The sequence below is a fragment of the Poecilia mexicana genome, unplaced genomic scaffold (genome assembly GCF_051168715.1).
Source record: "Poecilia mexicana isolate PSO_F unplaced genomic scaffold, ASM5116871v1 scaffold_13, whole genome shotgun sequence".
Lineage (NCBI taxonomy): Eukaryota > Metazoa > Chordata > Actinopteri > Cyprinodontiformes > Poeciliidae > Poecilia > Poecilia mexicana.
This window is the reverse complement of record NW_028263382.1, coordinates 30,941,096-31,012,320: the sequence shown is the minus strand read 5'-3', so window position 1 is coordinate 31,012,320 and position 71,225 is coordinate 30,941,096. Positions and strand designations below refer to the sequence as shown.

General features: G+C 39.7%; 3 protein-coding genes across 8 annotated transcripts; 1 reads left to right on the top strand and 2 right to left on the bottom strand.

Annotated features, from left to right (window-relative positions):
• Positions 1-2,694: 2,694 nt before the first annotated feature.
• Positions 2,695-19,573, bottom strand: hic1 (hypermethylated in cancer 1). 2 transcript variants are annotated; one of them, XM_015003296.2, is made up of 2 exons: positions 18,007-19,573; positions 2,695-13,013 (listed from the first exon to the last, which is right to left on the bottom strand). In XM_015003296.2, the coding sequence occupies exons 1-2, from the start codon at positions 18,056-18,058 to the stop codon at positions 10,807-10,809; spliced, it is 2,259 nt and encodes a 752-aa protein (XP_014858782.2). In that variant the 5' UTR covers positions 18,059-19,573; the 3' UTR covers positions 2,695-10,806. The 2 variants fall into 2 exon arrangements, with proteins under 2 accessions (XP_014858782.2, XP_014858783.2); XM_015003297.2 differs by having other exon boundaries at positions 19,373-19,573.
• Positions 19,574-38,046: 18,473 nt separating this feature from the next.
• tsr1 (TSR1 ribosome maturation factor) lies at positions 38,047-48,713 on the bottom strand. The gene is made up of 15 exons (XM_015003301.2): positions 48,399-48,713; positions 47,093-47,196; positions 46,780-47,008; positions 46,403-46,537; positions 45,828-46,285; positions 44,971-45,115; positions 44,549-44,736; positions 41,125-41,342; positions 40,876-41,035; positions 40,661-40,771; positions 40,448-40,580; positions 39,643-39,759; positions 39,379-39,519; positions 38,399-38,473; positions 38,047-38,314 (listed from the first exon to the last, which is right to left on the bottom strand). Exons 1-15 carry the CDS (start codon positions 48,523-48,525, stop codon positions 38,136-38,138), a joined length of 2,520 nt encoding a protein of 839 aa, XP_014858787.1. The 5' UTR covers positions 48,526-48,713; the 3' UTR covers positions 38,047-38,135.
• Positions 48,714-50,526: 1,813 nt separating this feature from the next.
• taok1a (TAO kinase 1a) lies at positions 50,527-69,610 on the top strand. 5 transcript variants are annotated; one of them, XM_088012059.1, is made up of 20 exons: positions 50,527-50,847; positions 53,939-54,156; positions 55,013-55,084; positions 57,396-57,497; positions 58,672-58,717; positions 58,810-58,906; positions 59,003-59,116; positions 59,359-59,450; positions 60,018-60,111; positions 60,191-60,272; positions 60,480-60,647; positions 60,741-60,941; positions 61,062-61,193; positions 61,849-62,085; positions 62,946-63,074; positions 63,189-63,392; positions 63,983-64,222; positions 64,365-64,577; positions 64,699-64,881; positions 65,418-69,610. In XM_088012059.1, the coding sequence occupies exons 2-20, from the start codon at positions 54,025-54,027 to the stop codon at positions 65,919-65,921; spliced, it is 3,042 nt and encodes a 1,013-aa protein (XP_087868185.1). In that variant the 5' UTR covers positions 50,527-50,847; positions 53,939-54,024; the 3' UTR covers positions 65,922-69,610. The 5 variants fall into 5 exon arrangements, with proteins under 5 accessions (XP_087868185.1, XP_014858785.2, XP_014858784.2 ...); XM_015003299.2 differs by having other exon boundaries at positions 53,909-54,156; XM_015003298.2 differs by having other exon boundaries at positions 50,527-51,039; positions 53,909-54,156.
• Positions 69,611-71,225: the final 1,615 nt, after the last annotated feature.

Below are 71,225 nucleotides of genomic sequence, written 5' to 3'. Positions count from 1 at the left end.
TTCTCTAAAGTTTCATCAGTTCCACTAAGGGTGACATCCTAAACGCTCCATGTGCAACCGTAAGCAAACACAAGACATTTTCAATCAAACCTGACAACAAATTACTGCATGTTTTTTTTAAACATATATATTCTTGATACCAGAGGATAGATACATCGTGTAGCAGAGGGCAGCAGAGGCTCAAGATGCTGGTGGAGATCACTAAAACCTGGCACCCATCCTTTGCAGCCCACTGTGGGAAACCCAACCCCTCAGACCTTTGACATTTAATACGGTGCCTCCGAGTGGTAGAGAGGCTTGGGAGCAGGGTGGTGGTAGGCCAGCTGCCAGAAGCCTCCTGCATTCTCAGTATGACCGGCGGGCACCGCGGTTTCTGGCAGGCTCTGAGCTTCGAAACACTGCACTTGCTTTTTGTTCTCAGCCAAACACATGGCTTTTCTCACTCAGAGAAAGGATCATCACCAACGTTTTAATGTCTTGGTATTGGATCACAGTCATGTGGACTCTATCCGGGAGTCAGACACAGACAGAATCGTGCAGGAAACATAAATTAGTGCCCTATTGCTTTAAGTAAACAGGCCCCACTTGAATGTTTTGCAAAAAAAAAAAAAAAAAAAACCCTTAGAACCTTCTTTCTTACCTTTAGTCTCATTACAAACACAAGCTTTTATAACTAGATTTTATGTGATTGAGCACAGTGTGAATGGAAAAAAAGGAGAAGAAGAAGATGGTTCCATGGTTTTCCATGTTTTTTTTTTGTTTTTTTTTTCACAAATACAAATCTGAAACGTCTGGTGTATGTTTGTGTTCGGCCTCCCGGGTCGAGGCTTTTCGGAAAATGTTTATTAATTACGTTTATTAGCTGAAAGAAATTCAGGCTGCCTCCCATCTGTGCGCTTTGAGAGACTAAAATGTCTGATCATTCTTACTTTCAAAATACTTTCAGTTCAGACCAATGGACTGCATCTGGAAACGTTAATTATTCAAGTTTACCCACGGTCTGGGGGGGCCCAATAAATTATTTTTTTATTTTTATTTTTATTTTTTTACCTATGCCCTGCTAAAAGTTTTACTGGCCTGGTCTGGCCACCCTTATGACATTTTTTTGGGAGTGCCACAGCCTAAAGGTCCCTGTGTTTAGCTCCATTCACATTACCATAATCTCTGTCAAGGAAAGCATTACCCCCCCCCCCCCCCCCCACAGAATGATGCTGTCACCCCCATGTTTCACCATGGCGATGATGTTTCCAGAGCGATGTGAATTCAGTGTTGATTTTCCTCCACATGTATAGCATTTTGAACATGAGCTCCTCTGACCAGAACAACTTCTTCCACATGTTTGCTGTTACCCAAGTGTTCAAAATTAAAGATAAATGTTTAACAGGACTCCTTATGAATCACTTTCAACAGTTCTAATTTTTGGGGGGATTTTGCCACTAGTCAATAGATTACAGAATTGCAAGTAGTACCCTGTCTTGTGTCGTATTAAAATTTCAACACATTGCATTGAAGAAACTATATGGTGCTAAACTCTCAAAAGTTTAGGAACTGAGAATACTTTTGTAAGTTCTGATTTAAAACAAACAAAAAAACTTAAACTCTCACTGTTTAACATTTTACAATCCAGGAGCAAAGCTAAAACTGCTCTCTGCCTGAGAACCCACTTGACCCCGCACATATACGTCGCTTTAAACACGTCTCATTCTGTGCATGTGCAAATTCTACCGTTAAAGTGATTTATTCGGACAGCCAAACAAAAAAAAAGAAAAAAGAAAACGAGAAACTTTGCAGCAACATTCCTACTGGCATTTGTAGTCAAATGGGGGGAGAGAGAGAAAAAAGCGTCTGCAATCCAAGTTAGGGAAACAGCATTAAGTGAGACATGTGATGGATGTCAAACGTTTCGCTGTGTTTTCACCCACCGGCAGAACAGCATACAGTTTGGGTCTGGGGAGGCTCGGGGGGGGGGAAGGGGGGGAGGGGGGTGTCTGTCATTACACCCAGCGAATATGATCTCTCAGGGAAGCACCTCCAGTTCATGAACGCCGATGATTTACAGCACCTGAGAGAAGAAATGCTAATTTGTTTAACGTCGAGACGTGATTTGTGGCTTGTTGCCTGATTCATATCAAACATCTGGAAGGCACCGTGATTTCTTATGTGCTGGTGATAATGGGGTGAATTTCTTTTTTTACACAGTGTGCATGCATGCGTATGTGTGCGTGTGTGTGTGTGTGTATGTGTGTGTGCTTGCCTGGCGGGTTTTTGTTCCTGCTGACAGAGTAATGGATCAGCTCATTGTTGCATGTGGACTTGGTGTGATGTATGAGATTCATTTGAAATTCTTTGTCCTAAATGAGGCACTCGCATGTCTCCATATGGGAGATTATGAACTGGAAGGGCAGCGCACTCCCGGAAAATGAACTGAAGTAGCTCATACTTGCGGTCATCATCGCACTCAAATGGGATTTATTGTGTTTTGGTTTTTTTTGCCTCATATTTTTCTATTAATGAAAAACTCATTTCATGGGCAATCAATGTGGCTTCGAATATAAATGTTTAGAATTACTATAAATCAAAGTAGCAAAAAGAAATGGGAGAAAAATATATTGAAATTATTCACACATTAGAAATGTACACAGGTTGTTTTTTTTTTATGTATATTCAAAACAAAAGCAGAAATCGACTCTAAAGTCCATTATGCAATTTGTTTTATTGCCAAGTTGATTTGGAGTATATCTGCAAAACAAACAGAAAAAAAAGACATTTTTCACATTGGCTTTTAAAAAAATAAAAGCCTTATCAACAACAACAACAACAAAAATCATCAATACATCATTATAAAATGAATTTCTTATAAAAACCCACAATTAAATTTACACAGAAAAAGAAAAAAATAGCTATAAAACATTTCGACATGCAATAAATACATTCATTTCATGAAAGCAAGATAAGATCAATATTGACACAAAAAAAGGCAGAATGTGTGTTTTTTTTTCTTTGAAATACTGTTTGGTTTAAAGTATTGCTTTGAATTGTAACCACCGCAAAAACAACAAAAAAAGAAAGAATAAAGGATTGGAGTCTGCTCATGTTTTATGAAGTTCTGCTGCAATCAGATCTGTTTTGAGGTCCTGAAAAATCCCATTTCCACTGTAAAGTTTTGACACGCGCTTCAAGTTCTGCACTTTTCCAACTGTTTCCAACAACTGCCGTCCGCAAGGCACTTTGTGCTGCTGCTGAACTTTTGCATCCTCCCTAAGACTCAACGTGAGCTTTATCAGATTGTAATAGACCATATGAACGCGTAAAATATGTTTTTATTCAGAACCAAAGTAGATGCCTTCTGCATGAGGACCATTGAGGCTTTTGTTGGAATGGAATCTGTCACTGGCGTGGGTTTTTCTTTAAAAATGACTTTCTCAACTAGGAGCGACACTCCAAACGGAGCAGGGCAACCTAATTAAATCTGACCTAATCTGGTGCAACCGTCTGCCAGCCAGCTGTGTGTGTGTGCGTGTGTGTGTTTGAGATTTAAAAATGCTCCAATTTCTGACTCTTTTTTTCATCTTTTCTCTTTGTCTTTGAGTTTTGAACTTATGCTGTAAATCAAACGAGTCAATCCATGTTTTTTTCTGCATTTAACACAGCTGAGCAGATGTAAAGTGACATCCGAACAGAAACCCTTGCAGTATCCGGGCTACAAAGGCACACACTGTGGGGTAATCATCTCGGAAGACACAACGACGTGAGCAATCATTTCAAAAACCTGACAAGCATTGCTGCAATCAGCGACGCAACGGCAAAAATCGTCAGCTCAAAAACAGCCACGACTATCGTGTGTGAGCTGTTTGGGTTTTTTTCCCCCTCCTCTGTTTCTGTTTCTTTTTTACTCTCAACTTTTCTCCTTTTACTTGTTCTCTCTCCATCTCCAGCGCATGACTTGGCTGGTGCAACCAAGGCGCGACTCAATTGTGCAATTTCAAACATGTTTACTTTACTGGCATCTTTCTGAGCATATTTTCCCCCTGAACATTTCCCCTCGCATTATTCTGCATTTCCTCTACAACAGCACACTGTCTTTAATCTTCCCTTTACCACACCGTCTCTTGGCTTAAAATCTGAATATAATAACAGTGTCGGATACTCTTTTGTTTTTTTTTTTTGGCCCATCGGTTTGCACTTTCTTCAAGTACGCATCAAAGCTCATTTTAGAAAGGGGGGGGGACCGAGAAGAAAAAGAAAGTAGCTCTTCACGTAAACATTTAGACAACAGTCATCTTCTGCATGAAAAACAGCTGGAAGTTAAGCAAGTTAACGGGAGAGGAGGAGCGCAGAGCGAGGTGAAGAGGGGAGCTGTGCTCCGTCAGGGTAAAAGGGCAGCACAGCTAAGCTGTGCACCGGTGGGAGAAAGGGGAGGGAGGAGAGCCAGAGGGAGGGTGGTCGTGGGACTTCTTGGGAAAGCTAAAGGCATAATAAAGTTTTTGAAAAATATCACAATGCGGCGATTGCTTGGTTTTTTTTTTTTTTTTTTTTTTCGCCCAAGAAAAGTGCAGTTTGGGGGGAAATAAATGGAAAGCAGCTGCTGCTTGTAATAAAAAAAAAGTCTTGTTCCTCGTGCTTCTGAGCAGCGGGACAGGTAAGACATGTAGGTGGACAGGTGCAACAAGTGAATACATCAGATAACTGAGATCATTTGCTAATTAAGGCAGAAGAATATCTGTTAAGACTATAAGACAGTAATATGAATACAGCAAGACTTCAGCATAAATAAAAAAAGGATTTTTTTAAAGGTTTTAAATATTAGCTAGAAAAATGCTGTTTTTGTTTGTGAATATAGTGTTCAATATAACAAGTTTACTTTGTTTTGATAAAGCCTAGATTTTTTTATGCAGCTAAACTTAAGATGTTGGTTCAGTCAACTATTGGCTGGGCTTTCCTGCAAAGGATATTAAGGCTGATAAATGAACTGTATTATTAATTAATATATTAAATTGAATATATTAAGTTAAAAAAAAGCTTAGTTCTGATATGAATTTCTGCATTGGAGCGAGAATGTAAGTTTGTTTTTGTCTGTAGTCTAGCCTAGCTAGTTATTGCAGTTAGGGCTACAGTAAAGCGTTCCAGCTAACTGAGCTTCTTATCCCTGATGCTAATCATGTCACCGCTAATGGACAGCACATTCTAGTCTAGCTTTATGCCACCTTGTTTGAGTGCATTTAAAAATGTTGTGTCAAGCTGTAGCTAGCTTAGTGACACCACTGATACTAAAGTCAGTTTGCTAACAGAGTTTCTGAACCCTGTAGCAGTTGATGAAGAGTTAAGGTTGTAGAGGAAATATTTACATGCTACATTGTTTAATAAATGCTAAAGCTAACAGCCAGTTTCAGGAGTGTGCATTTAGGCATAAATTAATTTAGAAACTAACAGAAGTGCCATGATATACCAGATAAAAGAAGACCTTTTCTATAATGCCAAATTAGTCAGAGGCCTAGCTTGGTTAGGTTTCACAGTTTGACGTGCAAAAGTCATGAAATTTGTACTTTAGTTTTGCTTTTACTTCTGTCATGTCTGCTAAGTGCTTTAGTCTTTTTGGCAAACGCTGTAAAATCTAATAAAAGTTAAACAGCGGTAGGAGAACGGGACAACTCTGCTTGTCAGAGTCACATAATCTTTTCCTGCTCTGCTGGTGGAGAAACACTTTCTTTTACAAAAACTGGCAAAGAGCCCTCTAATATGGCCTCTCCCTTTAATTTTTTATTTCATTTTATATGACTGCAAATCAGTTTTTAAGAACTTATTAAATAAATTTCAGAGTATCTTAATCTAAACTTTTATGGCGGCCCTGAGTGGCTTCTGTGTTGGTTTGTCATCTAAATAACATTAGCGAAGGCAAATGGCATAAAATCCCTTGGGGCTACACCAGTAAATTGAAACAAGGCTCCAATAATTTGACTGACTAAATTAGACAGCCACAGAGAAAAAGAAATACCCCGGCCTTTTTATTACTTATTTACATTTTACTTTCGGAGCCACATGAAATTATTTACAGTGCCATGCTGAAGCTATTTCACCCCACTTGAACTTTTTTTTTTTAACATTTTGTTAGGTTACAACCACAACATTGTATGTATTTAATTGAGATTTCATCCGACAGATTTACCCAAAGTAGTGAATAATTGCGAAGTAGAAGGGTAAAATGCACAAACTCTATAAACATCCAAAAATGAAAATCCAAAAAGTGTGGAGTGCATTTGTGTCTAGCTACTTAATTCTAAGTAGAATACATTTAAACTATGTTAGGGGGCTACTTTCATAATTTAAACTATTTTCTGATGAAAAACCAACAACTGGGCAAGTAAACAACCTTAAATATAAACCCTAAAATACAATGAAGCAGCTTAGACGAAAACATTCAAGTGTTAAACTGGCCCAGTCCATACAAAAACCCTTGTTGAGGATAACAATACAAGAAATCAGTTGTGCAAAGGCTTTGCAAACAAAGAATTAGCTAGTTTGCAAAAATTATATCAAAAATGAATAAAAATGCATGCCACACTTTTCAGATTATTTATAAATAAAAAATGGAAACCTATGACCTTCTTCACCCCACTTTATAGTTATGCACTTCTCAAACAAGATACACTCAGGTTTGCGGTTGTAGCGCAACAAAACATGACATTGTCTGTAAAGATTAGGAGGGTAACATCTCAGATACAAACAGTATCCCTAAATATATATTTATCACCCTCAAGTCACGGTCACTGTACAGCTCCTAAAGCACACACCCACAGTGACACTGAGCAGAAGTTTTATTCCCAAAGAGCAAATAAGAGGAAGGAACAGAGAAGATACAGTCCTCTGCTCTTCTGAATCCAGGGCTTCAGAAGTACGAACAGGCTTTTCATACTGAGACAATGGCTCACGTCCACCCCGCTGCGCTCTCCCCGCTTCTCTCCCTCCCCATATCTGCTTGTGAGCAGAAACACACGGCACATCCTGCTCAGCGCTGCTCACCAGCCAAAAGTTCACTTCCTGCTCCTCGGCTCTTCTCCTTCGCAGCAAAAAAAAGAAAAAAAATCTATTCCCAGGACACGCACTAACACAGCTCATCTTACGCCCAGATAGAGCGGTGACAGACAAACAGACAAGTAAATATTTGCCCTGCCCTATAGATGCTCTGCCAATGTACACTGCTGCACACGTTAAAGCAGATGAAGAAAATTTCAGAGTGCATACTGTAAAAAAAAAAAAAAAAAAAAAAAAATTCAAGCATTATCTTTCCATTTCCGCTCAGCGCAGATTTGAAGTGGAAACGTATCGTGTTATTTTGGTGGTGCTGGCAAGGAGTTGGATTTTCACTTGAGCCAGTGAATGAGAGAGAGCAAAGGAGCCTCGAATTCCCACGACTCACATCCGCTTGTTCCTACATTTTACGACACATGCACTTGTTTATGGAGCGTGTTTTTTTTCTACCACCGAGAGCCCTGTGAGCAGTCGTTTTAGGTTTTTTGGTCACAGAGCTCAGCTGAAGGCACCAGGCGACCGAGAACGAACAAGCCGGCTTCCTCTGCGCGAGCGCGACCTCTGTCTGGCCGGTGTCAAAAGTTCAACATCTTCAGGAGAAAAAGGGGGCAGAGCGACGTGAGGTTAGTTTCCGAGATACTGCCGGTTCTGTTTAAGGAAGTGCTGATGAGGCATCACATCACGTCTTTGTGGGTGGGGGAGATATTTCAAAACACAGCACTTGTCACCTAGATATTGCCGTATATGTGGCTAAAGACAATTTAGAAAAAAAAATAAAATAAAAACGCAAACCGTGTATACCCAGTTATTAAAAATCACAAACATTTACAGCCTCTAATGGTGTAGAAGTAAAACATGTCAAACGAAGCGCCTCTTTGAGGACGACAGTAACTATATATGAAAAAGCAAAACATAACATCACATGTAATCTCTTCACCCATAAAGCTATAATAGGAAAGGTAATGTTCAAACACACGAAGAAAAACCACAGGTTTAAAAACAGGGACTGCTTTCCCATTAGTAAAGAAAAAGGTGTATTTGTCATGGGGTTGAGGGGTGGTTGATATTTTTGGGCTAAGGTTTACAAAATCTTAGCTGGGTTCAGTCCTGAGGTAAGCACCAGTCTTTTTGTTTGTTTGTTTTTTTTTTCCTTTCTTATTTTAATGTGCGCCACAAATCAAAAAGAAGACAAGAACAGAAAGTCACAAGATAAAGCATGCTCGATATGATCATATGCTACTGGAAGAGACGCCCTTAAATTATTGTTACATTTGAAAAAAAAAACATATTCACAAAAGTGAGGCACCTTTTTTTTTCTTTTTTTTTTACTTTAAGGCTTTCAGAATAACTACTTCTGTCACAGTGTATTTATGGCTTTAGTCTTCACATTCACCTCCAGAGGTTGGCGTTGGCACTATAGTGGTCAATTTTTTTTTTCCTAATCTAAATCAAGGACTAGCTATAAAAAAAAAAAAAAGGCCAACATATTCTTTGGTAGAAAGAACTGCAGACAAAGAAAAAAAAAGTGCCTTCAAAACACAACTTTTTTTTTTTAAGTGCTGTTTGTGTTTTCAAGTTGGAAGAATTCCTCGGTCACAAAATAAGTTTTTATCTCAAAACTCTGGCTTGAGCGGGGCTGATGGGGGAGAGGCAGAGAGGCAAGAGGAGACAGTTGGGGCTCGGTTGTAACGTTTTACAGTGGATCAGAGGAGTGAGATGGCAGGCGTGAAATGGGACATCATGCCGGCGAGCAAGTGTGAATTGTCCAGGAGAAAGTGGGATTTCACAGGGATTTACTGGAGGACAGCAGCTGGGGGAGTGCTTGTTCACCCCACCGGCTTTTTCAGGGAAGAGTCACAACAGGCTGCTTTCTTCTGATCGTGTTGCTGACAGATTAGCAGCCTGCTGTGTGCGAAAGGGAACATCATCCCTCTAAGTTGGTAGAGTGCTTATAAGGCAAGGGGGCCACAACAACGCTGAAAAATGAGAGGGATGAGAAGCCATGAGCCAGTATGAAGTAGAGGTGCAGGAAAAAAAATTATTCTATAAAGAATCGCAATTCCTAGTCCTGGGAATAATGAATCAATTCAAAATGCTCAAAACTTGATTTTAAAATGCGTTTTAAATGCAGCTCGGAAGTATTTAGAATAATTCTTGGACCATTTTTTTTTATTTAAGAAAAAGCCAGGCAGCTAAGCTAACCTAATGTAAATGAATTTTATGCACACACCCTATTTTTGTGTGGATATAAACGGATTAGATTTGATGCGGTTTGGAATATTAAAGAAATGCTTTAAATAAATCTTTTTCTCTTATCAGGCAAATCATTTAAATACAATCTCCACACCGTGTGAGTGGAAAAATTGGTTCCCGTTTCAAAAAACTCTTCTGAATTGAATCGTGACCATGACAATTGGAATCAAATAGAATCGAAAGATTTCCATCGCTAATGAGAACACTCATGAAATCATTAGACTGAGTAAAAAATGTCACAGATTCACATTATTGAAACCAAATAGTCTTCCTTACAGAAGAAAAATTAAAATAGTTTTGCTCTAAGATTTGGAGTTTATACATAGACACCTGTTACATTACACTGACTGGAAGTAATGAGGTAACAGGTGGGGGAGGGGGGAGAGAGGTTCAGTGTTGCTCAGTGCTCCATCATGCAGCCCCTGGAATCTAAGGAAGCGTCCACAACGAGGCCTCTGACCACTGTTGATCATCACTCAATTATTAAAATAGAAACAATGTCTGTCAGTCAGTGACAGACTCCTTCGTCACTAATTCAGCCCCGGCGTATGCCTCTCTGCCTCTCCGTTTCTACAAAAGCACAAACCAACACAGGCGAGTCGTCATGAACAGGGATTAGTGTGTCATCAGCTGGGTATGTGCAATCATGTCCCACTCATGAGATCACAGGGCTCTGCTCAGTGCATCTCCAAAACAGCTGAAAGCAAAGGAACATTTGTCACACTGCAGAGGAAGCTTTAGCTCAAGAGTGGTTGAAAGCCGGGTGTAAAGCCGATTAAGCCACCGCTGCTGTCACATAAGGGATGAGCATTTATCCGCACAAAGCCCAGCCCCTCGCTTGGGAGTGGAGAAAAAAAAAAAGGCATAGAGAAATGCATTATGTTTCAGCTATTTCACATAAAAGGGGGAGACAAGCAAAGAAACAAGACACACAAAGTATCCCGTACCCCAAGATTGTACAAAAAAAATTATAATAATAATAAAAATCCAGGTGAGTTGCTTTTTTCTTAATGTTGTTTAGACCTGAAAAGTTCTGAATATTGAAAAGAAGTCCTGCATATTGTTCCTTTTGTGCTTTTTTCTTTTTCTTTTCATACATGAATAGTACACAGGTTTAGGGTCAGATTGCAAAGTATCTCTGCAACATGTTTTCTTTGGATTTCATCATATACAAAAATAAATAAACAAATTTCCTTTTGGTTTTGATTTAGTCACTATGGCTCAATGGTTGGAATTAAGAAAAAGAAACATGTTTCTTTGCATAGACTGTACATAAATACTGAAGTTCTTTCAACGAGTGTCCCTTGGTCACAGAAAGTAGAGCTCCTTTATGAAGGAGGATTTAAAAAGATACATTAGATGCATAGAAAGGCACTTACAGTCCAAACAGTTCGGTGTGCATGAGCAGGCCCAGTTCCACCCGGGCCTGAGTCTGAGGTGCAGAGGAAGATATGGAGTTGAGGTGAATGGCTTTCGAATACTGCAAACTGGGAGTGCGCGCAGACCTGTCTGTGATTGCCAAATGTCTTAGCTGGGCGAGTAGCGGTCAATGGTTCGGCTGTCAGAGATTGGTTGGGGAGGAGGGGGAAGTGGTTGGCCCAGGATGTCCATCTTTTCATGGGTGAGGCCCAGATGCTCCGACGCAAGCTTGGTGAGAGGGTAGAGGCTCTCGATGGCCTTTGCGTCTGCCACCAGTTGCTGCTGCGCTTGAATGAGAAGCTCGTTGGCCTTCTCCTGCTTCAGCCCCAGGTGCTCTGCTGCGTACTTGCTCAGGGGGTATATGCCCTCTGCAAAGTCCAGCTTCAGCTTCCCATCGGCCGTCAGGCCGCCTCCGGTCCCCCCACCACTGTGCATCTTCATGTGGCTGATGAGGTTGCGCTGCTGGGCAAACTTCCCACCACACACCTGACATTCATAGGGCTTTTCCCCGGAGTGGATGCGCATGTGCTCAGTGAGGCGGTACTGGCGAGTGAAGCGCATCCCACATGAATCGCAGGCGAAAGGCTTGAGGCCCAGGTGGCTGCGCATGTGGCGCGTCATGGTGCCACGCTGTGTGAACTTCTTGCCGCAGATGCTGCAGGGGTAAGGCCGCGTCAGCCAGTGAGTCTTCTCGTGTTGGCGCAACGTAGCCGGGTCTTTGTAAGATTTGTCACAGTTGGAACAGCGGTAAGGTCTGATCATCTCCCCGATGGTTCCCGAATTCAGGCCCTGGTCAGATTTGGTCTCCAGATGCGACATGCTGTTTGGAGTGTTGCCGCTGTTGAGGCTTCCGTAACCGTTCGTGTTGCCGCCAATGCCTTTGGTGCCGCTGTTGTTGTTGTTCCCCATCTCCCCAACAGAGCTGTACAGCTCCTCCTCTGTGTGCGTCTCCACATGTGCGTTGAGCTGCTCTGAGCTCGGGAAGCCTTTATCGCAGGGGATGCAGACGTACAAATTGTCCCCGAAGCTTTCGGGCTCGTACGGCATGTGGAATCTCCCGATGGGGCCAGTAGGGGATGGACGGCCCTCGCTGCTGCCCGTCTCCTCCGTGCCAGAGCCACTCTTGTCATCCACGCCTTCGCTCTCCTCCCCTGGCTTGTGATGATTGTGATGCTGGTCCCCGTTCTCAGCCCCTTCCTCTTCATCCTCATCCTCGTCTTCATCTTCCCCAGCATACGGCAGGGGCTCGTGTTTCACCCAGCGGTAGATGTTTCCCATTTCTCTTCCTGCCTCTCCACCTTCTGTCGGGGTGTCAGGGCTGGCGGGGCATGGGTAGCGGTCTGTCCCTTGGGAACCTGAGCGATGTAGATGAGGCAGGTGGGGGGCTAAGGGCTGATTTAGGTGGGGAAATGGTGGAGGGGTGAGGGAACCTGCCTGCTCGACAGACTCCATCTTTTCGGACATAAAAGCTCTCCCATTTGCCCCTTGAATGGGACTAGTGGCTCCACTTAGAGTTCCATCCCTCTCCTCATTGCTGTGACTGTTTGTCATATGGGTTTGAGAAGGTGTGTGTTGAGACTGGGAGGTGGGGCTTTTTTTGGAAAGATCGAGGCCGAAGCTGGGGGAGCAGTTCCTCTCGGCGTGGCCAGGGCGTCCCAGCTGAGCAGGCAGAGATGGGAACACCTGAGAGGTCTGGTTGGAAGTGGGGGCGTACAGCTCACCGCTATGGATGGTTATTCGATGGGGGACCAGCTCATCCAGCGACGGCGCCCTGGGTGTGTTAAGAATCCCCCCCGGAGGACAGGACTGAATCACAGGAGTAGAAACCCTAAACCTGCCTCCACTTCCTAAGCCCATGCTGTTGGGCACCATTTTTGGATAAGGTAAAAATGCGGGACCGGGACGGGGAGGGTACTTCGCAGTTCTCCGCAGCTTCTTTTTGCACAGGGCCACCAAGTCAAGCAGCTGCAGATAGCTGGCCGCTGCCAAGATGGCACCTAGATTGGGTTCAGTGGGAGACGTGGGGTCTCCCTCACTTAGGCGCCCGGTGTAGATGTAGTCCAGGATGACCCTGAAGACGGCTGGACTCACCATCTCATGGTCGAGGTTGATGAGATTGTCGTGGACCACCAGGGACTTCAAGTAGTGGCTGCTGGCGGCCAGAATGTTCTTGTGAGCTCTGAAGAGCGCGTTCTGCACCACAATGATGACATCACACAGAAAGCCTTTGGTGCGCTGGCTGTTGAGCTGCAGGAGGAGATCCCTAGCATGACTTGGAACTTCCATGGCATCCAGCATAGTCTTCAGTCCACCACCTGCAAGAGCAAAAATCTGTAAAATTTCATGCAGAAGTTGTTGTTCTGAAGTCAGCAAAAAAAGGGCATACACAACAACATGAATGAATCGGAAAAAAATGTTTAAAAAAATAAATTATTTTGCATATTGGATTAATGAGAGTTTGATTTCTAGCATATGAATGCGTTTTAAGTTAAAGTTATCGTTACAATTACAGAAATGGGTGCACAGAGCATGCTGCTTTTCAGCTTGACAGGTTGGAAGGTAAAAAATTCTGATGTTTTTTCCGATCAGTGAACACACCATGCATAAACACTTGCAGATTGTTGTATCAACAACACTTTGAAGTGAAAGCTACTACTGTTAGCCTTCTCCAGTATCAGTGAGGTGCACACACAGATGTATGAAGGTAAATGGGTCAGTGGATGCTTTTTTTCTGATAACTGCACACTATTTGGTCTTAGAATCTCATCCTTGCCCTGCAGTATTATCACTCTTCATTTATTTTCTATGTTTTTAATACTTTGCATGAATCTACGTGCCTCGATATCCTGTCACTTTGCGGCTGCTACACCTGAATTTTCCCACCGTGGAACAATAAAGGATATTTCTATTTTAAGCTATTCTATTTTATTCTTTGGAGTTCATTCAGGTCTCGAAAGAGCAAGGTTAATAGCAGTTTACAGTAAGGCTGTAAAAAATAGAACAAAGTTGTTATTTTTATCTTTTTGGGTTTTCAAAATCTATCTTTTGGGAAACATGTTGAACTTGAACATACAGGCAGCTCTTTTCAAAATCTCAGAGTTAAGTTTAGTGACGCTAACCCTGCTAATGGGTAACATAAAATGCTAAAGAAAGCTTTGAATGTACACTCTACAGTTTATCTTTATCTTTTCACAGACTGCTGTCCCGTGGTCTCTTCTAATTTAAATAATGACTTTTTATAACTTAAAACACATACAGCTCTGGGACAAATGAAGAGACCACTTCTCTGAACCCCATTGAAAAGCCTCCTGGTTGTTCACCAAATATTGATTTCTGAACTCTTCAAATGTTAGTATTGTTGTTTTTAAATGAATATGAACTTGTTTTCTTTGCATTATTTGAGGTCTGAAAGCACTGCATCTTGTTTGTTTCTCAATTTCTACAAATAAATACAAAATTAATTTTTGCTTGGCATTTCGGAGACATGTTGTCAGTAGTTTATAGGATAAAAGCAATGTTCATTTTACTCGAACATATCAATATAAAAAGTAAAAATCGGAGAAACTCATCATCATTTTAAGTGGTCTCTTAATTTTTTTCCAGAGCGGCATATATTTTTAACTCTATTTTTATATGTATATATATGTGTGTGTATATATATATATATATATATATATATATATATATATATATATATATATATATATATATATATATATATATTTTTTTTTTTTTTTTTTTTTTTTTTCTCTTATTACATTTCTTGAAGAGAAATCTAAATTGGCCAAAACAGCTTTGCAACAGTTGAGAAGTAGGCCACAAAATTCAGATTTTTAATAACAGCCACTTTTTAATTTTGCGTTTTATGATTTAGGTTGAAACTTCATCTGACTCCACCTGACGGGAATGAAAGGAAAGTGTGTGGGACGCGTCCACGAGGGCCAGTCAGCAACAGTGAACTTTTTGCCGAAGGTGAGCACCAGGAATGGTTTTCTCATTAGCAGAAATTCAAGTCTGTGCGTTGACCTCCTACTCGGCGAGCAAAGTGGAGAGAAAGAGCTTGAGTTACCCAAACCTCAGATATACATCTATTCTGTAAATTGCCAGCTTCCTGCTAAAGGTATTCCAGAGGAGCAAGCGCAGAGCTTTACACAAAGCGAGAGACGAATGTTTCACAAGTGTGATGAACAGCAGGTATAAACCGGCGGGGAGGAAGGACGCGTCCAAAAAAAGAGAGAGCTCCAGCTCGCTCTTTCTCCTCAGTCATATAAGGACCACAGAGCACATGAGGTGTAAATCAGTGTTAGACGGTTCGATACTTTGCACTGAGACGGACTCCAGGAATCACACACACACACACACACACACACGCACGCACGCACGCACGCACGCACGCACACACACACACACACACACACGCACACAAACGCACGCACTTAAACATCAACACTGATTGTTCCATCGGGCCTAAAATAAACGATGCAGTCCAAATGCATGAAAAGAGCCGTATTGTTCAAGCGGTGGCATCCGAGGACAGTTTACTTCTGAGATTAAACGTCTCCAGTCGTCCCCCAGGGGCCTTGGTGTCACTGATGGGGAAACAAGCAACTAAATAAATATCATGTCATCCGTCTGATCGCAGTCTTCCTGACACCAGCTCATTCACTTCTTGTTTATTTCACCCGCAGCGCGAGCTCTCAGAATAAGAACGAGGAAGTATGAACTTTTAGAAAACCTTGACGAGTGAACTCATAAGAGGAGGAACTCGTGAAGACGAAGAAGAAAAAAAAAATCTCATGTTGATTTTTATCCTTAAAAAAAAAAGTGCAGATTAGATTCTTGAAACTCGTGGGGAATTCTTAGCACTGTTTCTGATGATCTTCTTAATTTTTTTTTTTTTTTTGCAAGTGCACCTTCAGCATGACAAATGACAAAATGGAAAGTCAGTCACAGTGAGGAGTGGCAGTTGTAGCGAGAATTTCAAAATGCATCTTTATCTTACAAAAACTCCAGCATGTTTTTTTTTTTTTTTTGTCTATAAACAGCCTGATTATGACAATAAATACCAATAGATGACAAAGAAAGAACGCCCAGGTTGGATCAGACTCTGTGAGGTCACTGTCATTGCATATGTTCACACCTCTGATTACTTCTTTCTCTGTCTTGCTTCTGTTGCCTCTCTACTTCACAGCGTCCGTCGGACGCGCTGGGTGTAGAAGTGAACCAGATAAAAGCGTGGCTCAACTTTTCAGACTTGCTGAAATTTTCTCTCTCCACTCCATTCAGCCCATTATCGCTTGGTGTCAAACTCTGATACCATCAGTGTGCATTCTCAAGCAGCAGGCCGGCGCATCAAGCAACGGCTGCATCGGAAGCAAACAAAAAAGAAAAAAAAAAGAAAAACAGTCTCTCTTTTTGCACTGACTTTTATTTATGAGGATGGATATTAAAGAAAGCTCAACCTCAACAGCACTGTGTGTGCACCTAAATGATGTTGTGCGTACAGCACATTATTCTGGGCTATGTGTTGTGGTGACAACAAGCATGATAACTGTGGTCTAACCATGGAGATACCAAGTTTTGCTTTGTTTTGTTTTTTTAATCTTTAGCTGCTTAAAAAGCCCACATCTTTAAAAAATATATATATATCTCAATGTGACCTTCATGCAAAAAATAAAAATGAAAAAAGGCATAGTCACAGTTTTAATCACGGTATGCAAAAAGAAATTTATAGAACTGTGAAGTGGTGTATGAAGATGATATTCTGCTATTTGCATTGCATTAACGTTCCGCTTTTGTAATTTTGTGGGTATGGAGAGAAGCAAAAAAGAAAAAAAAAAGAAGACTCCTAGCCCTGACATCTGTTCGAAACATTGACATTTCGTTTGAATTTAGCCACGCTCATTTAACTCTGCTCATTTAGTACTTGTTTTATTTTTATTTTCTGCAGCACACAAGCAAATGTTCTAAGATTTAACATCAGCTGCAGCCATCTGAGTGTACGTATAAGCACTAAAAAGAAAGTTCTTGTGAAGAGTTTAAGTCCGGTCAGCAGAGATCAGAATCAGTTTCCTGCTTTTAATGTCAACGCATCTAAAAAACTCCTCACAGATGTCTGAGATGCCGTGTAAAAGGGACATGTTAATTTCACCAGGAATAAACGCAGTGACAGACGAGAATGCTAAAACCATCACGTTAATTTATAACCTGAGATTTCCGTCCAGGCAAACCCAGAGCAGAGCCAATTTCTGAATAACTGTCGATTTGTTCCATTTACTCGTTCAATCTCCCATTTCGAGTGCGATTTCCAATTCATTAAAATCCAATTTTGGTGTGTTTGTCTTTGTGAATTCGTTGAGAAAGGGAATGACCCCCGTCTGAGAGCCGGGGAAGGCGCACTCAGCACAGACAGAGAGAGGGCTCCAGGCTCCGGGGGTCGCAGGGAGGCAGCGCTCCTCTCAGCCTCCGTCCCTAATCTGTTTTACTCCGCTTCGTTTATTGTGCAGTAAACCGAATCACGAGTGAACCCAGCTTTCTGATCTGAACCCATCCCCAACCTCTTCCCATCCAAGCTCACAAATGAAATGTCAGAAAGTGTAGAATCGCTAGCAAAAAAAGAAAGAAAGAGAAAAAAACGTGTCAACTTATTATGCACTGAGAATGTTGCTGAAAGCAGCTTCAGACGTGTCATCAACACCTAAGAAGTTCCTTCAAATCTCGCTTTAGCCAAAGGAAACCCAATTATTGTTTTCTCTAAGAGTGCGCTACGCTGCGCGTGAACGTCGTTCTCGCTATATTAAATCAACAACATGACTAATGTTACGTTAAATAATAATAATAATAATAATAATAATAATAATAATAATAATTTTTAAAAAAGCGATGGAGGGGAAGAAATTGTTTGAAAACAATACACGATGGGATGTTAAAAATGCAGAATTAAACATGTTACTCGTCTTTACGTCATTTTCGATGACAGCATTCATTCTTACGCACGTAAAAAAAAATCCGCATTATCTTACGAATGCAATATTCTCCGTTAATAATAAAAAAATAAAAAATCCGACTATCTTTAGGTCGTCTAATGTGTGATAAAGAGGACAACCTCTGTATTGTTGATCAACTTCGACTTTGAACAAAAACGCAGCAGAATGTACACTGACTTTAACAAGTAACAATAATAATAATAAAGAAAAGAAAAATCAAATAAAGAAAATAAGATAAAGCTGCTGCCGGTTCTGAACCGGACCGCATAAATGTCATCCTTCCTCCCCCCGCGTGTCGCTGCCTGAGCGGTTCGGCTCTTACCTGCATGCCCGATGTCTTCTGCCATCCGATCTAAGTCTCCCTTAATGATCATCTCAGCAGTATCTGGGAGTCATATCTGACGTTTCAGTGTTCAACTGCCAGCCTCCAAAAACCCATGCCAGTTTTCCGAGCGCGTCTGCCAGCTCTCTTTCTCTCTCTCTCTCTATCTCTCTCTGTGTCTTGCTCTCTCTCTCTCTCTCTCTTCTTTTTTTATGATTATTAATTGATATGAATTTCTTCTCGTTCCTTGGGTCCGTCCTCCCTCCCACCTACGTTTTTTTCTTCCTCCCACTGTCTCTCACTGCCCCTCCTCTCTTTCTTATTCTTTAAGAGAAAAAAACATATATATTCCTATATGCTCGCACCAGCATCATCTCCCCTCCTCTTTTCTTTCTCTCTTTTCTTTCTTTATTTTTTCTCTCTCTCTCTTAATTTCCTTAGCTATTTTTGAGTTTGCCCAATAACGCGGACCGAGATGATAATGGAGCCTCTGTGCGCCTTAAGTGTTTTAGCGCCCCGTGTGATGTCAGTCTATAATAAAACTAAAAGGTAAAATCGAGGGCAGGAACTTCAAGTGACCCCGACGTGAACTCCTCAACACATCGTCTTAAAGGGACAGGCAGCCGTCGTGTAGATCCGACGGTAAACTTTGGAGATGTTGGGGAAATAATTTGCGGGGGGGAAAATAAAGATAAAAAAAATACTATCAAGGAATACGTCGTATTTATTTATTTCAATTTAATCCTGAGATGCAATTTCAACTAATTAATTTGACTTTAATTTTATCCTGAGAAATTGATTCATTTGTATTCTGATTTAGTCTAATTGCTAAAAGGAGAAGGAAAAGGTCGTCCACTTTTTCACAAATATGTAAGCAAATCCCCTCAAATTAAGCTACAAATGTTCAATTTCTAGACAATAGAGCCAGTAGGAGGTTTGACTGGACACCTGCTGTGCAGCATTAAGTCCTCTAATCGTCAGCTGAGACGGATCCAGCCGATGGGTTGTTTACGCAAAGGGCCTTCGGGGCGAATAACTGTAAATATGATAAATATACTAAATTAAATGTTTGTATCCCCTTTTCATTTAGGACGTGTTAATACAATGTTTGAACTTTGTTTACCTTAATTATTCTCGAGTTTCTTTTTAATTGCTAAATGTTCTCGACCACTTTTCAGCAAATATTACAGCTTCATTTTTTTAAATTTAAAAAATATCATTTTTTTTAGATAGACGGATGAGTCAAATCCACATGGTTGGTCCGCGTCCGCTTCATTCAAAAAGATTTAAAAGGAAGCCATATAAGAAACCCTTGGATGAACTCATCCCTGCGGTCTGGATGCCATCCCTGCCCCCTCTCTCTTACCTCGGACTCATGTCTGGTGCTCCCGCCGCGCGCCTTCGCTCCTTTTCGGCATCCGCGCCCCCCCTCCAGCCGCCGCCGCTGTATTCTCCGCTGTTCCCCACCGGAGTCCTGCGAAAAGCCCAGAGAGAGAAAGGAAGAGATGTCTCTCCAGGACTCTCCCCGTCTTTGCGTCTCCCAGTCTCAGTTCCCCTCTCTCCGCAAGTCAAGATTTTCTCACGTGTTAACAGGACTATCTGACACTTTGGGGCTGTATTTTTTGGGGTCCGATCGGACCAAACACGCGGCCCCGGCCGAGAGTGTACGCACACAGCGACACCTAACGGCAGAGCGCCGTATAGAGCCGGTTATCCGGGGCCAGTTCAGCACGGGGAGGTTCTGAGTTTTGTTTTCCCGGAAGACAACAGGAAATGCACAATCGGTTAAGTGACATTTTACTAACCGTGGATAAAAGTTTAAGTTTACTTTTTCAGATTCACAATGAGATATAAAGTGATGGATTTCAGATACCTGTACTTGTGACATGGCACACTTATTGTTATTATTTAAATTTATGATGTATTTTCTCTGTTTCCCACATGGCTGACCTTACAAATACTGGCTTTAGTGATGAAAGCTCCAACAGGACGATGATGTTAGTTCATCCAAATCGGCTTTAGTTAAAATTAGTTTTCTGTAAGGACCCCGGCCTCCACCCTATTAAACATGTACAGAATATGCTGAAAAGTTGAGTCAAAAATCCAGAAACTTGTCAACGGCTGCAAAAAGTGCGTAGTGGAGCTAAGACTTGCTATGGGCCAATTTATCTGAGCCTCTATGTACAAAATGAACTTTAAATTTAAATGTTTGGATCCAGGTCTGTTAAAGGTGGTGTATTGTGTATTTACACATATAGTGCCATTTTATAGCACAGTCAAGCAGCTATGTTACCTATAGTTATAAAAGTGCTGTATGAATCAAACATAACAGAGAAGGAATCTGAGTTCGCAATTTGACGCTTTGAAATTGGGCCTCTGTCTCTTTAAGAAGCTCCTGCTCTCTCCGACTCTCCGCCTTGAGCGTCACAGTTTTGCTTTTCATTATGCCGTTCACAACCATTCATGCAGTGTTGGAGTCAGAAGTAGTTCATATGATGAGCTCTAGTGCGTTTCTACCAGGTGTTTGTTAATTGCTGCTACCGCTAGTCTGGAGGAGCAGAGAGGAGAGGAGGCAGCTTGGAAATAGGCTTCATGAGAGCAAGTGTTCAAGTTCCCCCAAATGGCTGCTGAGGGGAGATTCAAGGATTCATCAAGCATGTTTGAAAGAGTCGAAGCGATGCTCCAGGTAAGGTTTTGATGAGAGAATAACATTACAACATGATGAAAAGCTCAAAAACATAAATTTTACACAATACCCCCAAATATGGAACGGTCATATTTGCTGTATGATCCACATTTAAAAAAAAAAGTACAGTTCAAAGACTAGCATGAAAAACTCAATTTAATATTATATCTACATACGCATGTAAATCGGCGGGAATGTGTAAAATACCTGTTAATAGACAAGTAATAGAAGTTAATCACAGAAGGGGCAAGTTTATCAACTTGGCTACCGTGTTGCAGCCGTGTCCTGATATGTGAAGATCAAAACATCCTCTGTAAAAAGGTGCCGCTTGACAGTCAGTCCTACCGTGTCCTGTGGGAGTCATTCTTCAATCATTCGTTCCTTTTTCACCCTGTGCTCAAGCCAATCAGCAGTGACAGTATCACTTTATATGTTTTGCTCCTCTCTCCCTGAGGTTAAACATCTTTGTGCTTCAAAAGAAATGGTAGAAAATAAATATCTGACATCTCAATATTTCTCCTCTTTCACAGTCTTCACTCATTTTGATCCTCTTTCCATCCACAGACCAACCAAAACGATGCAACACTCTCGTCTTTCCCATCTTGAATAGTGGCTCTGAGAATCGGGCCATTGTGTCACATTATACCTAGGAAAGAAAGGAAAGAAAGTCATACGACTGGCTTCAAAAAATGACTAATATGTACATTTATTTTAGTTATTTGTTGTACATTTTATTGCTAGTGAACTAACAACTTATTTCTAGATTGTAATTGGCCATTGATTGTTGTGCATGTCATTATTTCTTAGCCGGGTTTTATATACTCAGTAATATACTCCAATAAACAGATTGGAATTTCAATTTTTTTTAACATTTTTAAATGCTGCTACAGACAAATGTGAATCAAATTTAAAACTTTTTAAATACATCTTTATCAGGGGTTTGAAATGAATGTACAATGTCCAAAAAAAACAAACAAATCCTACAGTTTAAAGGATAGAATGAGATGCACATGTAACTCTAAACCTGAGTAACGTAAGGTAGTTTATGTCTGCCATTCTTAACAAATGTTCTTTGGCTCAATTATTTCTTTACTTTGGTATGAAATAAGATTTCAAGCTGTTAATATCAAATTAAACAACATTAAACATTATTTTTATATAAAAGTAGTTAATAAAACATGCAAAATATGTCGCATTTTTATTCTGCCTGTAAGCTAGCACAGGCCATATGCTTTTTTGTAAACATAAACTCATATGATTGTTGCATTGGTATGAATTAGGGCTCTAATTAACGATTATTTTAGTACTCGACTAATCTATCGATGATTCTGACAATTAATCGCAGAAAAAATGGTACATTGTACAGATTTTCCATTTAACCAGTTCAGCCTTTTTTTTTATCCATATTAGAAATACATCAAAACATGCAAATGTAATCATGTAATTCTATTCCTTTTTGTAAATAAGACAATAAACATTTTGTTGCTTAAAATGCTACAGCATAGCATCGCTTTAATAAATCTGAGTGGTTTTACAGACAAAGGTTTCTTCATTTCTGTATAGTTTTGACTTAATTACTGGTCTGAATTAGTTCTTTCAGCAAATTGCCTTTTTTTAGAGTTTGTTTTAGTTAACAATTAATCGATTGCAAACAATTATTATATTAGCGGACAATTATTGCAACAATCGATTGATCGCGATTAATCAATTCAACCCCAGTTTCTCAGGCGTTTTTAAGTCTTTCCATTACAACCAGAGCTCCTTGAAGGACGAAAGGTCGAACTGACAAAACTAATTATTTTACCATTACAAGGGAAGACGCACACAGCTGATGTGATCCAGAGAAGTACTCGCCACGCCAAGGTCTATTCACGTCTGTTTTGATCACAACAGCATCTGACAATCTCATAAAGGACGCGGGGGTCTCTTCCTCTACGAATTATGCAGAGTTCAAGGTGCTGCAGGTTTCATTGAAATGATGCAATCCACCCCAAGAGCCTGTTGAAGTCGAGGAAAGGTATTGTCTCTCGCTTCCACGTTGCCTCGATGAACTGATGATAACCTCAGCGGCAGAAGGGCTTGTGCTGAAGAATAGGTATCTTCTATCAAGGATGTGGCCGTTTCAATTCACGCTCCAAAAATAGCGTCTGCCAGCGGAAGAAGGTAATGATGTATTATGCTGATGCTCGGGTCTTTGGGACAGGTTTTGTTTTTTCCATATTACCAGTAACTTATAATGATTTGAACTGTTGTTTTTTGTAACACTGTTACAGTTTTGAGTTTGTAAGAAACTGAAGGTTGTTTTTTCTCATGTTAGATCTACAAACCTTTCAAAATATTCATGCATAACACTTTTCATATGTGGATAATTACTATAAATTATAATGTATCTTATGGACCAGTCAAAGCGACAGGTCCCAAAGTGGTCCAGATTAGCAAAGTGAAAGAAAATGAACAAATAATCAGCATTTTTGACAAGTGATCATTTGAAAAGTGTGTCACTCAGCCCCCTTCAGGTGGCATTAGGTAGAGTTTCCTTGACCTGACTTGACCCTCTTTAAAGGTGAGTCAGTTTGTCTCTTCACCTTTTGTGCATTGAGAGACTGAAATTGTTGTCCTCTTTAAAATAGCATCATTTTCTCCACAGTTTGTCTTGTTAAAATCAACAACATTGAGGAGTTTTATTAGGATTGTCTGTGATAGACTAACACAAGCTAAAGAATAATTGTAGTGATAGAGGCACGTAGTGTTATTCTGTAGCACAGTCAAGTAACTTCAGTTACTTTCAGTAATACAAACATTGTACATATCCTCAACATAAATTAAAAGAAAACTTCCTTTGTAATTTAATGCTTTGAAATATGCCTCTGTCTCTTTAAGAAGCTCCTGCTCTTTCCGACACTCCATCTTCAGCACGTCATCACAACAGTGCTCCTCATTGTGCCGTTTACAACCGTTTCTAGGAGTGTTGGAATAGTTTATAATGAGCTCTTTTCATTCAAGGTAAGCACCTTCCATCTCATGTTTGCTATATCCTCTGGGTTTGCGGCAAACTGTGACCAGGAGTCTTTATTACTCTTCTTTCAACAATGTGTTTCTTTTTGTCTCTCCTACATAAACGCAAGATTCACCAGATTCACCAACATGAGCTGTAGATCTCTGCACATCCCGAATTTAAAGAAGAAGTGCAGATCAACCAGTTTTAAAACAGTACATCTCATCCTCTCACTTCATATTTATGCAGCCTCTCATGTTGGTCTATATAAATATGTCAAAGTTTTGGGTTGAAACATTACGAGCTTTTGAAAACAACAACAAGTTTTGCGTTTTCTCTTCTTCATGCCACTTTGGAAGACATTCTGATTGCAGTGGCTGTCAAAAGTCTCTTTATTGTCAAGATAAAGGTCGACGATGGCGGCATGGTGTAGACGGCTTCCACGGTCATAAATAAAAACAGATTTTGTACTCGCACAGGCAAAACGGATCCTGTGGAGAAGGCGTCTAATCGCCAGCGCGCGGCCATGAATAAATATGATTAAGACAAATCAAATACCTCTGATGTGATTAACAGCGCATGCAGGCCGTATCTGAGATAATTAAAGAGTCGCCACAGACTCATAAAGATCCCAGTTCACTTCCAGCTGGAAGGCTGCTATACATACCATACCCGCCCACACCCGGCCCCTTCATCACCCCGTGTTTTCTCCCTTCCAGTTGTCCATTAAAGGCATAAAAAAAAATAAAATAAAATCCCCTCCATAAAATAATAGTCTTATAAAAATATACATTATTATAGACATACTGCCAAATTTGTGTAGGTTTGCAGGTCTCCATTGTCTTCCCAGACGAGCTTTATCTCTCCAGTCAATCAACCCCTTCAATTCCCGAGGCCTGTGCTGGACATTACATTTCAGCCTGTCAAAACACAATTTAACATACTGCAATCTGGAGCTCAGCAAACCTGAAATGTTGAACTTTTGATGAACCAAATGAAAAAAAAAACTGCCTTCAAATGGTTGATTGTAAGCATTTATTCGATTAAAACACAGCCTGGAGAGCCCATCGTACCGCCTTGCTCATGTGAGGCGACTCCAACAGGAACCAAAGCTGGAGATAAGGCGGTCTGAGCAAAGCTAAATCCTTTAACAGCCAGCTGTCACCCTCTAAATCACACACCTTCCAATATCCACCCCCCCCCACATTATTTCTTCAAGTGTGAGGATTGCAGCTTTTTTTTTTCTTTTTACATGTGGTGTATATCTTTGCAGAATCTCAGCGACTGTGGAAAACACAATGAAGGGGCGCTCTGAATGACTGTAGCAGAATCTCGCAGTCGCCCACATGTTGCGGAGGTCACCGTGCCTCTCAAGGCCCCCGGGCCCACCTCGTTCCGACGTTTATAGCGATGAATAACGCGATCACCTTATTATTGTTCCATTTGTGCCTGCCAGAACACAAGACAGAGCGCTTACCGAACAATAGACAGGACTGGCTAAAAGTGATTTTATCACCTTAAAACAGATGTTCCGCACTTTTTCACGGCCTCCATCACACCAGGCCCTCTTGGCTCACTCCTGTCGTTCTCTCATTCCAATCCGTCACCCCATTTCTTCAGAGTTTCTCTGTCTTTTCGAAACGGGGACAGGGCCACACATATCTCCGTGATGACTTGCCGTGACCACTCCGCCATACCAGACGCACCCCCGCCTCTCGAGCTTCGGATTCCCTTCGCCACCAGAAATTGAACGGTAGGCTCGACATTTACGCACAGGCCTCTCCTAATTCATCGTAATGAGCGGCTTCTCGACAGCTTTAGTGCGAGGGCGTGCAAGACGTGTCATTTTAAATGAGCAGAACTTTTGTCCACATTCAGTCGCAATAGTTTTTTTTTTTTCCTTTTTTTTTGCCCATCTCGTGGTGATGGGTGGGGGCAATTATCATGCCATGATTAGTGCCAGATAAGAAATATTTCTCTTGTTTTTTTTATCATAAAAGGGAAGCGTGCTTGCCAAATGGTTTCTGGTTTTGTGGACACTTGAACAAAAATCTTGTGTTCCATCTTTTTTTCTTAATTGGAGTCAGATTGAGCGTTGCTGCAGGTTTCAGTGATGCTCCAAGAAGATATCTCTGTCATTTATGAGATAGATACGAAATTACTAATAATGAAACTAAAATGGAAAATTCTAACAGTCTTTGTCGACCTTTGCTACGTTGACAGATGAGCTTTGTTACTTTCTTTATAAGGGGTGTAATGGGTGTAAGCGGAAAATGACGGTAAGTCTCCCTTACCGTCATTTCCGGGAGCCATCTGCAGGAGGAACAGGATGCTGAACTAGCGAATTCAGATCAACATGATGCCGCTCAAGCTGATCTGAGTTCAGGTGGACCGCCAGAGAACGTCGGGACAACTGACCGCATAGTCTACCTGCCAAGGGAGCGAAAGTGACCAATCTTGGTGGTTTTGGGGTCGAGGATTGGGTAGAAGAGGTTCGCGCCAGCATGCGAGTCCAGCATGTTGGAACCACAGATTAGGCTGCTTTCATATTTGACCATCTTGAAGGTGAAGCCATTAGCTGAACAGTAGCATTGTTGCCTCGCAGCAAGAAGGTCCTGGGTTTGATTCCCAGTCTGGGGTCTTTCTGCATGGTGCCATGTTCTTCCTGTGCATGGGTGCTCCGGCTTCCTCCCAAAAAACATGACTGCCAGGTGAATTGGTCTCTCTAAATTCTCCTTAGGTGTGGGTGTGTGCATGATTGTTTGACCTGTCTGTGTTGGCCTGCGATGGGGTAGCAACCTGTCCAGGGTGTTCCCCGCCTCTCATCTGGACATAGGCACCAGCAACCCTCCGGACCCCATTGAGATAAGGGTGTAAGAAAATGGATAGATGATGGATGGCATTAGCTGAACGTGGGAATCCAAAAATGGTTTTCACCATTTTGAAAGAACTGCGAGGTTGCCAACAGTCATATTTCTCATTGCAAGAGGATGTTCTCCAGTTCTACTGCCTCTCAACTTGCCACTCCAACTGCAACTGTACAAAAGGAACAGGAAGAGTTGGATCAGATCACTCAATCCCTTGCAGCTATACAGCAGCTCCCTAGCTTGATTTGTCATAGTTGTCAGCAACCAGAGCACATTGTCCACTATCATAATGCTTCTGCCCGTTTCAGGTCCCCACGTTCAGTAGGCTTCCCTCACACTCAGGCCACCACTTTCAGAAACCCCCGCTCTCTGAAAACACCTCCTCATGTTAGTAGCCGGACATTAGGAGGGGCTAGTTTAGGCTCAGTGGGTCCCAAAATAGATGAGGTGAAGGTGTGTTTAATTGCACCTTGCCACACATTTTTAAAAAATGTGTTCACCTTTTATGATAGAAGTCAATTTTAAGGAATATCAGTGACATAAAAAGAAACCCGACAGAATTCTGGACAATTTAACCATCTCCAAAAATCTGTGCACATTTACAGCCAAGGAGAGGTTTGACATCCCTGAAGAAACAAATTTACATCTTGTGGACGAAACTGGGACGGAGGTGGATGAAGACATTTTCACTGATGTTTGTTCTGGATCCAACATTATCTGGATCCTCACTGATCCCTCTCCTGTTGAGGGGAACGGTAGCATTATAAAGGCCCATCTTATTTAATACAACTAAAAATGTGTGAAGGGTGTGTGAAGGAGATGTCTGTGGAGATACAATAGTGAGGAATTCAGACCAACGCACTGAAGTTCTACTATATATAGCCCATAAGTGAATGATTTACATGTGAAAAGCAAGAATTTAAAAGCATCAAATATCCACTTTAAATCTAACCCCAGCAACCTACTGGGTTCCAATATGAAATGTGATTTTAAAAGGCAATGAGGAACTTTTTTGATGTTATAAAAAAAACTAATCTTTCAACTTTTGTGCATTTCAGGCAGAAAATGAAATCGGCCAAATTTTCTCTGAAATTTAAGAGCCAACTTTTGGACGTTTTAGCCAGAGAGCTTGCCTACTGGAGTTGGTCCAGTTGTAGTGAAGCTGCAGTTCTATTTTTTGATGCGGGTCATTTCACGGGTCTAAAAAGCTCAGAGAGAATTACAGCAGACGGGTTTATGCTCGCAATAACCAATCTCCTAATCACTTTAGGGAGTTTTTTTTTTCCCCCGACAGGGAAAAAAAAATTAAACACTTCAGCAACAACAACTGAGCCTTTAAAGACACAATATGGCATGCATATTGCTGGCTTCGTCCCCTTAGAGCACATGTGTCAAACTCAAGGCCCATGGGCCAAATCCGGCCCTCAATAGCTTCTTATGTGGCCCTCTAGATTCTAGACTAAATATTATATTATCAGTCAAATCAATGCAGTTTTTATCTGCTTGCTGCCAAATTATGTCAATGGGTCCCTCCAGTTTCCTGAGAATTATCGTGGAAATTCATGCAAACTCAACAAATCCCAACAACTATTTTGCGCCAACACATAAATTAGAATTTATTGCAGATTTTTCTCAAAAATTGTCAAAAAGTTCTTACTTGTACTAATCAGCTGGCACAGCCTTAATTGATGTCAGACTAGTCCATGATTTATACAGCGAGTAATACGAATTTGCATTTACTGTCGTAAGTGCAAATATCGCAAATATTTCCAAAGAAGTACCACAAACACTTTGATTTTTATTGCAAAAAATTCACATAAAAATCACAAACTGCTGAAGGGACTGAAAACATGTTCAGTAATATTATTTAATTTTAAGAATTCATTTGACATTTTAATGGCTTGTGAATATGTTTTATCAATACATTCTGGCACAACCGGCCTTTTAAGACCATTTATGATCTTGATTTGGCCCAAAACGAAAATGAGTTTGACACCCCTGCTTCAGAGGGAATATTCCTTGCAATTTTTAGTGTTTTTATCCAGAATGATAACTCGCTTCCTATATTTCCAGATTGGTGTTAATCAGCTCTCCATCTGACAAATCCAGCATTAGCTAGGTTGAAAGCAAAGCTAACAGAGCAATCAGACTGAAAAATGAAGTGATATTGATGCTAACTGGTTGTATTCCTACTTGAGATTTTTTTTTTTTTTTTTTTTGTTATTCCACGAGAGTATTAGATTACAACCACAATGAAATGCAATTATTTTCAACATGGACTTGGAGCCTTGTTTTCCAGCTTCTCCTAACAGCGATGCTTGCATGTTTCTCCCCTCACGAGTCTGTTCAGCACATGGCTGTCCGACGCTTGGACTCTGCTCTCTGGTCTCCCCTCATTAGCCTCATACAGCGCAAGCATTCTCCCCCATTTTTTTTTTCTTTTCCCTCCCTCCCTCCCCTGTAGCTTCCACTTACAGTGCACACAGGGGTTTAAGAGGGAAACTTTTGAGTTTTTCTTTCTTTCTTTCTTTCTTTCTTTCTTTCTTTCTTATATCCAGCCCTCCTCCTTTTTTACTCTGTTTCTCCTCTTCAGTGACTAAATCACTTTTCCGGCTTCGTTCTGCTGAAAACCATATGGATTGTGACATCATCACGGCAGGAAGCACTGGGAGAAGCGAGTGATACAGCGGTGGAGGGAGAGAATGGCCTGCCAGGTTCTTTGTGAAGTGATGTCACCAGGAAAGCACTCTGGGAGGCCCAATTGTGGAGGAGGAGGTATATGTTGAGGGGGGTGAGGGGGAAAGTAGAGCAGGTTGGATTTTGTTGTTTTTTTTTCTTCTTTTTATTCAGTTAATTCCCACCTGGATAATCAAGGGAAGTGGAGAGAGAAAGAGAGGCATCTACACTTTAAAGGGAACCATGATGTGATTTGTGAACGTGTCAGGTCATGGACTATTGAACCTATGCTGCATTTTTGGTGCAGGTGCAGCTTCGATGCTTTTTGTCCAAAAAATGTCAGGAGGATCTCAGTGTTTTTTGGGTGGGTTTTTTTACCTTAGAGGGACAAGGGGGGATTCCTGAGAGTTACAAAACTGGTGCAGAGTGCAGATATTTTCTGTCTCTCATCCTCTGGGGTTTAAAAAAAAAACTTCTGCACATCATCTTGCTCCTCGTCGCTGGCAGCTCCAATCTGCTCGCCAGGTTTTTCCTCTGTCACTCAACCCTCCAAGCCCCCTCCGACACATTTTTGTTCTCTGCGTGAACTCTCTTGCTTTTTGTTGTCAGATCCGGCTCTCCGTACACCATCAGCGCCGACTCTCTGTCGGTGTACGCACGCGAACACGCAGGCACTGAAATAACCTTCCCTCTGTGCCAGGCAAGAGCAACGAGGAGCGGAGAGCAGGGGCCGAAGCAGCTGCGGGTTTTGGACTCGGTCTCGTCTTCTGCCCCCTTCTCCGTCTCCTCCCTGGCCCCTCCAGGGACGCGGGGCCTTGGCCAGGCCCCAGGAAGCAGGGAGTCAAGACTAAGCTGAGAGGGAGAAAAAAGTGGGAGGAGGGGGGGAACAGAGGAGGGAAGGAAGGATATCGCCAGAGGAAAAGGGGGAAAACAGAGCAGAGTTGATGTTGAAAGGCAACATATTGTAGAAGTAAACAAAATATGAAGGAAAAGGTTTACAAAAGTGGCATTAAAATGAATTTGTTATTCACTGTTTACCATTTGGTTCACTGCTTTTAAGATTAGATATATTTTATCTAAAAAGTTGCAGTATGTAACTTTGATTAAAAAAAATTATATATATATATATATATATATATATATATATATATATATATATATATATATATATATATATATATATATATATATATATATACACACACAAACTCTCACTATGTTGTGACAGTTTAACATGAGACAGACTCTCTGAAAACATTGAGCTTCTCCATGTGGTCCTACTGCCATCTGCAGAAATACACAGCTCCCAGTCAGAGACAACCAATCAGAACCAGGAGGAGGGTCTTAGGTCTGTCAATCACCTCACGTACGCGCTGCTCAGACCCTTTCCCTTGCTCTCTGCATTGCTTTGGCTAGTTCTAGCACAACAGAGTCTGCCACAAATGCTAGTTAGCTAGTTAGCATGGTCACTAATGACGGTAAATAAATATTTTTCCTGGAACAGTAAAGTTGTTTCTCCACCATTATCGCATTAAACGGTTGGATTTCTGAACTGCTGCTGATCACTGAGAAAGGCATCAGTAATTTTCAACATGCCATTTTTGTTTAAATAAAACACTGATAAAAACTGAAAAGTGATAAATCATAAAGCTCTGATCTGGTGAGATGTCTGTCTTTTTAATGGCATGCTTATGAATATTATGTTTTAAACAGTTATTTACTGCAGTGAGTTAAAAAAAAAAACCCAGCAAAAAACCCCAACAAAATCAGATTTATAAATGAGTTTTAGACATTCTTGCCTGCAGCTAAATGACAAACTCATCTTTTCATCAAAAAGAGATCAATTCTGATGAAAAATCCTCTCCTCTTTTCAACCATGGGCTTATGTTTCTCTCTCTTTAAAAAAAATGAGATTTTTTTTTTCTTAATGTTTCATCCTAATCGGAAAGCCGAGCTCTTTGTTGTGTGCCATAAACTGCTTGCGTAAGTCAGCCTCGTCTGCGTCTCAATGGTCCTTCAGAGGCTTGTAACTTGTGCTCTCCTGAACAAACCATGGCAACTGGATACAGAAGCACTTCCTGCATTTAGATATTCTCTTCTATTAATGCCTTAAAAATGATGTAAAATGTGCCGCAGGGAAAAGAAAAAGGAGAAAAAAAAAAAAACATTCAGCGGTCGCCAAAAAAATACGGGGTAGCTCTTCTAACATTATGATAGAGGGACACAAAGTAGAGTGGAGCTGGAACGAAGGGAAAAACGATGCAGAGGGTTTTCATGATGTTTTCTTAAGTAAAAATCTTAAATGAGCGACAGGAATTCAAAGTCCGCTGGCAGATTATTTCACTTATCACAATGCATTTTATCAATGTTATAAGTCAGTGGAACTAGCACCTTTTAAAATAAAAATTAAGGAATTATAACTAATTTCTATATCTTTCTAAAATCTGGACCATATTTTAGAAAGGGCTCACAGGGGCTCTAGCCCAGGGCACCAATTTTGGGGGATCAGCCCCAAAATTTTTCTTTTCTTTTTCTTAACAAATGTGTGCTTCTCAAATATTGCACTTTACATAAAACTCACAAGCCAACATCCTGTGTGTTGTATTCATATTTTTGGGATATTTATGAATGAAAACAATGTTCAAGTATTTGAAAATTATGAAGTTGTATTTGATTTATTTGGGATCAATGTGGACCTGTTGACCATTTAATGATGGATATATTGGATATGCCATGCATCAATTCTTACTACATATAATGTACTGTCATTTGCATCAGAGAAAGAATGTCTCTGTAGTGCATATGGCACCAAAACTGGCCCCAGCCCAAGGGCCCACACTCATGGAAATCCAGCCCTGCTTGCAAGTTAGCTTCATCTTATTTCAAGTGTACCAAGACAATTGCACTGGAAGCTAAAAACACTTGGTAAGATGTTGTGTTTTTGCAGTGGCATTTTTCAATTCTGATCATTTTTCCACACTTTCAGTGGGGGAAGTGATCCCCCAGCATGATGCTGTCACTACTATGTGTATTTCACCCATGAGAGTCACCCAGGAATTTCTTAAATTGTTTCCCTCAGAAGAGTCATGACCATTTTTATGTTATTATTTTCCAGTGTGGATAAATTCAAAATGTACAGAAGCCTGTTGTTTCTGTCATCATCCAAATTCTCTGCTAATGCTTTTGGCAAATAGTCTTTCTAATGTAACTTTTCCTGGGATCAACCCAAGTTAACTTTTCGTCATCCAGAAAGGCCAGAAAGAGAAACGACATGCTAACAGATAAACTCGTCATTTCTCCAATTGGTCGACTCGTTTCATCTCCAGAGGAGGGTAGAGTGCCCAAAAATTTCACTCATGAAAAAGCAGTGATAGATACTTCAACATATTTTTACTCAAGTAAAAGTAAAAAGTAGCCGTCCAAAAAAAAAAATAATGTATCAATCATTTAATTTTTAAAAATGACATCATCAGTCGGACCAAGATATAAAGTCGAGCGTAAATGTTGGTGTTTCAAGGATCAAAATGACAATAACACGCACAAAAAATTAAAAATTGAAAAAAAATCAGGCAAAAGAAAAGTTTTCAAATCAGTTTCTTTCATAATAAAACTCATGAAACTTCAACAAAAACAGCAGGTGTGTTTCTGTTTGGTGAATTTTTGGGTGAAAACATGTTTGTTTTTCATTCAGTCGGGTATAGAGAATCCAGAAATTAGACTGTTGTGAGTTAGCTTTACCCTACTGATAATGTGTTGTTGCAATAGTAATACTCAAGTAAGAGTAGTGATGCTTCATAATAACATTACTCAAGTAAAAGTAAAAAAGTACAGCAATTTAGGAGTAAAAATTACTCCTAAAAGTATTTTTTTTTTAAAATAGTTACCTAAGTCAATGTAACTAGTTACTCTGTTCATCTCAGAGTGTCAGAACAGCTTTCAGTTTTAATAACTCCAGCTCTGATGTGAACAGAAAAGGAAATCATTCCTGCAACCGCGTGATTTGTCACGGTCGGAGGGGACCGCGCTTTTAAATCCGACATCTTCTCAGCTCCATTCTTGGTGTTATTGCGTTAAACCTGCTTTGTTTGCTAGTAGTGCTTCGTTTCTTAAGCGTGACTGAACACAGAAAGTGTAACGTTGGCGTTCTGAAAACGGTGAGGGTTTGAGACCCTTTCCTCTCGCTGTTTTATGGGGCTCTGTGCTGCGGCGCGGTGACCTCCCTCTCACCCTGGTGCCACCCAGCCGGTGCAGGATCCAGGCTCACTCGGGGCCCCTGCCAAAACCCCAGCACGCCACATCTGCAACCCATAAACGCCAGCCACTCTCACTCCTCTGCTCCCTCGCCCACATCGCTTCAGACTCTCACACTCATCCGTTTCACTCTTTTTTTTTCTTCTTGTCACCCATTAATGTTTTATTTTAATTACCCAATTCTGCACCTCCCTCGTCCTTTCTTTTAAAAAACAAACATTCTTTTACTGTACATCCTTTATCTCCCTTTCCTTTCCCCCTCTTTCTTTCTGTCTCTCTCTCTCCTTCCGTTTCGTTATCCACATCCAACGGAAAAACCTCTCACCCATTATATCTCTGGTGAGAGCCAACTGGAGTGTGGTGGCAGTGAACTGGGAACCGCAGGACATTCCTGATCCCAGCAGCACTAAAAGTCACTAGCATTCGTGTCCTCTGATGAGAGCGTGTGCCAAACACACACTTCACTTATGGGCTGGAGACAGTCTTACCACGTCGCTGTTGGTCCCCCCTCTGAAGGCAGCTAAATGTTTATCTGTTTAAAATTGATAGTGTTGGGTGAGAAGGGGCGGGCGGGGGGATTTGTGCTCAACCTATTTTTGCAGGATTTTGACTCCTCTTACCGTGACTCCTCTCTTTTTTTATTCTAGTAAAGAATTTTTTTTTTAAAATCAGTCTTTAAAAGATGTTAAACCCCCCGAAATGTCCGACTTCTTTAAAATGAAGACAAAATAAATAAAAATTGTGCTTTCTTCTGAACGCTGCTGCTTTCTGTTTGCCCTCCTACACTGTAAAAACATTTTACCAAGAAATTCTTTGGCTTGTTCTCGTGCATGTAACTACTGAGCTTGCTTTAAGTAAATAATTCCTTAATTTTGATTTTTAAAAAGTACCAGATCCATTGGCGGATTGTTCAACTTTTAACTGGACATTTTTCCCCAAGTTACAAGTGAATTAATTTGCCACTGCATTTAGTCATATTGCCAGTTTGCTGGTTTTTTCTGTTTATTAATACTCTAATCAAACAAACAGTTTAGAAAAATAAGCATTTTGGTAGTTTTAACCATCACTAATCGGAATTTATAGTGACAACAATAAATACATTTTTTTAATCATAAGAAATTTATCACAATAAATGATAAACGATATCATTTATTGTGGAAGTTTTACTTTTTAATCAATATTAAGGGATAGCTGGCCCAGAACAAACTCCTACGTCTTGCTGGAAAGTTAGTTGCAAGTTAGTTTTGTCCTAATTCAAGTGTACTTAGATATTTGTACTAGAAAATAGGGGAAAAAATACTTAGTAAGATTTTGTGTTTTTGCAGTGTAAGGGCCCTGCAGCCATTTTTCTTCTTCTTCCACTTTTTCCAGTTGTAATCAAATAAAAACAAAGTGAACTTTTAACTTACTTTCTTTCTCCCAAAGCCCTCACCTTCTGATATCCCAGACACATTGGCATGCCTCTGCGGTTCAGACCCCATTCAATGCGGGGATGAATCATGCAGCTGCAGGCATGTGAAGGCTTCAGCATTTTTTTTTATGATAAATATTGAATGTCATATAAATCAGTGTTTTCCTACACAAGAAAGAACGAGCCAAGAGGGAAGGACACAAAGCTGGAAAGTGCTTCAGTTTTAGTTTTTCAAAACAACAAAGAGGTCGTGATCAAAGTGTGTGTGTGTGTGTGCGTGTGTGCGTGTGTGTGTGTAATACCTTGTGGGGACAATTTTCCTGACATATACTACGTTGTGGGGACCAATTGCTCCTCGTGGGGACCTGAGCCTGGTCCCCACGAGGGGAAACCCTGTTTTTGGGTCAGGGGTCAGAGTTAGGGCTAAGGTGTGAATTGAGTTTTGGTTAGGGTTAAGGTTAGGTATGTGATGGTTAGGAAAAGGGTAAAGGTAAGGTTTAGGCTGTAGAAATGAATGGAAATCAATGGAAAGTCCCCACAAAGATAGCAACACAAACGTGTGTGTGTGTGTGTGTGTGTGTGCGTGTGTGTGTGTGTGTGTGTGTGTGTGTGTGTGTGTGTGTGTGTGTGTGTGTGTGTGTGTGTGTGTGTGTGTGTGTGTGTGTGTGTGTGTTGACTGGATCTGAGAAGAAGGGGTATGGGTCAAGACCACTGTGGTGAGAGAAAGAGAGTTTTATCAGAGCGTTTTAAGATGTCAACGCTTCACCTCTGAGGTGTACAACAGAAATATTTTTCACAATAAAACCACAAATATCTATGTCATGTGTGTCAAACTGGAGGCCCGCGGGCCAAACCCGGCCCGCCTAAACTATTTATGTTCTGGGGTCTGCAGCCTTTACAATCTAAAGAGCCATTTTTGTCTTCAGTCCAACTAAATAAAATTGATTTAGAGCTGCACCTTTTGAGGGGGGAAAAAGGACAATTTCTGGTGAATATTTACTACAGAAAATCTGTTGTAAGTTTTAAATAGTAGTTATTTCATTCCTATTTTTAGGTTTTAATGTAAAGGAAAGCAGAAAATGTTTTCAAAAAGATTTCTTATCTGGAATGTTGATGTTTACACAAAGCTTCCAGTCAAAGAAAAATACATCTAAATAAAAATGACTGTTTCGGTTAGTGTCACTACACTGTAGAAATTAAATTGTCGCATTAAAAAAAATTATTAAATCTATTTGTAAAACTTAAAGTATTTCTTTATCATTTTGAGTCAAAGCTATGAAGAGTCATTGCGAAAGGTCCAGGAAACCACATGTGGCTCCGGAGCCACAGGTTGCAGATCCCTCCTCTAGACTCCAGAGGGCCATAAGAATGGTCCAGTTGTGTGCTTGAATATTATTTTCTCAACTTAGTTTTTACCAAATTACATCATTGTGAAAAGACGACAATGACGCAAATCAAATACAGAAGTTTTACCAATACATTCTACCACAATCGGCTCTTTGTGGCCCAAAATGAAATGAAATGGACGATATGCGACGGACCAAAATACAGTATCTCATGAATACGATATGAGAGGATGACGACGCGTGGCCTTAAAATGCTTACAAATAACAATCCGAAAAGCGTGACGTTCACTTCCATTTACTCTAATACCTTCAAATAACCGGTTTAGTAAATTACTAAATCACTACAATTCTAAAACGGCACCAAAAAAAGAAAAAAAAAATCAACATCATAGTTCACAACTTCTCCTTATGGCTGAGATTATATCGGAGAAATCAAGCTCAATTAGAGAATTTCCAGACGGCGCGCCGAACGGAGATGAGAATCAAAACCCTTTAAAGTTTGCCAAAATTCAGGCTCATGTGCAACAAGGTGAAACCAAAATGTCATTTTTTGACCAACGAAGTTAAAGCCGATATCCTGAGCACACATGAAACACGGTGGCAGGCGCATCACACTGTCTGGATGGTTTTCTTTAGAAGAGACAGAGAAGTTGACCAGAGGTAAAGATGGATGGAGCAAAAATAGTAGGAAACCTTTATTTGATGCTAAAGAGCTAGCATGTTTTACTCAACTAGATACTTTTTTGTCTGCTGATAAAATCCATGTGCGTAAATGATCCAGTCCAAGTCTAAAACTGAATTTAATTGGTAAAGTGTGGCAACATTTTTAAATGAATCTTTTCCATCCCCCTTTTGAAACTGGGGCCACAGTTTGTACTTTCTAGCTATGTTAAGGTAAACGAGACCTAACCCTAGATAAATCGCAGCTGTAGCTAAACCGTTTGTCAAAAAAAGTTTGAATTCAAGGTGACTTTACAAATAGATTGTTCATGTAAAACTGAAGTTTTTCCTGTAATATGTCAAAATGTGAAACAGATCCAGAGGTATGAATACTTTTGAGAGGGACTTCAAGAACAGTGTGCTTGGAAAACAGTTGTTTCCGTTCCTTTTTCTTCCCCCTGCCTTTAAACTGATGTAATGTTGGCACTGCCATGTATTTTGAAACAGCTTATAAAATGCCTAATCTTGTACTTTCCACAATTGTTTTCTGCATCAGGCTCATTCTGAAACCAGGGATTTATTTCACCCTGATAGCCTCTCTCTCATTCTTCCCCCCCCCGCCCCCCCTTTTTTTTTTTTTCCTTTTGGACCAAAATCCACTGAAGCATGGCTGTGATAAATGATAATAAATACAACCCGACAGCTGCCATTTGTCTGAATTCTGAAACATAATTCATTGATTGCAGACAAGAATTTGTACTTTAAGTACAACTTGGGAGTTCTCGCGCCGTGATTGCACTTCCTCAAATATCACATCATCTCTGTGTAATTATTTTGTCCTTGTTGCCTTCTAATGCGGCTGAAGGCTGCACACGCGTGACTTCAAAGATTAAAATGATGAATGACGAAATGTTCAGATTGTTACAAGTTGTTGTAGCAACAGGTCCTACATTTGTTTAATCATTAATTGGGATTAATAATAATAATAACACAGTGCTCTTTGTTTGGTCTTCCATCAAATCTGCTTGACCTTTATCAGCAAAAATTGAATTTGAAAGTAAAAATGTACGATTACTTATTCATTACTGCCATCTAGTGGTTCAAAAATGTCAAAAGCAGCAAAGAAGATCAGAACTAAACACACATACTTAGCAAGATATTTAGTTTATTTAATAGATTTTTCACTTTTTAAACATTTCAAAACAACATCCGTCTCTTGTGTTTTATTTTTACTCTTCTACTCCATATCCAAGTCATCTATTTCAATGGTCACCTCTTTCTTGAACCAAGGTAACTGCGAGGGAACGTACGGGTCATACGTCCAGCGAGGATACACCCTCTTGTACAAATTCATTAGGACGGTGTCCTGGGAGCGAAGCTGATTATCAAATACACATTTCATGTGACCGTGAGTTCCTGGAATGATGAAGCAAAAAATATTTAGAAGTCCCATTGGTGAGAAGCGTTTAGAAAACGAGAAGAATTTGGCCGTTTCCTCACCTAAAGCATCCTTGATGTGGCCTCTCCTGCCCCATTTTGTCCGCAGCTCCACCGGTTTGAACCACATGATGTCGTCTGTTGCAGGAACGAACAAAAACAATAAAATCTAGCAGAAACACATGACAACTTTTCTTCTTTTAACTAATAGCCGTATCGTCTTCATCTGAAACCTTAAAGTTGTTCCAAACTGCAGCTGCCATGTTCCCTTTATATTATGCTGCATTCACATGGAGTTGGAAGTTTCCAGTTAGGGAGTCAGTATTTAATGTTTTCATTTCTGTAACGTGGTAATAAGTATAATACTCTTTTAACTATTATAAATATCATAACTGAGTTGTTTCCTTTCTCCAATTATACCAACGCTGCTTGAACGTAGGCCTGTCGCAATGAGCAATAAATAATAATAAATTACAATAAACTCAATGATTTGCATCAGCATGATTCATAATTTTCTCTTTCTACCAAAGACTGGATGATAAAAGTCTTCAACTAGCCTTTTTTTTTTTTTTTACAAAGACTTCATAATCTATTTTATTTGTTGTTTTATTTATTTTGGATATTGAAAATGTCTTTCAATTTCAGTGTTAAATTTTCATTAGAATTGAAAGATTTTGGATTTTTGAGAACATTTTCTTGCTAGTAGTACTATTATACTACTTGAAAATGCTCTGAAAAACAACAATATTATCGTTTATCGCAATAACCTCTGGGACGATTTATCATCCAGCAAAATTTATTTTGACAGGCCTACTTGAATAGTGCGAATGTCTCAGGCTGGAATGGGAGCGCTTGATTAAAAAAAGAAGCAAACAAAGCCACACCACCGAATGTGCTGAAGGTGCTAACCGTTATATCGGATGTTGTCATTTCTTGATATCGGGTCGATAATTATCGTGCCTATAATCATCGTGCACCCCTAAAATCCAGTAAATATTTCTGCAGACGGCGTACAGAAAAAGAGTAATGGGCCGTCGTCTCACCTCTGTTAAAGAACATGTAGCGGACGACGGCTGAACGCCTGTTGATTTTGAACGGGTGTCCGCTCAGCACGATCCGCTTCAGGACGACGCGCCGGGGGTCGCAGCTGAGCAGGCTACCTGTAGCCACCAGGTCCTGGACGCCTGCAGAACAAAACAAACAACTCAGAGCGACACTAGACGAGCCGACGGGAGTCAACTTGAAGACTGAAATTACAGCAGAATGCAGAATTGACTTGAATAAAAATCAGCCGGTGATGATCTCACCGTCGTTTCTCTGTTTGAAGAGCAGCACTCCTGCAGGGGGGAAGGTGATGGGGGCATACACCGACACCACGGTGGGGGCATCCGGCCTCAGGAAGCGCTCCATCTTATGCTTGTCAGCTGGAGTACAGGACGATACTTTTGTTATTAGTTTGCCATTATATAAAGAAATAATTTTTTAAAAATGTAAGGGAACAGATATATAGAGGTTTGCAAAATTATTGTATGGGTTGTGTAAAAACATGTTGGTTGCATTTTGTTTTGCACTAATAGTCCTTAGATAATGAGATTTTAGAATGAGCTGTTTTAGAGCTTTGTCGCTTTAAATTTAAATAAGCTGCTGCTGGCCACGCCTCCCAACTCAACTATAAGACTCACAGTGAAAATGGCTGCAAACAGAAATGCGATTAATTACGTTAAATGATCGTTAGGAATTAAAGTTTATTGCTCCTTGACAGGATGTAACTGCATTATTTTGCCATTATATTCCTTGGAAATTGTCTCAAAACAACATTATGGTTTATCGCAATAACGTCTGGAACTGTCTTGGAAAATTTGTTTTTGTGACATCATAGATTTATTTATTTTTTTAAATAAATAATTTCAGTATTGCTGTGGAAATATACACGACAATACTTGGAGCTGTAAGTAAAACAAAATGATTGAAAAAATAAAGGATTAAAAATATGTTCTACTTTGTTGGTCTGTTACATAAATTCCCAGTGAAACACATTAAGAACTGATGCCATAAGACGACAAAAAATGTGGTTAACATTTAAAACTTCTGCTTGATAACTAAGTATTTCACCTGTAGTGTGCTGAGAGAATATAGGGGAGGCCCGAAACCTTCGAAATCCACAGTGGAATACCAGTTCCTCCTTGGACTTGATTGGCTCTGTGTTGCTGGGGTGCCTCTGCACCAAGAGGTGCATCACTGACATCTGTTCCAAGTGGGAAACAATTCATAATGAGTCCAGAAAGCAGCACGCCGCGCAGTCTGCGGCTCCGACGGAGACGATACCTTCTGCTCATGTGGCAGCAGAGACACCAGCACCAGGGGCTTGCCAGACTGGACGCTCTCCATGACGGAGAAAGGAACATCAATGATGTGCAGCGTGACGTACCAGCCGTCCTGGAAGCAAGGACATGCGGTCAGAAAGGAAAGTTCGAACTAAGGTTTGTTTTTAACTTAAAGACAAGTGCTGCGTCTTTTATTGTTTGTTTGTTTTTCGATACCATGGCTCCATCCTCATCGGCCGCAGCCTCTGCCAGGATTCTACGGCGAGTACGTTCGAAGCTCTGGAACTGGAATATGCGTGAATAATCCAGGGGCAGGTTCTCCATGGGGTCCCAAGGCGAGGAACGGAAACTTTTCAGGCCCCTGTAGCGCTGAAATCTGCGGGATGAGTCAACTATTATTTTTCTCTCTCTTTTTTGTGTTTTTCTTTTTAAAGTACGCCTCCTCCCACATGAAAGGTCGCTGACCTGATCCTAGCTGGAGCATCGAGGGGCGTGTCCACCTCATCAGGAAACAACTCGTGCGATCGAGCCTCCCGGTAGCGCTTCAGGCCTTCTTCTTCTGCTGCTTCGTCCATGTTGTCGTCGTACCGCTGATCTGCTCCACCTCTCTCTGTGGAGCACACCTCGTCTTCCTCCTCCTCTTCGTCGTCTTCGTCCTCCGAAGCAGCTTGGGAACCAGTCTCCTGAGCAAGAAGGAGGCGGAGCAAAGAAGAATTGAATCTAAAATACTAACCGCCCACCGATGCTTTTATCGTTTGACGTTTTGCGATAACCACGAAGGTAGAAACAAAAATTTAAAAATGAGGCAGATAATCATTTGTCTCACAGTGTAAACAAATATTCGCAAGTCGAATTGACCTGAAGAACAATAATAAGAAGGAAGGTTTAGAGATTCACAAAAAAACTAAAACATATACCCAGAGCTCTCAGGAAATGGATCAAATCAAGACTTTATTCCTTTTAGTCCAGACACAAATTCTATTTAACACCAGGGCCAAAAAGATTACATTAGCTTAATTGTGATGAAATTATTAATGAACCAATTAATGCACTGAGTGCAGTAATTAAGCCAAAACTGTACAAAAAATGCATATTTTTAATTTAAGATAAAAAAAAAAGAAACGTGCTTGTAAATGGGTTCTACTCAGAACTCCTTAATTTGAAGTTTTAGCACCTTTGAACCACCTCTTGCTATTCAATTATTAATCAGTTAATCCAAAAAGTAATCAACAGATCAGACCTATATAACAACGTAACAGCAACACACTGTAATGATCAAGATTTCACTAAACGAATGCTGTTATTGCATATTAGCCATAAATGCTTATCTTCTTATTTAAAAATAGGAATTTAATTATTTGCTCGTTTTCATCTTTTCATGTATTTATTATTGTAAAAAAATATGGGTGGTGAAATGAAACATCTGTGGAATGTGGCAATGTTTTATCTGATTAATCATCAAATTAATTGATAGAATAGTCGATTACTAAAATAATTGTTAGCTGGAGCTCTGTTTAAAACATTTTTTTATTTTATTTTAAAAAGACCCTATATCCATGTCCTTTGATTTCACGATCATACATTCATTTATGTTAATCTGTCTCTTTAAATCCCTGCAAAATACATCAAAACTTCTTCTAATGTGCCAAAAAATCGGAACAGCTTCAAAACAGAATAAATACTTTTACAAGTTTAGCTTCCTAACCAGACCAAGTGTAGTAACTGGGATTGTTTTATTGCCAGTGAACAAACTGTGTTTGTGTATTCAGAGTTGTTTGTGCAGCAGTGCTTCCTGAAGTCTGTGTTGATGTATTGGAGGTTCTCAATAGATGGAGTAGGCATGAATGGGACTCAAAATGCCTTTTATTTCATGGCATGGCCATCTCAAACTCTGAAGTCCCAATAGGGTTCAACCTTCCTTGGGAAGTTCGGTTATTTTCATACAGTTTGCGTCCAGATTTACGAAAATGACAGAATGAGGACTGTATGAATAGAGAAGAGTGCCAAATTACAATAAATAACTTCTGAAATAATTACTAATATGTGTCATAATTGTTTTGTTGTTTTTTTTAAGTATAGAAATAACTAGAGATTATTATTTCAAACAGAGACCGTGACGCCTGATTGGCTGCTTCAAACAGCATCTTGGAAGAAACAATTTCTTCCAAATTAGCTAAGACGCTGGGTCAAATTCTTGGCTAGAATAACTTTGACATAATTAAATTGTTGCAGTTTATTTACCACAAACTGGGTGAGCAACTCTAGCCTCTGTATCTCTAGTTTTGTCTAAAATATCTCAAATAAATATCTCAAATAAGTTCATGAATGCGCGTCGGCCAACAATAGCTAATGTTAGCTAGTTAGCTAACATTGTTCCTGTCTGAAGTCTGTGGTAGTTTGACCACAGTAAGCTCTCTTGTAGATAAGTTAGAGATATTTCAGGCCAAACTAGGGATACAGAGACTGGGGTTGTTCACACAGAGTTTGTAGTAAATACATTTATTGAAGTTATTTCCAAATCTACAATGAAAATACTAAGAGTCATAGCTAACATGTAGTAAGTTGACTTGGCTCGCTGTCTGAAGCAGCCAATCAGATGTCAGGGTCTCCATAGAAGCAGTCCTAACCCCGCCTACTGAATTTGATAACTAAAGTTGACAGTTTAAATTAATTCATGATGTGCTTCAGCACAGGAACATAAAAATATTAATTAAATCATGAAATAACTACATCTAATTTTAAAAAATATTAAAACATTTATTGGAAGCACATACAATTAATTCTACATGTATTACCAGCTTTAAGAAATTAATGGTATTTTTAAGTAATTATTTCATAAGTTATTTATTTTAATTTGGCACTCTTAACTTGTTGGAATTCTTGCTTTGCATACTCATAACTGGAGGACTCTGCCAAGGATGCAAAGCATGGACAGGATTTGAGGCATCCTCCCTTATCATCCTCCCAGCTTCCAGTTGCGCTGCATGTGTGGGAGGAATGAATCATCAGTGGTCGCTCACATGGTAAATCACAGGAGAAGTCTGACACATGAGCCAAAAACACACAGCATGGGGTTGATTCACAAGCTCTCCAACATCCTCGCCGCAGTAATAATAATCACTGTCATTTGAAGTGCCCCTTCGCCTATTGTTACCCCGTACAACCTACGTATTCCTGCTCGCTAATGCCGACATCAAATGGACGCGATTAACAATTACGGGTCATAATGAACCCTTTTCATAAGGCCAGCTTCCCCTGCCCCCCCTCCTCCGAGCTCCGAATTCTTTTCAAACACTGCTGGAAACAAATAAATGCTCGACCCCTCCCTCCGTCCAGACAGGAAGTTCGGTTCACAAGACAGGAAGACAGGAGGCTTCTCTCGGGACTCTGGCTCCAAACACTATTGTTGTGATGTGGCGAGCAGCCTGGCACTGCAGGCTGGAGACGGACACAGAAAACAAACAGTGCCTCTCAGCAGAGAGGTGCACTGTCCGTGGGTCACGTATGCACCGCTCGGCCGTTTTGCAACTTCGCCGCGGGTTACACCGTCCTGGTCGCCATCAAAACGATTGAGGCGTCTTCCAAAACGTTAGAGACACAAATTTATATAGTCTTTCGACTCGTACGGCCAATTGAAAGAGTAGTGAAAGCATTTCCTCTCTCATCCATGGCAAAGGATACCTGGATTTGGTTTTGAAAATATCTAACAATAAGAGTGATGTCATTTGTTCACTCATGTTCTCTAACAATCCTCTGAGGCCTCCACAGCGTAGCTGGATTCATGCTAAGGTTAAGTCTGAGCAGTCAGGTGAGTTAAATAACATTATTATATTATTGCTATTTAAATCCATTTTCTTGAACAACTTAAATCTGTCATCGGTCAGCTTACCTGAGAGTGATTCTCCTCATCTTCTCCATCCATAGCTTCGTCCATTAGGTCATCGCCATCATCATCATCACTGCTTTCTTCATCCGTCTCACCGTTCTCCTCCTCCTCATCTTCGTCAATGATCCATGTGGCCTGGTAGTCAGATGTTCCCTTAGGAACTTTCATCACACGCTTGTTCTTTCTGGCCTCTGAGCAAAGAAACGAACATCCAGGAGAGTAAAGTGTTAACCTGCAGATAATACCAAATGCTTCCATGCATGTGTGGCATATTAGAAAACTGAAAATTTGATCTACGATTGATTCCTGAACCTTTATGATTCATTACAAATTGAGATACTTATGTCTTCAGTGATTTTTTTAAATTTTTTTTATCTTAACTTCTCCTCTTAATCGCTTCCAGTTTTAGGATTCCGTCTCCTCACCTTCAGCGTCGAGCAGCTCCTGTTCCGTCGGCCATGTCTGCTCTCCGTCCATGGGGTCCACCGCCGCCTCCACCTGCAGACTCTCCCGGCTGGACGGGTCTGCCTTCATCAGCACCCGCACCGGCGCCTCGCTTTCATCTCCGTCCTGCAAACAACAAAATGACAACATGTTACGTCAAAATTACAGATGTTTTAACATTTACTTTTTAAAGTGTTGTTTTGCAGGATGAAGCTGAACCGTGTCGCGTTGAGGAGCTGAGCGAAGGAGACTTTTCTGTTCTGAATGCAGACATTTACTCACACTCTTCAGCTTTTGTGTGAAAAAGGTTTGTGTAAACGCCGTATTTCTAGTCAAAGTTACCTTACTGTGAGAATCTATCGCATTTCTAAAATGAATGGTTTCAGCATTTAAGCATTATTTTAAATCAACAAACATTTATCACTATAGCTCTGATTTAACACTTAAGGAACAACACCACACATTTCATTCACAGAACAGAAGATTATTCAGATTTAGTTTTGAAAAATGTGCCAAACTTTGGAGCTCCACATTCCTGAACAAATGTGGAAAATGTTTAATGAATTTATTTTAATTAATTAAAATTATTTTTATGGCCCATTACAAGAGAAACACAAACTAAGAATGTAATATCTCTCCAATAATAGAACTTTAATTCAGTTGTCCATAATTGCTTAGTTACAAAATAAAAGACTATTAATACAGATAAAATGACCTAATATTTCCTTTTGAACCGTTACAGTGGCCTCTATTTTATTATCACCCCTGCTACATTTACTTTAAGAGGATTTTACTAAATTCTTGATGTACACCATGAAGACTGTGGTTTAAAGTTTACCTGCATCTCCACATCTCTTCCCCTTCCAGGTTTTGTCGCTCTGACTGTGGTCAGGTTGAGGGGCAGAGGGTCCGGCGGAGCGTCGATCTGACTCAGCTGAAAGTCCCCATGCCCGCTGATGTGCACCAGTCTGTTGGCGTGGAGGGCACGACCTCGGACGTACCCGGACACGCGCAGGGTCCCCAGGCCGCTGGGCCCTCCGCTGCCGCTCCCTTCCATAGGGCCATTTGGTGTGAACGCCACGCGCTCAGCCAAAAGATGGGAGCGTCTGGAACGGAAGCCCAGCTTTCGTTGCCTCTGGCTTCCCAGGTGTCTGAGGAGGAGGGTGGCGTCTTGATCCGAGTCCAACGGGAAGAGGCGGCTGTCCGGGAAGCGGACCTCTGTGATCTTTGATAGAGCTTTTCTGAAATCGACCCTCTTCTTCACCGAGATGTCAGACAAACCCTGACACACCAGAGCTACGATGGGGTGGTGGGTGGAGGGGAAGAGATTTAGGAGAAATTAGATGTCTGAAGACAAAAACCAGGAAAATAGTGTAAAATTTTCCACATATTGTACAAAAAATGGGAGCCAACCATGGCTGGGGAGGCCCTGAGCGAAGAGACAGGACAGACAATGATCTCCGTAAGTGTCCCAGCCTTCAGTTGAGTCCAGGACAAACACCAGGCTGTCTGCAACCTTGGCAACATCCAGCAGGGAGTGCATGTCATCTGGCCAGAGAAACAAGGAGAAGAGCTTGAGAAATGGGGGGAAGAAAATCTGAAACTAGTTATTATATACATTTTATTTTTCAATTTTAAAAAGTTTGCAGAATTGAGCAAAAAAAAAAAAATTTGCAAAAACTTTAAATATTCCCATTATGTGAAAACTACTTCATTTATGCAACTTTTTAAAACCAAACTTTTGATTTAAAATAAAAAAAGCACAATAACAAACATCCAACAAAACGTACCTGTGCTCTGGTTTAGAAATGTGAACCTCTGTTTGAAGCGAGGCACAATCAGTCCAAAACTGTCTCCGACGCCACTGACGCATCGCTCCAGGTGCACCACGCCCCCAGCGCCTTCACCACGTAGCTGTTTGCTAACTGCCCCGGCGTCAGCATTAGCATGCAGGGACACCACGGCTACCAGGTGAGGAGGACCGTCCCTGCTGCCGAGTCGCCGCTTTTCCATCAGAACCTATGGGAAAAAAAAAAAAAAGTTAACTTTGCAACACAGGTCAGAAATTTTAAATATTTTGTTCTTTATGTGCATTGAAATTACCTGGTCTTTCTTCGTTTTCCGAAGCTGATTGGCTTTATGTCGTCTGTCCATCTTCCTCAGCTCTTTCCTCTGTTTTTTAGTAAGGGTCGTCACTGACACCCTGCCTGGGAGGGACACGAGAACAAGGATGTTAAAGTGACAGAGTTCGTTTTAAAATCAGGAAAACAACTGGGGGGAAAAAAAGACAAAGAATGTGATGTTATAACTAGGCCTGTCGCAATAAGAAATAAATCAATTGATTGCATGATAAATTAAAACAAACGCGATAATTTCCACCTGCGTGATTTATTGTTTTTCTCTTTTCTCTCTTTCTACCAAAATCTGGATGACAAAAGTCCTCAGTCTCGTGTTTTGATCTCAGCTACTGCTTTTATTTGTTGTCTTGTTATTTTGGATATTAAAATGTCTTCCAGTTCCAGTTTTAAAACTTTGCTAGAATTCAAAGTTTATTGATATTTGAGAATGTGTTCTTGCTTTATCATGTCAAAATCATTGCATTCCTAGACAATGGTTTCAAAATAACAATATTACCATTTATTGCAATAACTTATGGGACAATTTATCGACCAGCAAAAAATAATTATAGTGACAGGCCTAGTTACCACTTTGCACTCACTGTGCTTTTTCTGTTGAGTGGTTAAATATCAAAAGGGCAAAAATAAATCTAATCAATAGCAGTTCTTTAAATGTTGAAAATACTATATAATCTCAAATTAATAACACACACATTCCATTACTTATTGGAAAATGAAAACAAATGCAGCAAAGAAAATCCGAACACTTGCAGGACATATTTACGAGCAATTAAAATTTGATTTTCCAAATTAATATGTTAATGCGAGTTAATTTGAGATCGCACTCAAAAGTAAAACGTAAAAATTTAACGATTATCTCAATTTCTTCTTCAAATCTCCCCAACAAAAGAGTTTCAATAGATTTATTGCTCATTTACAAAAATAAAATAAAATACAAGTATTAGTTACATTGAGGAAAAGTGAGAGTTTGCGTCTTTATAAGTACCGATGCAAATATTGATCATGTATTTGATCATTGCAGAGAACAGATCACCGTACATTTGACTGTAACTCTCACACTACAGCTGCACGTGGATCCAGCGGAGAACTTTGAAAATCCCGAAATGACCCGAAGTCGGACTAAAAACTGATGTCATGAACTATCTGACTGAAACATGAGTTATCTTGTCCTCTCAATCCCTTCAGACTGCAGAACACGTGAGTCAATCAAAGCAACAACCACAAAGACACGCAACCATATCTGTAACACTTCGCCACGGAACAGGGCCTACCTTTGTTTTCTCTTTCGATTTCACCTTTCGTCCTGTGTTTGCCATGTTTGTGTCCCTTATTTTTCTGTTTGTAAACGCCGGGTCTGTGGCCTTGTTGTTTTTCTTCATTCGCAGCCATTTTCACCATGTGCGAAGGTAAGCCGATCTACTTCCTGACTTCTCTGACGTCATCTCGGAGGCATGTTCTCCAAAGTGATTTCATTCTTCAAAATAAAAGCCTCTCAACTATGCTGTTCTAGCACAGATAATCTGTTGGATTATTTACGAGTTATTCTTAGTTCTGTCTTTTTAGTTTTTTGTTAATGTGAATAAAGACTTATACTTTACCCCTGGTACGCCTACCATTTCCACACTTAGACAATAAAGACAGTTATGTTCGTTCGTTCTATTCAATTGTATTTTGCTCCATCCTATTTTATTTATTGTTCGAAAAAAAAAAATTAAGTCAAATTTTAAACTTAAATTTTAACCCCTTTCTGTTCAAAAGCTGCTTTTGTCAATGCTCTCAAATATTTCAGGGCGTTTATGGTAAAACCGGGACGAAAGCCAGCCACTTCCGTGAGCTATACTGCCATCTACTGGCCAATCAGTGTAAGTATAGAAAAGTCAATTGTACGGTTGTTAAATTGTAAAAGTTTCAATTTTATTTTGGTAAGAAACAAAAAGAAAAAAAAGACTTTAGGACAAAAGTCAGCAAAATATCAGTGATATTACCTTTGTTTGCTGAAAGATTTTTGCAATCAGATTCATGTCATTGAATCTGTTATTTTGCTTAAATGTTGATATGCTTAACAGTGAGTATACTCAAGAACATGTAACATTTTTAGGCAACTCTAAAGCATGCGGCCACAATTTAAACAGTTTAGAAGTATTTATTATTTCCTTCTCATTCAATATAGTATCACTAATTTGTGCAGATACACCGTGTAAAGGAGATTATTTTTCTTGGAGAGGATTAGAGTATTTTATTCAAATTCATATGCTTACATATATTTTCTTAATATTTGACATACTTGCCTACTTTGGTATCCTTCCACAATTTCTCACAGTAGTTTTATGGAATTTTTGCTTATTTCTCCAAGCAAAATAGGTCTAATGAGTCAACTAATCAGCTATCTCAGTACAAGAGTTGTTTCACTGTGCGTACTACGCTCTTATAGCAGATTTGGTTAGAATCTTGAGAACATCTTTTGCTTTTGTTATAGGGTAACTATGCACATTTTGCAACAAAACATGAACATTTCTCAGACATAGAAGTAAGACATGTTCATTGAAAGGTGGGTTAAGCAAATATTTTCAGTATTTTGAAAAAATGTACTTAAATTATTAGTTCTAGAGCACTTTGCTTTTTATTTTTATTTGAGAAATATTTATTTTTTATTTGAGAAATATTGAATTATCATTACTTTTGCTGGAATGTATTATCACTGGAAATGCTTTAATTCCAAAACAGATATTACCTACTGTATTAGTTTCATAACTTTTGTGAAAAAAGATATGGCAAATGTTTCTTCTGTCTTCATTTGTATTTTTTATTTGACGATTTTTATTTATTTATTTATTTTTTTACTTTAGTCAGTAAAATATTCAAATTTACAAACTTTTTTTTTATTTTGGTTTATTTTTTGAAATATTAAATCAGATAATCATTTTATTGATGTTGCCTTTTCACAAAATACCTTCTTATTTTTACTCTTGAAATTTCGTGGACCGGTATTTTTTGCTTCTGCTTGAGTAAAAGTATGTTGAATTTTACGTCAATGCACTTTTTGAGTACTATACTGAACTCTGCCTATATTGTATGGGAAACCCTGGTTTCAGTATTGCTTGTTTTAAAATCCAGACCCATGTTATCCTCCTGCATAGCGCGTGAAAAACTAAGATTTTATGCCTAAAGATTGATGAAAAATAGTGAGGGAAATCCTCATAATATTACTTCTTTTATTTAAATTGAATCAAAAGACTACTAACTTTTCCAAGGAATAAATGCTTTGAATGACATGTTTACGTTAATGTTTATGTTACTTTGCGTTTTATTTTGTTGTTGTTTTTCTTATCTATGTAGAAGGCAAACCTTTAAAGGTTTATCGTTTTTGAAGTACAGTAGGTTCCAGAGTTTCCGCCTCCTGGTGTTCCTGGGTCAGGGAGAGTTTACTGCAACAGGCAGGGCGGAACTGCAGTTTGTACCATGTCGAAGAGAAGACCTTTACATAACTTAATAATTCAGGTGTCATTTGAGCTAAGTTAAATATCCAGTTCGTCGGACGACTTCGCAGATTCCACAGTGGCTTCTTTATGGGTGTTTTTGCCGCTGCCTGAACTTTTCTCGCATTCTTCCCTAGTGTATTTTTCACGAAGAGAGGCGCGGCGACGGAGCGCTCGGCAGCCATCTTTGGAGCTTGCCTGGGAGTGGGAGCTGACTGCTGTGGCACCCCAGTTTACTTCAAGGGTGGGCATTTTAATCTTTAGTAATTTCACTGACGTACTCTGTTTAATCGGCTGACAGCGTGAAAAACCACCAGGATTTAGCTTACGAAGCTTCCGTGCTGGGAATGAAACTGGAAAAGTACTTTCTAATCCCAAATTGGTCTAAAGTGTACGCCACTCTCCTCATCCCTCAGAACTGGCCTGTCAGAACAGGGTGAGTTCCAGCTAACCGGCTAAGCTACATTAGCAAACATTAGCTTGTTGGGCTTTTTAAATCTTATTTTCTCTTAATTAAACCAAACTGATGTTTAACTCAATGTCTGTTGAGTAGTTAAACAGTAGTTCAGACTGTTAACACATTAGAAACACTGCTTGGGCTGTTTCATCCTATGACACGTAACTTGGCTAACGTGAAGTTTGGTGCTAACATTATATAGTCAACATTGGGAATGTCTTGAAACGTTTCGTTTTATATTCGTACTTTAGAGCTTTGAGTCGTGTGTTAGTTTCTTACAGTGTGAAGGTTTACCTTTGTCACTCACAAGACGAGTGGGAACGTGACTACTTTAAGGAAAATTAAAGAATGTGAAGGCTGACTTGTAAAAGTAGGGAGTTATCACCAGTGACATGAGCTGAAACGCCCAGGTAAGATGTGATGCTTGTCAAACCCCAGAAGTGCTCACCTGAGAAACACGGGAAGCAAACTTTACATTTACCAACAGTGCTGTGTGTATTAATGCAAAAATGTATTCACGTTTTTCTCTACAAAGAATTTAGTTATTGAAACACTGTATTTTTTTTTGTATTAGATTGTTCTACTTTTTGTATACTTTTTAGAGTAATCGTCTGTTTCATGTCAAAGGGAGATTTTATGTGCAAGTAGGGTGAAATGTAAAATTTTAGACTTATATTTTACCATTTCTATTTCCTTACTCTTAACCGCTCTAATGTCATTTTAAAGTGCAAAGAGGATTTCCCAAATGACACCAAAAATGAAGAGTTATTAGAAGTTGAGACTGTGAGAAAATGTATGTCCCTTGATTTACTTGGAGGAAAATTTAATTTTGCCATTAAGTTTTTAGCTTATGAGTGCTTTCTTTTTTATTGAGAATAATGAAAATCAGTTTGACTTCTTATAGCAGTTTCTTTATTCATCTAAAAATTAGTTACTGTAGCACAGAATACATTTTGCACCATCTAAACCATATTCTGCTTCAAACTAAGTATATTCTGCTCACATTATTCCTCAGATTAAAACTTAATAAGGCTATTTCCATGTTTTAATGGAAGCTGGGTGTAACAGGAGCTGCTTACATATGTTCTTGAAAAGATCATTTTATTAACATAAACCTCTTCAGTAAGCCCCAGCTATGCTATTATCAGAAGAGGAAATGAAATGACAGCTATTTTTTTTATTTTATTTCTTCTTCTTTGTCACGCTTCGGTCTTTGAGTTTTTCCCCCTTCTGCTGTCAAATATTTCAGTGCATGTTTGCTCTTGTTTTTGTGCCAGGGATGCTAGATGTAACTTGTCAAGTTTCTCACTAAGGCCCATTCCTACCTCGCCGGAGCCGCGTGAACAGGAAGTGCAGAGAGTCGCGGTGTAGTGAGGGCATACGTTGGGAATTCCAGCCCTCCGGCTTTGTTGTCCTGTCCTGCCGCATTCTTAAGCGTTTTTGTGAGCGGCGGTTTGGAAGGCTTGTCCTGATTCACGGAGGTATCAGTTATCAGCACTTCTTTCCTCGTGTGTGTGTGTGTGTGTGTGTGTGTGTGTGTGTGTGTGTGTGTGTGTGTGTGTGTGTGTGTGTGTGTGTGTGTGTGTGTGTGTGTGTGTGTGTGTGTGTGCAGTCAAAAACGGTGTCATGACATATGACAACAAAGCTCATTGAGTCGCACCGATGTCATAAAGGACAATGGCAATAAAGAGGCTCAGTCCTGCATGGTAATGAGGCTTTATTTCATGGCTGTGGCTGCATCTGTGAGGAATAGTGGGGTTGTTCAGTGTTGTTGTGAGACAAAAGATGTCTGCTTGGACCGGGGGCTGTTTCGCCCGGGCTGGGAAAGAAGTCTTGTGACTCGAGCGTCAGCTCTGCATCTGTTTGCAACTGATCATCTGAGCCGCTGCATGGACTCGGTAAATTTTCCTCAGTGATCTTCTACAGTCCACATTAGCAGGGCCGTTCATAACAACGGCGAAGGAAAGGAGTATTTACTTCCACAGTGGAGTGTTTTTGCGAAAGAAAAAGTTTTAAAAAAGGGTTTTAACTGTTAGAAAATTTCCGTAGCCATTTCCTCATAATAACTAGTTGCATATCTTTTTGAACAGGCTGTTCTTATGGTAAACATATGGAAGATTTTAATTAAAATCAGCGTTAATGTCTAAATAATAAAACACGGCAGAAGACTTGATGTATTTAGTTCAACCCAAACAACTTCTGCAACTGCTCTGTCTTTCTGTCAGCTGAGTTGTGTAGAACTTTTTGATTAAGATGGCAAAAAGTACAAAACAAGCCATGTGCCACCAGATGTTTACATATGTTGGGGGCAGGAATGGGCATTTATCGTATCGTTTGTAATTTATCGTGATAACTTTTCTATCTGAGATGGAGAATTTTGATTTGTCTCTGTCAAATAAATTCATTTTAATGATCTTTAAAACTCCCCAAAACTGTCTGACTCTTTGGGTTGTTAGTTTTACTTCTTTCTGTTTATTCAATGAGAATATCAATAAATACAGAAAGAAGAGGATGAAGTTATTGTGTGCAGTTCAGTGAGGCAAATAACACTTCTTTATGTGATTGGTGTCCTAAAGAAGCATGTTGCAAATGTTTTAATTGTTGTGCCATAAAGTCACCTAAAAAAGTAATAATAGTTCTTATCGTCACTTTTGTTGTCATCTCAGTGGTAGCACAAAGCATTGTACTGAAGCTGTAAGTCCACATTTCTCAGCTCTGCTTTATTTCTTCTGATTCTTCTTCAAATGTATTTTTAAAAGTGAGAATTTCCATAATCTTGAAAGACAATGTCTAATATACATTTTTTTGTTGTTGTTGTTTTTTTCTTTTGTTTATCCTTGTGTTGCAGCGCTGAACACATGAAATCACTGTCCTGCAGATGAGCCGTCGCAGGGGGCTTGCCCGTCGCTGTCGCAGACCCAGATAGTTCCCGGCGGCAGCGGCACCGCCCCGACGTCCCCCGGCATGCCCAACAGCAGTCGGGCGGGGAACCTGAAGGACCCCGAAATCGCAGAACTCTTCTTCAGGGAGGACCCGGAAAAGCTCTTCACAGATCTGCACGAAATTGGACATGGCAGCTTTGGAGCTGTGTACTTTGTGAGTTTTTTTTTTTTTTTTTTTTTTTTTTTTGCTGGATGTATAGCGATGCACCAGTGAGTCACCTGATTACATCCACTTATTTTCCCTTAATCAGGTTTTGTTCTTGTTCAATAAATGCATCACAACTGCAAACTTCCTCATTTATTCTTATATAATCGCATTATTAAGCAGTATATTATCTTATGCATATTTTTTTAGTTTTTGTATAGGCCTGTTATAATATTGGAATTGGATTATTAATGCATAAGTGATCTGTCCTTATAGCAATGTTTATAGTCTTTGAACTTTTGCTGAAAAATCGTCACAAAAAATTACATCTTTGTTCAGCTAACTAAAAAAGGTTTTATTCCGTACAGTTCTAGATCAGAGTCTGTTTATAAGTGTGTTTTAGTCTGAGGCTTTTAAAGATTATATAATTGATTGTGTTGATTATGCTTTCAATACCAGATGAGTCTGTGTAAGGAAGGCTTTCAGTTGGCTCTAAATGTTTCTGAGTATTCCCAACACAATATTTTTGCTCTTGATGAAGCAGTCTAAATGGTTGAAACCTAATTTTGTTTGATTATTTATTCAGTTATTCTCCAAATTTTGCGTTTTATGTTTATTATTATTAGATCAGTACCTCCAAGCGAAATCTGCTTTTTTTTACCATCAAAATAAAACAAATATTGCTGTTATAATAGCTCAGCAGCAACAAACTCCTGGTTTGATGGTTTAAGGAAAGCATTTTGCAATTTGTGGATGTGTTCATGCATAAAAATAAGACAAACAAACAAATGACACACAAAGAAAAATAAATCTCCAAGTATTTGTTAAATTACAATGTTTAAAATCAGTTCTTCTCATCTTCCAGGCACGGGATGTGCGGTCAAATGATGTGGTGGCCATCAAGAAGATGTCCTATAATGGAAAACAGTCTAATGAGGTATAATGGGGTTTTCTGGATCCAAACATATGATCAAAAACCAGGAATGTTTGTGCTTTGGGTCAGTTTAATCAATTTTGCCTTGAATGCCATAGGGGGGAAAAAGAATTGCCCATATATATATATATATATATATATATATATATATATATATATATATATATATATATATATATATATATATATATATATTAGAGGTGTGCCGATCGATCGGTCACCGATCATAATCGGCCGATTTTCATGAAAAAGTGCATGATCGGTGATCGGCGATCATTGGCTCTTGTTGCCGATACCGATCATCTCATTTCCAGCCTGCCTGTGCAGCTGGTCTCCTCTTTCATTCACTGCGCAAACGCGCAGCAACAAATCCAAAGCGATGTGGAACTATAACCACTGAGTGAATGGGGAAGTTTGCGTGTTGCGGCGGAAAATTGAAGCACGTCAAAATGCATCAACACAACGAAGCTAATACGACATAAAAACAATGCCATACTTGACGGAGTTTGGCTACATCGAGGCTCACTGCAGTAAAAAAGACATATGGAGGATCAGATAGCAGGTAAAGCAGCGCACAGCTACAAACACTCACCTGGATTAGCATGACGGTCAGAAAGCTAAACAAATAACCCGCAAAATTATTTAAGTCTTCGAGCTGCGATGTCAGACGCTGGTTCTGCTCTCGCTGTTGAACCGCTGCTACGCTACAGGTAGTAATATTTCACAGACGGAGCTTCGCTTCTGCTCCACCTGGTAGTGACTCTCACACCGAACCTCTGATTAAAGCTGCAGCATCTAACTTAAAAAATAGATTTTACATACGTATTAAAACTTTCGCTGTCCTAACATGAGACAAATAATCTCTGAAAAAATAATCGATCTCCTCCCTGATCTGCATAATTATTCCGCTCAGTCAGAAACAGCCAATCAGAGCTAACAGTAATCAACTAGCCGCCATGCTATCAGGAAGTTTTCATTCAGTAACTCTGGATTGTTTATAGTAATGGAACTTGTTTTTGCCTTTGAATGTTAAGTTTTATACTTGAATTTTTTTGGCAATGTTGAGAGGTTTTATTTTGGCTCTTTGCATTATTTAACCTCTTCAGAGCCTGCATATGTTTTCAGTCTGTTAAAGATAGTATTATCCGTAGCAGTACAATTTGCACAACGAACGCCTGTTTTGTTTAGTTTTCTTCTTGAAAAACGTTATTGAAAACAAGTTTTTGTCTAAATTAAGGTGAATTCATGGTTCCTTTTCCCACATAATGTAACTGGTAGGATTTATGATAAAAATAATAATAATAATTAGGGATGTGCCGATCAGGTTTTTTCCTCCCGATACCGATCACCCATGAGGGCCAATACACCGATACCGATCACATAATTATTATTTATTTATTTTTTATCATAAACCCTACCGGTTACATTATGTGGAAAAAGGAACCATGAATTCACCTTAATTTAGACAAAAACTTGTTTTTAATAACTTTTTCCAAGAAGAAAACTAAACAAAACAGGCTTTGTGCAAATTGTACTGCTATTGATAATACCATCTTTAACAGACTGAAAACATATGAAGGCTCTGAAGAGGCTAAATAACGCAAAGAGCCAAAATAAAACCTCTCAACATTGCCAAAAAGTTCAAGTATAAAACTTAACATTCAAAGGCAAAAACAGGTTCCATTACAATAAACAATCCAGAGTTACTGAATGAAAACTTCCTGATAGCATGGCGGCTAGCTGGTTACTGCTAGCTCCGATCGGTGATCGGTATCGGTGATCAGCCCTCATGGGTGATCGGTATCAGGAGGAAAAAACCTGATCGGCACATCTCTAATATATATATATATATATATATATATATATTTTTAATGATTGTAGAAGTTGACACTTTAAGAGTGTTGAAATAGGGGGGAGGAACTGCCATCTCTTAAGATTTGCTTATCAAACCATTAAAGAAAACGTCAGGCACGCTACCAGCAGATTGTGTTGCTATTAGATAATGGAAACAAGTGCATAGTGTGTTTGGGTTTTTTTATGCTACACAATGCAAATGTAAAGGTTTGTTAGGCTTCAGATTTTACACTGTTTTGTTGTCATTTTAATCATAGTGCATCAAAATTGATTGCAAAACAATTAATGTGAATTAGTCAGTTTTCTCAACTACAGCATTATATTCTATTATTATTATTTTTATTTTTTTTCACTTCATAAAATTTTGACCAAGCTATTTTGAGGGTAACTTAACGCAAAACCTAAATTGATATTTGCTTTCTGGTTTTCTTTTTATGAACTCTTTGTACTGATTTCACAGAAATGGCAAGATATAATCAAGGAGGTGAAATTCCTGCGGCGAATACAGCATCCAAACAGCATAGAGTACAAAGGATGTTACCTGCGAGAGCACACTGCATGGGTAAGGGCTTCTTTTTAAAAAAAAAAATCAGGGAAATTGGAAAGTGACGAGGCCTGCTTGATCGTGGAAACAAAAATTGTGATTGCAATTGTTTTTTTTAACAAAACTAATATGTAAGATGAATACACTTTCAACAATCAACTTGAAGGATGGGTAGTTGCCGTGAACATGAAAAAAAAAGAATTTGTTCAATTTGTTAAAAATAAGTGGGAAGTATTGATCCAGGTGTAGCCTTTCCTTAAGAAGTAAACACAAAGAAAAGCAGCAACATGGTTTACATCAACAAACTTTGAAAAATGAATGAATGCACTGAAAATATATAAGATGGAGTAATGTATTTAAAAAATGAACTAAGTTTTAAGTAACGTACAAAATACGAAAATTAATGATGGTTAGGATTGATGTTCTTATTTAACCTTTAATCTGTATTTTTTCTTGTTTTTTTTTGATACATCTTATCTGTCAATAATTATTAAGAGCAATGTATTTCAGCTCAACCATTTTAATGTAGTCACTAAAAGATTCCCTGAATTTGTTTACATTTTGGCCAAATGTATTAAATAAAATCCAGCCATTCATCTTAATAATAGATAATTGGTCACTTTGTGTTTGAATTTCATGTAGCTGCATAAATGGGCTGCTTTTTTTGAGTGGTGCAGGCATCACTTAGAGGCATTTATTGCAGAGAATGTTTTTCATCCACATCCATTTCTTAGAACAGCCTGTTTTCTCACAAATTCCAATTTTTTGTATTTTTCCAGACACTGCTGCCGATTCCTTTTGCAACTTTACCATTCTGTACTTTTTGTAGTTTTGGTTGTTTTCATATTTGACTGAAAGGTACAAAATGGGGCCTTGTAGATGTATGTTTTGTGTAGACCGTAACTTATCAAGGGACATTTTGCTGGCTCTGTCATTAAAAGGACTAAGGGTGCACATCTTAAGAAAATTATATATGCCAAAAATAGTACAACACAGATATACTGTAACTGTATTGTTTTTTTTTGTTTTTTTTTGGGGGGGGGGGTTGTTTTTGTCTTTTTTGGAGCCAAAATCAAACTTGAATGAAAACTACGCTGTTGGATAGGCTTATAAGTAGCAACTTAAAAATGTTGAACATAAACTGAGAGACAAAAGCAAGAAACAAATACACAATCTCTTTATTTCTCAACAGCTGGTAATGGAGTACTGTCTAGGCTCGGCTTCAGATTTGTTAGAAGGTGAGTTAAGTCAATCACAACATGGGAATGTTGTTCCTGCTTTGCAAGTTTGTTGTCGTATTGCGTCACCAATGATAATTGATACCTTCCAGTCCACAAGAAACCCCTGCAAGAAGTTGAAATTGCTGCAATTACCCATGGTGCTCTAAACGGATTGACTTACCTTCACTCCCACAACATGATCCACCGGTGCGTATTTGAGTATTTTTCAAGCAAACCTTTTTTTGTTCCGTGCTCTACAGTTACAGCGAAACGTCACTCGTTTCCTTCTGTATGTTTTTGCAGTGACATCAAAGCAGGAAACATCTTGTTGACCGAACCGGGTCAGGTGAAACTAGCAGACTTTGGCTCGGCCTCCATTGCCTGTCCAGCCAATTCTTTTGTCGGGACTCCATATTGGTAAGTGAACAGCCATGTATAGATGCATCTCTATACTCGATAGATTAGAATGTAAACATGAAGGTCATTTATTTCAGTAGTTCAACAGAAACGATTTGCAAAAGTATTCATACACCATCAACATTTCCATATTTTGTCACATTAAACCTCAATTCTATATTGTCTGTTTGTTTTCATCTTAGTGTTTGTTTTTACTTGTCCCATCTATTATGTTTATCTTGGTGCATATGTTTTCTTCTCAGGATGGCTCCAGAGGTCATATTAGCCATGGATGAGGGTCAGTATGATGGAAAGGTGGACATCTGGTCTTTGGGAATAACCTGCATTGAATTAGGTACGGCTGTATTATCAAGATTGTTCCCCTCCCCACAGTATTTTAACGTTTCTCCCAGTCAGCATTTCTTTAAGCCACTTAGGCTGGCTCCTTGCAACAACAGAAACCTCCACAAGTCTGTTGCTGGCACTGATGTGACTTTGTTCATACATAATTTGCCTAAGCTTTCAATGCATAGGCATGTAATTTATCTGCATTCCTTTTTTACCTCGTAAATGAAGGATTCTTGAGGTGTGGGACACACCAAACATTCATCTCTGTCTGCTTTGTGTGAGCTTTTGTGTTTCCTAATTGAGGGCAAACATGCTCCAAATACTTCATCGGCTCAGTTATGTGTGTTTAGACTGTACACGACCAGACAAAGGAACCTTCAGAGAACGAAATCAACAAGTCTACCCTTCTCGAAGGCTAAGATTAGCTTTAAAAAACTAAAATCACAAAAAGAATTATATTGTGACTTATTTTTACCTATTCAAGTATAAACCTAATGCATAATATTTGCGCTAAACGTGTAAAGATGTTAAAATTTTGGATTCTTTTAAAACTGATTGGCTTCTTGGTTTCTAGCTGAAAGGAAGCCTCCACTGTTCAACATGAATGCGATGAGTGCCTTATATCATATAGCACAGAACGACAGCCCCGTTCTGCAGTCTACTGAATGGTGAGTGAAAAGCGATGTGACTCACAATGCTTCTGAAAATTTCATCTTCTAACGACTAAATTTGACATACTTTTTTCAGGACGGATTATTTTCGGAAATTTGTCGATTCGTGTCTTCAGAAACTTCCTCAGGAAAGGCCAAACTCCGAGGAGCTCCTAAAGGTGGGGTAGATGTACATTTATTACAAGTTGGTGGGATGTTGTTCATCTTGGCAATTTATTTTTTGAGGTTTTCCTTTGTACATTTCTGTTGTGATACAGGTCTTAAAGGTCTTAAAGTCTTAAATTTCAGTGGGTGACACTTCCAGTAACCTTGTTTAAACCATAAAAGTTCCAACATTAACTCTTAGTTTCTTTTCTGGCCTCCAGCATGTTTTTATCCAGCGTGAACGGCCGGAATCGGTCCTAATAGATCTGATAAATCGGACCAAGGATGCTGTGAGGGAACTAGACAATCTGCAGTACCGCAAGATGAAGAAGATCTTATTTCAGGAAGCCCTCAACGGCTCCCCGAATGAGCCGCAAGACGATGACGAGGTCTGCCACTAGCTGGCCTGTTTATGTTTTAGCGGCATCCTCTATCGTTGCAGCCTTTTTATTGTTTCTTGTGCCGTGTGTGTGTGTATGTAGGAGCCGGACCCCAGCGTGAGCGGGACGGGCACGGTGAAGAGCGTCGGGAGCAACCAGTCCATACCCAGCATGTCCATCAGTGCCAGCTCCCAGAGCAGTTCCGTCAACAGCCTACCCGACGCAGGCGAGGACAAGAGCGAGCCGGACATGGACGGCGACGGCACGGTGATGTCCAACAGCTCGGTCATTAATCTCAAACCCGTAAGAGAATCAAGTCCCAGAATCCTGAGTATTCTCATCACAACTGAGCTGTTGTGTCTCTGTTTTCTGGTTGCTATGCAGTTTCTTCACTCTGGTTTTGTTGTTTTTCCTTCTGAGCAGGAACAAGAGACGATCAAAGAAGAGTCAGAGCCTCATGGCAGAGCCACAACGGAGCCACAAGCTGCCCCCACTCAGACCCAGAGGACGAGACGAAATCGTGAAGACTTTGCAACTATACGCACAGCGTCAGCGGTAGAAACGCCTTCTGTCCTTACTGGGAGTTTGGGAATGAAACTATCTGAAGTCATAAAGATGATGCAGGTGGAATTAGAGGCATTTCTACATAGAAATCTGATCCATATAAACGTATGGACATAAACTGCGCATCATACTTTTGGTTCCCACAGGTCATTTGACAGCATTAGGTCATGCTGCTACCGTATGTTGTTTAGTGGATTCTATTAAGTCCTGACACTTGCCTGCTAAAAGGAAAACTGCAGCAATTTTGTCGTAAGAAATACTTAATCTAATTTTTTCAATTCTTGTGGCTCAACTGATAGTTATTCAGAAAGACTTCTGATTTTTCTGGCATATGTTTTCTTAACAAGCATGTGAATATGTTCTAAGTTCACATCTTTTCCTTTTATCCAGTTATTTAAAAAAAACTCCATCAAAGGTTTTTTTTTTTGAATTATTCTTAATGTAAAGAAAATGTATTTCTTTGAGCTCACTGCTGAGTTTCTGAAAGGGTGACAGCATGTCTGTGTGGCATGGCAGATTTTTTTTTCTAGTACAGCACATTATTGACAATTTTTATGTAATTGTAATCCTTACAACCTGTTTCCATCAAGTTGATTTAAAAAAAAAAATAAAATAAAAATAATCATCTGTGTCTTGTGTTTGTCAGCTCACACGCCAGATGAAGGAGCATGAGCAGGAATCGGAGTTAAGAGAGCAGATCCTGGGCTACAAGCGAATGAGACGGCAGCACCAGAAGCAGCTGCTGGCTCTGGAGAATAAGCTGAAGACCGAGATGGACGAGCACCGGCTCCGTCTGGACAAGGAGCTGGAGACCCAGAGGAATAACTTTGCCCAAGAGCTGGAGAAGGTGGTCAAGAAACACCAAGCATCCATGGAGAAAGATGTGAGCTTCCGAAACACGAGCATGTACCACTCAGAGCTGTGCTCAACAATGTAGAACTTCTGAATATATTTCTCTTAAATGTCCCCAGATATTGCATTAGGGAAGCAATGGTTTCAAGGGTTGGCTAGAAAATTTTTCAAGTTCCTTTTACCAATAGTTGAAAATGTCATCTTAGCACGAACTTGTTGGAAAAGTACATAAATCCTCTAAGAAGCGAGTCAGAAGAAGCTGATTTGACTTATTTCAGCGATGGGATATTTTACTGTTTGACAAAAACACACCAAAGTCAGTAATAGTCTGCAGTGAAATTGTAGATGAAGTTGCTTTAAATTGTTAAAGTTGGCTAAAACTGTACAGGTAAATGAACTATAACCAATTATTTTTGCTTTTTTATGCTTAGCAACAGCAAAGTCTACATGTAAGAAACAGACCTTTGACTGTCGCTTCCAATCCTCAGGTTCAATTTAAACCACTTCCGTTTGAATTTGCTTGACAACCAGCCACCACCTACAACTACATGTTTGTGTTTTTCCAGTGCAACATTTGCAAATCAGTAGATAACTGATATTTTTAGCTGTACAGTTTGGATCCCCGCCATGTTTTTAACATTGTGAACCCTGCGCTTTAATATGTATCCGCATGAATAGCGGTTACGCTTCATTAAGAGTTGTTTTGTTGTTGTTAATTCACCTCCTATCTCGGAGTCACTGATGAAAACAAAAGTTCAAATCAGTATTTGGATTATCGCTTTCCGTGGATAAAAATGTAGCCCAACTGATGGTCCTACGGTGGCTGCTGTTTTGCATTGATCACACTGATAATGGTGTTTTTTTTTGGTTTTGTTTTGTTTTTTCCACTAGGCAAAAACATTTAGCAACGATGAAAAGAAGTTTCAACATCACATCCAGAGTCAGCAAAAGAAAGAGCTGAACAGCTTCCTGGAATCCCAAAAACGGGAGTACAAGCTTCGCAAGGAGCAGCTGAAAGAGGTTCCAAACTTCATCGCACTTATTTTCATTCATATTTGTCTTTCAATGTAAAATATAACTACATTTACAAATTCAACTTTAGTAGTAGGGTTAAATGTGTTTATTTTTCTGCAGGAGCTGAATGAAAACCAGTCGACGCCCAAGAAAGAAAAGCAGGAGTGGCTGTCCAAGCAGAAGGAGAACTTCCAGAACCTCCAAGCAGCGGAAGAAGCCAACCTCCAACGCAGGCAGAGGCAGTACCTGGACCTGGAGTGTCGCCGGTTCAAAAGAAGGATCCTGATGGCTCGCCACAAAATTGAACAGCAGCATCTGCGAGAGGTCAGCACTGCTCACTGTGGCATTTATTGACTGGGGATGGAAACCGGTTCTTGTAGAGAATCGTTAATCTGCCTGCCTATCGATTCCACTTGTCGGTTCCAATAATGTAAGATGTACACACCTCATATTTTGATTTAAAATGCATCCAAGATGGCGTCCCGACAGAAGCAATCCAAAGTATGAAACATATGGAGTAAAATAACAGTAAATATCATTTGGGAAGGTGTTTTCCCCTGCTGGAGACACCTTAAGTCCTGACAAATCCTTCCTGAAAAGACATAAAGTATTGCTACTCTTCTGAAAGCAAATACAAAAACAAATGTACAAAAAGTTGCCTTTCATGTTAAAATGTCCATTTGACAGACAGATTCTCATTATTTTTTGAGCCAGTTTTTATTTATTTTGAATCGAATGCAACATGGTGCATACTTTGAGTTTATTTCCTAATTCAATGACAATCAATAAGGAGTCTGTGTCACTAACTTCTCATCAGTTCCTGACAAAACAAAGTCTTTTTTGTTTGTTTTTCTTTTTAATTTCCACCTTAGGAAATACCTTTTGTGATTTCCTCTGTGTGCTTGTGTTGGTAGGAATTAAACAAGCGTCAGACCCAGAAGGACTTGGAGCACGCAATGCTCCTCCGACATCACGAGTCCATGCAAGAGCTTCAGTTCCGCCAGCTCAACACCATCCAGAAGACTCGAGTTGAGCTGATCCGGCTACAGCACCAGACGGAGCTGACCAATCAGCAGGAGTACAACAAGAGGAGAGACCGGGAGCTTAGACGAAAACACGGCATGGAGGTTCGTCAGCAGCCCAAGAGCCTCAAGGTTAGTCTCTGACCTGTCGTGAAACTTGTTTCACTTTTTTGTGTTTAACATAAACTGAAACAGTTTTTCTGCTTCTGATTTTTTTTCCTATGGTTCCTGTTACACACATTTTTAATCTAATCCCTGTTTTTCTGTTTTCAAGTACAAAGAGATCCAGATCAAAAAACTGTTTCAAAACACGTGTAAGACCCAGACCCAGCAGTATAAAGCATTGAGGAACCACCTGTTGGAGACCACACCAAAGTCCGAGCACAAAGCTGTCCTCAAACGTTTAAAGCAGGAGCAGCATCGCAAACTTGCCATTTTAGCAGAGCAGTACGACCATTCCATCAGTGAAATGCTCTCAACACAGGCGGTGAGTCTGTCAGTGCCAGAAATGTACAAGCAAGACTGTTGATCCTCACCCCAGCATAGCATTTTTATCATCTTAATGTTTCAGAATGAGTAACATTGTGTTGTTCATTCCTTGTCTTTAGTTACGCCTGGATGTGACTCAGGAATCTCAGTGCCAAGCATTACAGATCCAGCTGCAGCAGGAGCTGGAGCTCCTCAATGCCTACCAGAGTAAAATTAAGATGCAGACGGACGCGCAGCATGCCCGCGAGAAGAATGACCTGGAACAAAGGGTGTCACTCCGAAGAGCGCTACTGGAGCAAAAGGTTCGACATTTGTTCACATTCAAGAGTACATTTCCTCGGTTTTTTACAACTTGTCAGTCTAAGTTTGTTGCTCGGAATTATGTAAAAAAAAAAACAAAAACAAAAAAAAAACACTAGCTTGAAGTGGAGAAAAATCAACACAAAGCAGCTGAAAACGAGCCAAACAAGATGACTGTTAATGTTAATTCAATACTTGGAAGCGTACTGAATGGCTTAGTCCACTTCGTCTGCCGCCATTGCTAAAACTACAGGCAGACTACAGTTCTAAAACACCAGAGAAAAACATCATTGTTCACAACTTCTCCTGATTGGCCCGGTTAAAATTCAACCAGATATTAAACCCAATGGGAGAAATCCCAGAAAAACAGTAAGGGCTCAGAAATCATCCATTAAAAAAATGTGAATTGGTCATAAATATTTTAATTACATGTCTTAAATTTTGTGACGGCAGGACTGTTTAATCTCATACATGTAGTTTGTGTTTTTTACCCTAATAACCTGTTAATAATGCTCCATCTTCTTTGACTTTCCCGTAGATTGAGGAGGAAATGCAGTCATTGGAAAACGAGCGCACCAAGCGCATCCAGAACCTGCTGGAGCGCCAGGCCAGGGAAGTCGAGGCCTTCGACTCGGAGAGCATGCGCCTGGGCTTCAACAACATGATGCTGGCAGACCTCTCCCCCGAAGCGCTCAGCAACAGTTTCCCCGGTGCGCCAGGCGGCTACAGCCAGCACCAGCAGCTGCGGCCCTCATCGAGCTCTCAAGGGCCGCGCTGGAGCAGCCGTGGTTCCAGCCTGAGCTCCAATCACAGAGGCAGCCACCACCACTACCAATCCAGCTTAGGAGGGTCTCCTATGCAGCAAGGGTGGGGGGTGCACGGCTCGCCGGGCGGAGGAGGAGGTGGTGCGGGTCAGATGCAGTGGGGCCACCCACAAGGCGGGGCCCTGCAGGCAATGGGAGGGCGCGTCGAGCCCGGGATGAGCAGGAGCTCCAGTGTTACCTCGCAAATATCCAACGGGTCGCAGTTCTCCTACTCTTAGATTCGCCTTCCTGTCTGCCTTGGAGTCACTTTATATAGAAAGCTGTCTGCCTGTGACACTACCCCCCTCCCAAAATGTCTCCCCTTGTACAGATGTGGATGTGTGGTGGAGTAAATGTTGCTCAGGTCAAAAAGGGGAGGGAGCCTCCCTCTCCCCCAGCCCATCCTCAACGGCAGTTTTATGAGCACACACAGATTCTGAAATGCATGTTACACAAGAGTATCAACAAGTAAGTTTGACTTGTTTTTCTTTTTTTGTTTTTACAGTTCTCCTTTGTGGAGGATATTTTTTCGTAAGTTTGTGCTATTCACAGCCATTGCTCTCGTTTTGCACATAAAACACCACTCTAAAGCCTTTTGTAGGTTCAAACAATCGCATTAAATAGATTTTTTATTATTATAATTTTTATTTCAATTTTTTTTATCTTCCCGTTTATGTTTAGCAATGCACTGGCCAAATTATTTTTTTGTTTTTGTTTTGTTTTGTTGTTTTTTTTTCTGTGGTACAGTGGAGAACCCAATCAAACAACTGGGGATGCTTTGCTGTTGTCTACCAGCCTGCTGTAGTGGCCCTTCATGTTTTTGTTTTTTTTTGTTTTTAATTAAGAAATTTTGCTCCGCCTTAATTCTCGAGGATCAACCAAAAAAAAAAGGAAAAAAAAAAAAAACTTCACAAATACAAAACCAAACAAATCTTAATCGCTTTAGACAGTTGCTTCTACTAACACTGTGCCTTTTTTAGCTTTCATTAGCTCAGTTCGTTTCCGTTAACTCGGGCTAAACATTTTTAAATTTCATCATTTATCTCTGGTCTCTAACGTAGATTGTATTTTAGTCTTTATTTTTTTCCACGCCTCCAAAATGGTTTTGCATAAATTTCTACGACTAAATATAGTAGAAACATTCAAAGCTACTTTTTGGCATATTTTTTCTCTTTTTTTTTTGTTGTTTATGCCCGAGTGCAGAGAATGTCACTGTAACCCTTAAACGTATCAGCCTTCAAAAACAATCTTTAGTGCTAATCCTTATTTTTTATATATATATAAATATATATTAGTGCCTTTTTAATACTGCTGCCTTTCTCGAAGCACTTTATACAGCTCGACGAGTGTAAGATTAATATTTGACTTCTTTTCTCAAAGCTCCTGGTGAATGAATGTTTCATTGGTACGCATGTAGAAACGTCAGACTTACTGTGCTGTGATATTTTCTTTTTTCCCCTTTTGCATGATGGACAGTATAAGTGAAAGCAATTTTCAAATTTTACAGCCTTTTGTCTTTTTTGAGACTGCAGATGTGTGTTACTGGTTCTGTTTGTGTTTCTGTGTGACGTTGACTGAACAGAATATATGAGGATGCAGCCTTTTTTTTTTAGATGTGTACAGATGACAGTTTCCATGAAACCAACTGAACAAAAACTCGAACCTTTTATGTGCAGGCAGTGAGTTACAACCAAGACAACCGGCTCTGTTCTACTGAACGGAAACACTTATTGAAAATAACATTTTGAGGCCTAAATCCATAAAAAAAATAAATAAATGAAATTAAAAAAAACACTAAAGGTCAGTAGAGATGGACATGATGTAGGGTTTTTTTTTGGAGGGGGGGGGTTAGATGCAAAATCTGTCATAAGCATTGATTCCTCTTGAACTTTTTGTCACGTTACAACCACTAAGTTGATTTCTTGGGGATTTTACTTGATATTACAACTGATGACGCATAAGAAGTCATAACTGTGAGGTAAAATAAAAATGTATTTTTTTTTTCTTCTGTCCAATTCTTTGTTAGATCTTTTAGAAAACAGCTGAAGTTCAGTCTGATTGACCTTGGACGGTATCTTTAACATCAAGTATTTCTGCAGATTTAGTCGGACATAGATCAGGACTTTGACTAGTCCATTCTCACTCTTGCAGCCTTGACTATAGGTTTTGGACTATTACCCACTTTTATGTTTTTAGTTTTTTTTTTTTTTTTACCCCTTTCAACACTATATTCCTCCCCAACCCCCCACCCCAATTGATTTTTTTTCTTGTTTCATTTATTTCTGCATCACATCATCCCCACAGCATGATGCTGCCTCAACTGTATTCCGCTATGGGGATTGTGTATTCTAGGTGATTATCAGTCGTAGTTTTCCAAACATGCACACACACACACACACACACACACGTTTGTTTTGAGGTCTAAAAAACTGAAGTTATGTTCTCATCCGACCAAATAAATAAAAGCCTAATGAGGTACTTTTAAAGTTTGTGGTTGTAGCATGACAAAACATGAGAAGGTTCAAGGGGTGTAAAGACATTTTCACTTCTTTTTCCTGCTAACAAAGTACCTCCTCTTAACTGATTTTTTTTTTTTAAGAGTAATTTCACAGATAAATAATTCAGGTGTGTCCTGTGACTCAACGGTTGAAAATATTCACATTTTTAGTGTTCTATGGAAAGACTTTGTTTTTCTTTTCTGAACTTCATGTAGCAGTATCAACTCTATTTTTTGGTTTATTTTCTTTTTCCAAGTCTCATCTAGTTATTTTAAAAGCACCGGACTTGATTCCTCATTCTTGAATTCAGTCATCTCCTTTGAATGCCACCTTTGTAGTCTGTTAAGCAACACTTGTGCAGATGATTTTCCAAACCCTACACCTTTGAGCGTTTTGTCCTCATTCCAGCCTCATTCAGGGCTGTTATTAAACTTCTCTCTTTCATTTTCTGATGACACAAAATGTGCTGGGATTAAAATGCTTTTCCTTTCAGGTTGTACTTTAATTTATGTATATATTTCACCACAGAAAAGTATGCATAATATCAAGTAACGTAATATATGGCCTCAAAAACTGTTTTATGCCTACTGCTACTGTATCCAAGTAAGTTGTATTAAATTTTCTTGATTTTTTTTTCCCCTTTGGCTAGAAATAAAATCATAATGTACTAATAACTGGGAGTTTTTCTGCAACTCTAAAGCCAAGATCAAGTGTTTGAATGTTACGCCAGCAAAACCTTGCATACATGCCAAGTTTTACTTTCAGATTGGATAATTTGACTTCACTCTAAAATGTGGCTAAATCTTGATGTTACAGTCAAGCCCATACTTTCTTTTTCACTTTTTTTTTTAATCGTTTCATGGAACAGTTTCTAACATCCTACTGACTGAAAGCGAGTGGGATGCAGGATTGTGAATCGGCAACTGAAAAAGGATTCTTTCTCTACGGTCAAACACTGTGCCATACCGGAAGTCGCCAACACCGAACATCCGCATGTCTGTTCTCATCTCGAAGCTTTCACCCGTTAAGTGACTGTTGGTTAGAATTGAATCTTAACGATCAAGTTTTTTTGTTTTTTTTTGTGGGTTTGGGGGTTAAGTTTAATTTAAATAAAAAAAGGCGGAGTTACAGACAAATGATGAAAAGATCGCATTTCTTTGAAGATGTCAGTATTCTTTGGCACATTACCACTACAACTTATAACCTGTATTAAAATGTATAGATGGTGGAGATTCTTATTGAATGTCAGATGTTATGAAGATACTACGTGAAAGATGGTAAAGTACTAAAATTGTGTAAAAGAAAAAAAAAATTTTCTTTTGAACAAAAATAGGATCCATTATTATATTGTTTGTATTGTATACCATTTTATTGTGTTGGCAGAGGGATATTGAACAGAAATCAGCTGTAATAAAGTAATTTTAGTATAATTTTGGCTTGTGTTTTTTTTTTTCTCCTGTAACTATAAAGAAGTGTGAATTACAAAGCAGGTTCAGAATATTTTTAAGTAAAACAAATTGTCAACTTACATTTTCCAACCACATTTTATTGTTCATATTTAAATAGAATTTCAGACAATAATTGGTCCAAATCGTAATGCTAAAGGGTCCACCTTTCATCGATCCAGCATAGGATCGATGAAGCCTACAAACACCCTTTGCTGAGCGAGACACCTCCTGGTAACGCTCAGGTTAAGGACACTTTGAAAAGTGGCATTCACCCAACTGTTTTGGAATTTGTTCCTCCTTGATTACCATGTCAGTTTGTCCTTGTGCAGCTTCTGTCCTCTCCACATCTGGGATGTCTGAACCAACGGTCTTTTCTGAATTGTTAACATCCCCGTCCAGGTCGGTTATTTCTTTCGGAACAGTCAAAAAAAAAAAAAATCATCCTTAGACAGAGCCACCCCAGCCGGGGTAGTCTTGTCTTTGTGAACTGGAAGCAACATACCACTGGTTGGGTTTCACAGATGTTCCGGTAATTGAAGTTCTCCGTCCAGGTAACAGTTAGCCTCAAAAACAACAGATATCCTACCATTCAGAGGTGATCTTTTGGACAAGTTGACAGCTGTGACGTCTCTGTTGACTCTCTGCCTCTGAGACAAGTTTCCCATTCGGGGAACTTGGTAATTCAAACACACTGGTGTATGCGCCTTTTAGCGAAGACTTCTCTGGCAAAGACAGAGATGAAATCAGTGAAATCAAAACCTGTTCAAAGGCTTTTGTTGTGAGGTCAGCAGCAGATAAATCTTCCCCACCCGGGTCGGTTTTTTCTTTGGGAACGATTGAAAAATCATTCTGTATGACTGTCCTCTCACAGTAAAGATTGTCATGTAATTTCGTCTTTGTAAAGCTTATTGTTTTGACTGTCAACTGTCTGACTTTCAGAACAAACTAGAAAGTTTGTTCTGAAAGTCTGTCTGTTCTGACCAGACAGACTGTCTGGTCAGTCAGACAGACCAGGTATTTGTGCTTTCAGAATGAACTTCCTCATCCTCAGAGGAAGTATCCATGTCTTTAGCATCCAAGTCATCCAAAGTCATCTGTGTCAATTTGAACTTCAACTCTTGAGTTTTCGTCAACTGAAGAGGATTGTTCCACTGATGGATCCTTAGAGATTTCTTCAACAATTTCACACTGTCACAGCTTGGTTTCACTTCCAGGACCATTATGTTTTTGGGAACACTGGTAAAGACACTTAGCTGTAGCTTTAAACGTTACTCGCTCTCATCCAGTGAGCAATCAAACACATCCAGGTACATTTGGTCATGGAAAACATCAACACTTACAAAAACATCAAAGTCATCTGATGTGTTTTTAATGTTTATTTCTGTATCCCCAGAGGAAGCTTCCAAGTGCAGCTCCATTTTCCTGTCTCCAGAGCGCTGGGCGACCCAGGAAAAAACATTTTCATACCAGCTATCTGGATAGCTGTTATAACTCAATTACTTTTATATCAAGGCAAGTTTTTAACTGTCTGATGCCTGAGGTTATTTGTTTTAGGGGTGGGCTTATTCACATGGTTCCAGGCTATTACTGTGCGTGA

Excerpts from the sequence above, each read along its gene's own strand:
- hic1 (XM_015003296.2), bottom strand. The coding sequence starts at position 18,058 with ATGATCATTAAGGGAGACTTAGATCGGATGGCAGAAGACATCGGGCAT. Across the intron at positions 13,014-18,006 it reads AGAAGACATCGGGCATGCAG|GTGGTGGACTGAAGACTATG; the intron begins GTAAGAGCCGAA and ends TTGCTCTTGCAG.
- tsr1 (XM_015003301.2), bottom strand. The coding sequence starts at position 48,525 with ATGGTGAAAATGGCTGCGAATGAAGAAAAACAACAAGGCCACAGACCC. Across the intron at positions 47,197-48,398 it reads AATCGAAAGAGAAAACAAAG|GCAGGGTGTCAGTGACGACC; the intron begins GTAGGCCCTGTT and ends TGTCCCTCCCAG. Across the intron at positions 46,286-46,402 it reads TCAGGGCCTCCCCAGCCATG|CTCTGGTGTGTCAGGGTTTG; the intron begins GTTGGCTCCCAT and ends ACCCCATCGTAG.
- taok1a (XM_088012059.1), top strand. The coding sequence starts at position 54,025 with ATGCCCAACAGCAGTCGGGCGGGGAACCTGAAGGACCCCGAAATCGCA. Across the intron at positions 61,194-61,848 it reads CTATACGCACAGCGTCAGCG|CTCACACGCCAGATGAAGGA; the intron begins GTAGAAACGCCT and ends TGTGTTTGTCAG. Across the intron at positions 64,882-65,417 it reads GAGCGCTACTGGAGCAAAAG|ATTGAGGAGGAAATGCAGTC; the intron begins GTTCGACATTTG and ends ACTTTCCCGTAG.